Source organism: Salminus brasiliensis, chromosome 1, assembly GCF_030463535.1.
Source record: "Salminus brasiliensis chromosome 1, fSalBra1.hap2, whole genome shotgun sequence".
NCBI classification, from domain to species: domain Eukaryota; kingdom Metazoa; phylum Chordata; class Actinopteri; order Characiformes; family Bryconidae; genus Salminus; species Salminus brasiliensis.
In genome coordinates this window covers 81,776,883-81,848,971 of record NC_132878.1, presented here as the reverse complement: position 1 = coordinate 81,848,971, position 72,089 = coordinate 81,776,883, and positions in this window count along the sequence as shown.

The following is a 72,089-nucleotide window of genomic DNA, read 5'->3' as shown; positions in this document are numbered from 1 at the left end:
AAGGAATACCGAACAGACAAATATATATCTGGAAACAGATCTAAGACAAAAGAGCTTGGCCCTGAAACCAGCTATTTGTCAGAAATCATGACAACGGCCATGTTTGCCTGACCTGTCTGTGTAATTGTTGTTAATTAGCTGCCCTTTGACACTGGCTTATCCATCCTTATTATAGGTTTGAACAGAGACCTGCTATTAACACTGATTTACTTCTCATATGCTAATATACTTGAACATAATAATAAACCAAAATAGACTGGAAAATTACATTAACAACCAACTGCTAGAATCTGGTGGGATAACTTGATGGTATTTCTGCATGAGGTCTCTCTCTCTCTCTCTCTCCCAATCTGTCCTTTTCTCTCATTCATTTGTCTAATTTTTTCAGTTCCATTGATGTTTTATGACAAAAGAGAAGCCTGTATTTCAGTCTTAAGACTTTTATAAGACATGAAAGACTCAATAAAAATAGCCTAAAATAAATTTTAACATGTAAACATGGTTTTGCATTTCAGTGTTTTGTCCAATACCAACAAACCCAACCACATTCCTCAAGAAGAGTCACTGTGACTAATAGGCTAATTTTGGAAACATTTTTTTTTTATTTTAAGATCTGATACATTGCTACATCCATGGCATTCAATGCAGAATCTTACTGACAGCAAGCACACATGTATATTGTGCTCTAACCTCAAGAGAAACCTCAAGATGATTTCTCAGTGAAGAAGGTGCCCTTTCGTTCAGGGGTGAGCTGAGGATCATGGCCTGTTTGGGAATAAAACAACTCCATTGTTCTTCCGTCCACCTCAATTATAGCACAACCCGGAGCTGCCAAATTTCCTTGGAGGAGGCCGTTTGTTGGAGTTGTACCGAGGGGAAATTCAATTAGTTATGCTGCAGTTCCTCCACGACAGAAGACATTGTTTCATCAGTGGACACCCCAGTGTCCACACAGTAAGTTACAGTGAAGTCAGATCTAATTATGGTAAAAGCACTGAGTGATTATACCCCTTTATTTTGATGGAGGCCACTCTTGAAGGTGCCATTCATGCTACAACGCGTCTGCACTGATAATGGTGTTCAGTTTTACATTTTGCTAGGCAATTTCTTAAGCTTTAAAATAAATATTCAAACAGTTAAGCAGTGCTCAGTCAGAATGAAAAATATTAGAATTATTAAATATTTCCTCTATAGGCTTGGTGTAGTAGGCTAATTGGTGTAGGTGCAAGATCTTTACCTTGGGAGAGGTTGATAAGCTTTATTTCTCCTTAGAGGTCTTTATATGTCATTCATTGGTGTGGATTAATGCTGCTAAGGAGAAGCCATGGCTGTTCATAGCTAAAGGTGTAGTTTAAGCAGTAGCATATAGTTTGTGAGGGTGTAGCATGCTAACTTCTGCTTTACATGTTCAGAGAAGCAAATTTCCACCCTGCTCAGTTTGTGTAGGGCTCCTCAAGCTGCAGGTACTTTGCTCTTTTACAGTTGCTTAAACCCTCTAAAGTCATTTGAAATGCATGTTGAATCAAACGTTACTAAATACATTTCAATGATATTGATGGAAGTTAGCATGAGCTGGCAAAACACATATGTGGGTCTTTATATTGCCATGAATGGCTGATTAGCCAAAACTCAAAACACACCATTGCACTCAGCATTGACTGGCTGCTCGCCATCTCTGAGCACCACTCAGTGATCATCTCTATCACTATTATTTTAAACCCAGAACTGGACCACAAAAAGCCCACAAACCAAGCCAGCCTCAAGTCCTACACTTTTCATTGTCCCTATCATTGTGTCCGTGGTCCCCACAGGCATGCTTTCACCCAAAAGCATAAATCATCCTTAACACAGAAACAACTTTTGTTGGAGTCCCTCGAAGGCCACAGGCTATTGTGTTAGCCTCAGATAGGCCGCTACTGTTCTGGCTAATAAAAGCTGACATAGTTTGTGGACAGATACAATAGCTAATCTGCTAACATTAACATTAGCTACTTAAAGGTAAAGGTGCACGTATTTGTCACAGCGAAACGTGTCCTCCGCATTTAACCCATCTGGTAGTGAACACACACTCACACACACACACGTGTTAGGGGCAGTGAGTACACACACACACCCAGAGCGGTGGCAGCCAACTCCAGCACCCAGGGAGCAGAGAGGGTAAAGGGTCTTGCTCAAGGGCCCAACAGTGGCAGCTTGCCGAGCCCGGGAATCGAACCCACAACCCTGTTATCGATTTCCCGGGGCTCTAACCGCTGAGACACCACTGTCCCCACATGCTAGCTGCACAATTCCGAATGAAATCTGCAATGTCAAATAATTATCTTTATTATTTATTATTATCTTTTAACAGATAAAGAGCCTAATTCTAAGCACTATTCACTTCTTTAGTTCTCTCAAGCCTTAAAATACAATTCCAGTCAAAAGTGTGGACACACCTGGTTGAATGTGTGCTGATCATCATTTTAAAACACATTCATTTAAAGTAAAAAATGTAAACATCATTTAGAGGCAATTAGAGCCTCCTGACTCCAAATATCCAAGTATGAGAAAGGCTGTTCTGACTGAATCATTGACTTTAAGTCACACCATTTATTATTTGCTCTTTGTACTAGGTTGGCAGACAGGTAGGCACTAAAGCCTTGACTTGAGAAACATGGTCTTCAAATATGTGCACTTGTTAAATAAGACCTCACACCTCTTCATCAACCACAACTGCCTTTTTCCCACCTCTGATTTGCACTGCAACAACTTAACATAGCCCACTGTCAGGTGTAACTTTTTAAGAATGCCCAGAAGCCAACAACAAACAATCCATTAGTCAATTAACAACAGGGACTAATTGGTCACAGGTGCATTTGACACTAAAACACTCATTAAGCTAGGACTGGAGGCAACAGAAGGCCTTTGCATGTAATTAATACACCAAACAATTGCCTGTACAATATGGAGGGGTTTACTCATTAGGAAATGTAAATCGCATGACCCAATTGACCTAGACATACTGTATGAGCTATATCCAACAGTTTGCTCTATACATGCACTATTTCTGAGTTTCAGTGTTGAAAATATTGTTGTACTAATCCACAGTTCACAATGCAAAAAACCCAAATAACATGCAGTGTTCCTTAAAGAATTCAATTTGATATTTGATTATTTTATTATAATTCAAACTGATTTTTCATTATAATTATGATTATATCTATTGTCTATAATTGTCAATGTAAGCCTTTTGGGTGAATTTCTATTGGGCTAATCATCATGAAATTATGCACTTTATATATTATGCATAATTTCACAGTTTTTTCTTATCCTGTAAAAATTGACATTTTGAAAATATGACATTTTCCCTATTTCCAACACAGTGGCAGAGTTTGTACAAGCATTAGCCTCATATCTAGTAAAGGCTTTCCAGCTCAGCTGTACAGTAATGGAAACGTGATTGTTCTTATCAGTGTTCTGTAATTTAACTGTCAGAAAGAGACAGTCACAGATAAACCATCTGATGTGAAAAAATGATATGAATCACTTAGATTAGGAAGGTCGGCAAAAGTTTCATTTTGTAGGGAGAGGGAGAAAATGACACATAAAGAGAAAGTAGATGACAACAATCTGATCGGGTCAAGGCTGTAGACAGTTTAGCTCAACCTGTTCGGAGACCTATGCCAGTCCACTGCATTCCTGAATTCATGCCAGGAGTGGAGCTGCCTCTTCATCTCCAGGTTCTCTCCACATGTCGACAGAAGCCTCCTATAGCACACCACCCAGCAGGCCTTTGCTGGGCAGAGAAAAACACTAATGTTTGGCTTGCCTAGTGCCTTTCCCAAGTTAATAAAGCACCAGCTTTGGTTCTTCAAGCTTTGCATTTACTAACTGGGCCCAAAGCGGTTTGAGAAGCAAAGCCTTCTGGACCTAAAGACATATGGCCACCTCCTTGAGAAAGCAATAAAACAGGCTATTTAGGTCTAACCTAATTACAGTCTAGACATGTTTTCTTCAGTACACCCAGAAAGTTGTGGAGAACCATCTGCATTCGCACACTTACCCAAAGCATTCTTTGGGTCTGCTTAATCCAGACCGCCAGTCGATCAAAAGTCGCTGAGTCACTGGAAAATTCATCATGGAGTGGGAAATCAGCTGGTCCAATGGATCAAGCAATGGCTGACTTTAGCATTAAAAAACATTGAAAGCCCTTTTTAATTGCAAAATCATTCAAATACACCATGTAATTGTCACATATGCTATGTTGCCAGTTTAATAGGTACAATGTGATTTTTGGCCATTTTACCATGTGTTCCTACCATATACTTGCACCTTTTGCTAACAGTAGCACATCTGTTATTGCATAATTTATCCCGCTCTACCCCAAGCATTACTAGAAAGGGACCACCACAGAACTACTGCGGACCACTACTGACATCATTACATTATAGAACAATAAAACTACTCTCAGGACAAAACTGACATCATTACATGATAATCATGGCTGTGTGTTGCCATCACCCCACAGGAGCTCCGGCAAATAGTGAGTAAGTGAGGTCGGTGGGTGTTGTGCTTCTTTTATGGAAGTTCAGTTTTTGATTGAGTCCAAGTCAAATCATGAGTCTATGTGAGTTCAAGCATAAATGGATTACTGACAAGGCCAGTGGGGCCTGGGCCCAGGGGCCTCTGACTACAAAATACCTCTGGTGCCCTCAATGTGGTAAAGGTCACAACACCCAAAATGGCTCAACAGGTCTGAACTAACCATTGCATATGTAAACTCTTAATGAACAAATAGATCTTCACTTTTAAACCTAAAGGTGATACAAAGAGTTCTTTGAGCAATGCCACAGAAGAACATACTTTGGTTCCCTAAAGAACTGTGTTTGTAGAAAGCGATCTGTGAGTATAATGAACCTTTAAATTGGCCCTGTACATGAACACCCACAAATCTTTTTTACAAACATGGTTCTTTAGGGAACCAAAAAAGTTTTTTGTAGCATTGCTCAAATAGCCTTTTGTTGTTTTTTTTGTTTTTTTTTACTGTTTTTTCATAAGAAGATTGATTTACTAATGAATGTTACGAATGTTACCTGTTCTCAAGTCTGTCAAGTCTGATATTATGTCTGAAAGATGGACACCCACCATAATATTTGGTTTGCAGAGGTTCTATTGCAATCCATTGGTAGCCTGGCTAGAGGTTATAAAGAGTTTGATAGGCCTGCTGCTCTTTTGTGGGTGTATACGCAGCCTTAGAACATGTAATAGAAAACCTGAATTGTTATAAGAGCATAGGAACATCTCAGAAAACCTCTCATCCAACATATGTTATACATTTTAAGATCAAACCTTTTATAGAACATCTTGTCAGATTCTGTTCTTTCATAAAGTAAATCTCCTCATACAACATGAATGCTATCCTGCTTCACATGACAGTGGTATTTTGAAGAGGCCAAGAACGTAAACTAAGGCTTTCTGCTCCTTTGTACAGTTGCAAGCTTAAGCTTTAGAGCTGAGCTCAAGCCAGCACATGTTGGAATTTATTCCCTGTTTCAGGCAGATCATTAGGTCAAAACCTGAAGCAACCTCGGCGGAATGTTTCATTTCAAGTAAATCTTCAAAATATTCCTTTCTGCTGTCTTTAAAAGGAATTTGGTTTGAGGTATCCTACTCTAAAAAGGCTTTTCAGATCAAAACTGAAACAATAATGCTTTGAATGAACTCAATTCAAATGTGTACATTGATTCCATATCACATTTATTAGAAGTATATTAGACCAACATGTTTGTTACTTTTACATTTGACAATGATAATGTTGATGTGTTTAATACATTTGCTCTTGATGCACATATCTCAATCCAGTAGATGAAAAAAAATGTTAGAAAAAACAGTCAGACATGAGACTTGCTGACATAGAATGAAATGGTTTCTGCTGTTGTATTATTAAACACTTCCTAAAAGAGGCCACCACAAAAGGAAACAATCACTATCCTGCACTACATCCGAAACCATTTACATTACCCGTGTTAATTATGCAAAAAATAATTAAATAAAAAATATCAGTTCAAATATTTTTTCCTTTGCTTTTTTTTTTTTTTACAAAAAAAGAATTTAATTAATTTTGCTGTTTCTTTAATGCTGATTTCCTTCTTGACACTTGTTTACTTGCTTAAAGTTATTTATTTTTATTTTAAAGTTAAATTGTCAGATAATTGGCAGATAATGTAGTTTTTTTCAGGAAATAGCTTTTTTTCAGGTTTTGTTCTTCAAGCATTATTTCTAAAATCTGCCAATGCAATAAGACACATTTAATAGCTTTCTGACACAAATACTGTTACATTATATTAAACAAATATAATAAGATTAGAAGTTTGACATACCTCACTGCTGTCCACAAGTTTCCCACCAGAGGAAGTGACATCACTGGGGGTCACATGTTTTTAATGAAAACTGTGTGTAGAATTTATGCAGTTTTATATCAGATGTTGTCCAGAATATCTAATCAATTATGTATTCTACAGAAATACAATACAATTATATATCTATACAATACACTTTATACCTGTTCAATAGTTATTAACTGAATTAAAAATCAGAGGATATAGCCCTGGTGTTAGACAAGTTGAATATATAAATCATTTCAATAATGTGTGGCATGAGAGTTATTTAGATAATATTTAATGCATAGGTTGTGCCTAAAATATACATCAAGCATTTTTAATAGCGACAAATTAATGTTAATTAATATTATTTGTCAAAACAGATTATCTTTTGTTTGCTTTTCTAAGTTGATTAAAAAAATATGAGTGAGTCTTCAACCTTGGGCAATTTAGCCACTATTCTCACTCTTACAGTGTGTAAAAGTCATACTTCATGAGCCTTGACGCTGAAGATTAGGACATGCTAAAAAGGTGTTGGGGTTGATGAGATAAATATTCTACATGTTTTACCAGAATATCACAATGACATTGTTTTAATCAAGACACTATTAATCTGCACACTCCTCGAGATAGCTAAGCTGTGAGAGATCAGCCTACAGTTCATATCCATTTAGTGATATATCCCCTTGACATTGCCTGTCATGGTTGGGTAGGTAGGTGATGATGTTGCCTTGCTGAACAATGTAGTTCACAGCAGTGTGTTTGAATTGAAATTGGCTGGGGTCCAATAGCCAGCTTTTGCTTCCTTCTTTCAAACTGCTGCATCAACTTGGAATTTTTCCAGAGTTTTGTCACACAGTTGAAACTTTATTAATGCAACTTTCATGTCCTTTGGATAATTTGGATAACAGTTATGCATAGCTTGTAGCACAATGTTTGAAATGTTAGCATTCATTTGTTGTTGCAGATCTTTTTTTTTACTCATTATAAGCAGAAATAGCATGTTGATATTAATGGGTATTGGCATCAGGCCAATGTCCAGCACAAAATAAATGAATCCCACCCAATCCTCTAACAAATGTGGCTTGAAATAGCATACACTTACTCTGCATTAGCTACGCTCATTTGAAGCTTAGTAGTTTTATATAAGAAACAAAATTGGTGCAGGTATCGGCCAGTACTCAAGATTGCAGTGTTAACAAACAAAGCATTTGGAAAATGTTCATTTCAGTTACACCTACCTCAGCACTAGAAACACATAGAAAATACAGTTAGGTTAAAATGCTAAAAATGCTCTGTTACTGAATAAAAAAAGTTCAAACAAAAAAAGGTTATACCTTAATAAAGATTGGAATTGTAAGCAATTTCAAGGTCATCTGCAAGTGGGAGCACAAAAGGAAGAAAAGCTTGGGAATAGAAAATGTAAGTGCTAGTGGGGTAAATAAAATAAACCCAAATCACTGATGCCCTCAATTGTGCCGCCAAAATAGTTGTGAACCACTGAGACCACCAAGACCTGTGAAGGTGTCCTGTGGTATCTGGCACCAAGACATAAGCAGCACATCCAATTTTGGTAGGAACTAATCACTGCACACCAGGATCACAATTTTATATCATTTTTGTATATATCACTTGTTTGTGCATAATTTGAATCTGGCAGTTGTTGTTTACATTGGTTATTGTTCTTCTCAATTATTTCATGATGAATGGAACAATAGAAATGTTCCAAAATCATTTTGGATTAAAATATGTTTCCAATGAATGTGTTTTTTTTTTTCTTCTTTGGTAAAGTTGCAAAATACAAGATACTTGGATACATCATCACTTGACAGTGATGATGTGTCTATCTACAGTTAATTTACATTCTAAAGGTTTGATTTTGCAAGTATAAAGCAGTAAAATGTAAGCAAGACTCTATTAAGACTCTACACGTAACAATAGTTTTAATAATGTTACAGTATCTTCCGTCTTTTTTATTATTACTGTATATAACTGTAACTTCTAGAAGTCTCCTTCTCAATCAAGCATTTTCTGATGAACCTGTCAAGGAAAGTTTAGTGGCTGTGGCTGTGCATGCTAATTTAAAAATATGTTAATTGCATCGAATGTCCTGAAATGTCCTGTTTGATTGTAAGGTTGTAGGCAGAATAGTTTTATAGGCTATGCCTAGAACATAAAAGAAAGGCAGGATGTGAGTCAAAACCAAAAAGGCTGGATATGCTCCACATTTTCCTTACAACAGATTTAGGTTTAGACTTAGGTTTAGACTCCCTACAGTTAAAAATACAATGTGAGCCCTTCAGCTGACTGTTATCCCTGCTGTTATGCTTCAGAAATGAAACTAGTCATATATATAGTTCATATATGCTTCAGTATATGTAAGTAAATGTATGAGCTCAGCTTTTTTAACCAACAGAAATGGTACAAAATCATTATAAACTCTAAAAGCCTTTTTCTGTAGGCAAGTTACCCTCTTGGAGATACATGGTTTCATTTGAACAGCAACAATATTCAGGTATTTGGCTCAAGCCTAAATGATATATTCCAACATGTGATTTGAAAGTGTCCCTGCTGTTGAACAAACATCAATATCATTAAGCTTTATCCTTTCTGTGTAAAACAAACATAGCCATTTGTGTTGTAGTGCTTCAGAACTGTGTGCCTGTCAAACACTCTTTTAAATGATAAAGTAGCTCTTGGAAGATACAGAGGAATTCCATGCCAGTGCTGTGTCTCAACACCAATTAGACGAGTGGCTATTATCTTCGCTGAAAGAGTTGGCGGACAAAAGGAAGAGAGAACACTCATCTCCTAAGAGGACGATAAAGGGATCTTGATGGATGTCCCGTCATGTGAAAGAACATTGATCAATCCTGAAACACCCAAAGGGAGAGTATGAAAGTCACATTATGCAAACTGCAATTCAACTCATTCCCTTTTCCAGGAGGCCCACGTGCTGATACAGTATTCCGGGAGTTCACTTTGGAATGATGATGGTGATGCTGGAGGTCCAAGATGGTGCTGCTTTGAAGATTCCTTGGCCTCTTTCAAGGAGGTACACCTTCTTGGAAAGAAAAAAAAAAAAAGGAAAAATGGACTGTCACCCTTGCCCGCCCCCCTATGGTCCCCACATTGGTCACTAACAAGGCGTACATCCCACCTCGAGAGCCCTCATTCAAGCTCTGTCACCATTCATGGCCGTCACTTCCTTACAATCAAATGCCTTCAGAGGGTCCCTTTCATCCCATTGTCAGGTCCTTCTCTGTCTCCTTCCCAGTCGGGACCCTGAAGTGGAGGAATAGGCCTGTTAGCATTATCTTAGTCCCTGTCCTTTTGGACCTCTACATCAGGGGACCGCCCCAACCTGACCCCCCTATTCTCTGACCACTTTGTTCCCAGGATCGGTGCCCCAAGCTGGGGCAAATCAAACCCTGTGCAAGCTATGGAGAGTGGGAGCCACCAGGAGATCCATTGTTCCTCCATTCATCAGCTAGACAAACGCAAGTGGAGTGGACATTAGTGGTCCCTGTGAGGGACAATGTCCACATGGAGTGGCAGCTCCAACTGAGAGTGGAATGCAGGGTATTGAGCTTGATTTTTCGATTTGTTTTACCATGCCATCGGTACACAAAAGTATGATTTCAAGGGTGAGCCCATGATAATTCTCTTTTCATCTGGGTTCATTAGACACAGTGTGGTCCGGTGCAACATGGCATGGTGGTGCAAGCCAAAACATATAATACCAAGTCATTAGAATAGATTCTTTTGATTTACAGCACACTTGTAAAAACGTACAGGACAGCTCTGCAGTTTATAATAGAACCGATTTAACTAAGATGTTGAGTTACTACTTTTGTCTTGCCATACTTTTCAAATACAATTAAATTAAATCAATTAAATAATGCGTAATTAAATAATTACACAATTTATCTCACTGTTTCATTTGAATTATTATTATACTATATACAATAATAACATTTACTGGAATGTAGGCAAACACAAGTTTGGAATAAATTTGGAAAAAATATATAATGCAGTATAAACAGATACAGATATTAAAAGATGTTTGTTTGTTTTTTACTATGTAGGTCCCAGTTTTGGTATCATATAAAATGAATTTCAAGTTTACATTGTTTAAATCATTCCAATCCAGACCTGACCTTGACATTTACCATAAACTTTGGTGAATCTGTAGCTGCATCCATCCATCTGAAGCTTAATTTTCTATCAGATTTTCTTGATTCTGTCTGACCTGTATCTAGTGGCCTTCAGTAAATTAAGTAACTAACTTGAATGTTCAGACACATATTTTTATCATTCTTGTCAGAGAAAACACAAGTACATTAAGAAATACCACTACAAAGACCTGTTAAACGTACAGATTAGGCCATGTCCTCTTACAGTACAAATACAGATACTGGTTCTGAGCACTAAATGCTTACAGAAACAGATACTGGCATTGTAGAAGACCCTTCAACTTCAACAATCTACTGTAATTTTCTTTTTAGCACAACTTGATTGGAAATCAGTTCTTTTTGGAGTAGAATTATAGAGCTTTAGTGGGAAAGAACTTATTTAGAACGTATTATAAGTTATTATATAACTTCTGTTTTGTCTCAAGCTTGTTTATTAACAGCACTTTTTGTGTGATACTTCTGACAGAATTTCTCTGCTTGCTTTAAATGAACTACAGATAAAAATTATAATTCAACCACCCTTTTGTTATCAACAGCAATAACTGTGATTTCTAAGGCTTAAAGAGTAGACATATTGGCAGTACAAATGCAGCATAAATCAATAAAACGAAGCAACTCTGTGGGAATATTTTATTAATCCCAGGTTCAGTTTGCTTGCTTGAGAGTCATGACGCTAGACTCTGCCAACTGTATCAATCAATGCAACCAGAAATCAGATCAGTGGATCCAGTCATCTGTCTACATGCAGAGAATTATACAGTAATATTGTCTTTTGTGTGGCTTTTTAAATCAAAGCTCTCTCTTTTAAAACCATTTAAATGCATCAGCCAAGTCACGCTTTTTAAGGGTGGGACACTTTTTACAGAATGCATGATTTTGGTGGTTTAAAAGTCTTGCACAATAAAGAGGAACTTCAAACCACTTCTTTAAAGAGTTTGGAAATGCAGAGGCATTCTTTTGTGACTATGTGGAACCCGTGTAATTGACAGCATCTGTGAGTTACTGAGTGTGTTGCTTGTTCCATAAATCTATCCAAAATGTAAGTTCCACCTGTATTTGTGTAATCTACAACATAATGGATGCTGATCATTTTGGTTTGGAGATATGGCATGTTTGCATTAGACTAAAAAGGTAATGCGGAGGCTCTTTTTATGAAACAGGTTCCTCAGTGGTTCTGGGCATTAAGAACCTTTAATTGGGGTAAAACCACTACAGTATCTGGAGGTTCTTTGAGCTCTTAAGGTGTCCTTTGCACTCACACATCTCATTTACATCATTCTATGGTTCTTCATGCATCCAAAAGTTTTTAAGGGACCCAGAAGTGGTCCCTCAATGATATCACTGTACTTCACACTTTTTGCAATCTTTATTATTAAACTGATTTATCTGTTTCTAAACCTTGCTCTCTTCCTTGTTTGACCCCTCCTCTTTCCCCTTACGCTGACCGTCTACAGAGGAAGAGATCCATCAGCTCTCGTCCGTCTCCAGCTACTGTGTGAGCCAGGACTTGGGGTCATTTCCAGATCTCTCTCTCTTTCTCTCTCTCTCCCTCTTTCTCTCTCTCTCTCTCTTTCTCTCTCTCCATTCTCTCACTTCTTTAGGGGGCGTGCGAGTGCCTCGTTACTGCCATTTAGACCTCACAGGTTGAAGCCTGGAGGTTACTGAGGAGTATACGCTGATTAAGAGAGGCACTACCCCTTCCCTCCCTCCTTGTACCCCTCAGCCCCAGATCCCACAAAGACCTCCAGAGGCGCATGGATTTATTGAATTGATGCCCGGGGTTGGCGTCCCTACCAATCTTCAAGGCTTAGGCCTAGTTGCAGTTTCAGGAAGAGGCATCTGCAGATAGAGGGATTTATGTCGTCACTGCCTCATTTGTGCAGATTAGACTCGGGTCAGTATTCACACATGGGATTGGGCAAGTCCATTCACTAATTTAACATTACTTTCCACCACATCAGTTGCATGTTTGCATAACAACTACAGCTCTGAAAAAAACTGCTTCTAAAACATAAAATTGAAAACACTGACCTCATGGCATCAACATAAGGTTTATTTTGTATTCTTGTTGATAAAAGTCTCAAATTATTCTCAAATTAGGTTTAAGTGGTGCTCCTCATAAGAAAAAAAAAACAAATAGAATCACAGCCATCTCAAAAAATATACCACCCTCAATTTGTTTTGTACTGTTTTTTTTTAACTATTGCTACATCCATAATGCAAGCAATGTACTATGTTTGGGTCTAAGCTTAGAAACAGACTGTGAAATGTGTATCTGTAGCATAAATATTGTTTTTCAGTAGTACCAGTGATTAAATTTTAAGTATTAAAATTTTAAACAGTATGTATGTTTTGCAAAGACATTTTGATGTATAGGGGGTCTGATACATATTTATATCTCTGCAGCATCAGTGTGATATTTAAATTATGAATGACTTTAAATGATGCTTAAATAATAATAATAATAATAATAATAATAATAATAATAATAAAAATGCTGTGGACAATAAATTCCACATGTATTATGAATGTAGTTCAGGCTTTAAGGAGTTAATATTGGTCACATGCTGTGATCTGTGCATTGGTGAGCAATACAAATGACAGCTGAAACGTTATGTAGGTTTCTCCTGGACAAACAGTACACACATTTTGCACACTGTCAGAAAGACCATGCATCTTTATTTTTAATGTGACACTTGACATTTGCTGATTTCTCAAATGGTTCCAAAGTTATTTACATTTTCCTACAACATTTTGTAAACATGTTACTGGCACATCATTCATCCTTAAAGGTATAACAACATTGAAATTCAGAGGATCCAGAGATTTCTGAGGGAGAGCATTCTAAAAGATAAAACGTCTCGGGTTTGGAATATTTTTGTTCATTTCAAGGTAACTATAAGGATTTTTTGAACGTCAGAATATACTGTGCTCAGTACCTCTGAATGCATGCTTTAGCAATTGCCCACCAGGCATTCGACATAGGCATTGTGTTACTGTCCTTGCAGCATGCTGTTGCTTTTGTGCACTACACATGATTGCAATGTTGTTCTTGACATCAAAACTTCATATAAATGAAGTTAGACGTATGGGTGAAGGCTCTGTTTCTCTTGCTTCAGTTATTATTGTTGAATGTGGGGAGCCAGCCTTGAAGACCACTGAGTTTCAACTTCTATAAGGCTTCATTGTTCATCGCATTTTCACATCCATTAAAACTTACCACCAACCCAGTGATTATTACAGTAATTCAGGTGATGATCCTCAGCCACTGTATTGTATAACAGCTCTGAATTACATTTGCAGCACAGCGAGACCAACATAGAAACCAGCACCTTGTCTACCTTCTCTGAAGGCTGGTAATGAGGATCATTTTTCACTCAGAATTACAAGTGTGTGCTTACTGGACATGCAACACCTAGAAGATATATCATATTGCTCAAGTGTTTCTTATATATTAGCTCCTCAGGTGTAAAAGATGTGCTATTGAGATTGACATCTTGTCATTTTTTGTGCTTCTGCTCTTTTTAACCAACAATTTACAAGTCTTTAATCTTTGTTGTTCTTACATTTCAGTCCCCTGAAGAATACATGTGATATTAGAGTGGGTTTATGCACTAAAGACATCTTAATTCATTATTAGATGCCCTTGTTTTACAGCTCTTGAAAAAAAAAAATTGTTTATTTTATTTTTTATTTATATTCATCTCTATGTTTATGGCAAACATTTCATCAAATAAATGTGAGTTACCTGAATTTGCAGACTATGAATGGCAAAGAGTCACCCAACAGCAATGTAAAAGACTAGTGGAGAGCCTGCCAAGATGTGAAAGCTGTGATTGGCAGTCAAAGTTACTTCACCATAGTAATTTCTGAATGCTCTCAAAGTTCAAATATAAGTACTGTGTTGCCTAAATTTGAATAATAACTTCTTTGCATTATAATTATTATAATTCATTCTTTGCATTATTTGAGTAGTTGTCATTTCTGCAAATAGCAGAAAATGCTATTTCTCCAAAATGCTCCAAATAGCAATATTTTTATTTGGAATAAAAGGGAAACGATGTCCATGGTTTATGAAATACAACTCAAATGTTAATTTCCCCAAACACATTGCCTACAAATAATAAATCCAGATAAACTGATAATGTAGGGTGGTCTCTTAATTGTTTCCGGAGCTGTTTGACCCCTTTATAAAACCTTTATAACTTTTCTAACAAATTGAGTAAGTGACTATACTGTCAATGTCACACAAAAATTGTTTATCTCTATTTCTGCCGTTTACATTTTTTAGTTTTTTTTTACATAATTAGAATCTTCACTGAATGAACCAATAGAAATGCTCCAAAATGACCTGAAATTAATTTATCCCTCCACTTCACCTGTAAAGCTGTTTTGGAGGTACAAGGTTGTGACAGTGACAGTGACATGTGAAAAAAAAGCTTTATTGGCAGCTTAATTTCCATATATGAAGCAAAAAAAAACCTGTAATAGTATTTTCATACTACATACTTCAACTCTTTTATGTGAGAGAAGTGTCCATGATATGGGCCCTTAGCAGCTCCTAACAGTGTGAAATCTTCACTGTGTCACCGGCGTGAACTAAACCTTTACAGCCTTCGCTTTGAAGGTTTATCTACCCTGCGCTTATCAGAATTAGCCTCATCGTACTGGGCCTGATGCTTAATCGGGCCTCCCTTACCAGGAAACAATAAATCTCAGCGTAAGTGCTGGCTAAGTGGGAATTAGTCTCTCTTTTGAGGCTGTCTCACTCTCAGCCGTTCCTATTTGCAGTCGAAACAGCTGTGGCGCATTAAAAGGAGGGAAGGGGGTCCGAGTTTCCTTCCTTAGGAAGACGCTGTCTGCAGAAAAGCCCCAGGGCAGGACTATTTTGGCTCTCTCCGGCAGACCACTTACATGTGGCGTGTACATGTGGCTAACTTGGTTCATTAATAATACACTGGCTTTACTACCAGCTGTTGGTCTGCTGCGGTGAAGAGGGTCATGTTGAGGAAGTTGAACGAGGATGGCCCGCTTTGATTCCAAGGAATTGATTCAACACCAGGAATTTCCAGGAAAATACTTTACCATTCTGGGCAACAAAAAAAATAAAAATTCATGGAATTGTGAAAAAGAATGTAAAGAGAACCTACAACCAGATGCATACATTTCTCTTAATATGTATATAGTGAGATTTATGTGCTGCTAAAGTTTACCATGCCAGTGCTATTCTTAACACTTCCCATTGAGGACTTCCAATAAAAACTTGGAAAAAGGGTGGTGTGACAATACTTTTAGTTGCCATATGTTTATTATTTTTGGAGCATAAGAAGAATTAAGTAAGCTATATGTATACATTGGTGTGGCTAAATTCCTAGTGGTTAGCCTTACAGCTTAGACCTTAGTTTAGGCTATACATATCAAACCTTAACATCTACAATGTAAATTTCTACTAGTGTAGTTGAAAATGCCTAATACACTGTAAAGCATGTAAAAGAAAATCCTCCATGTAGTAACAAACAATTGGGTTTATTCAACTCAAACAAATACTTTAAATGAACTACAATTTGATTCAAAGTTGAAGTTAAATAAACAGTTCAATTGCTTGTTCCTACATAATTTTTTTAGATTTTCTGTTTTTACAGTGTATGCTAGTGTGCTGGGCCAAAAGAATATTTTGGTGGTTCTACATTAAACACTAACATTGCAAGTATGTGAAATACATTGCATGCATTTTGTTTGAGGCTTCTGACAGACAGTAACATATATTTTACCTTGTAGATTTTTCTGTAAAGAGCCCTAGAACTGCTGATTTCCAACAGCTGACTGAATCCTGGTTGGGTGTCTGTTCTTGTTTACAGTCAGTGATGTATCTAAAATTTCTTGAAGGCTCAAAGTGATGTTTCCGCTTTTGAAATTGGTCCCACCTATTGGAAATAAAAACTTGCTTAAAACTGTCATTTCCAGCTTTCTGACTCATTAGGCCTCTGGTCCAGCTGGGTGACAGTATGTTTAATATGGCTGTATATATTATAGTATGTGACAGTATTTGTGTGTCAGACATAAGCATAGATCAAATAAAAATGGACTATGATGATAAATATTTTTTTCAATTCCCAGAAATCATTAAGCAGGACTTGAAAGTCCCTAAGGGTTCCTTTGTGTAAATTACTTGTATAAATTACATTGTGCTGTGTTGACTGAGACTGTAAGATACAGAATATTACATAACCTGTAAATTGGCTTAGGTTTGTCAGTAGAACTCTGTTAGACTGCAAATTACCTTTAAAACTTCTAGAACCCAAACTGGGTCTCCTACACACAGAGCCACACGTCTGCTGACAAGATTGAGTTGGAATGACTGGGCTAGCCATGAATGATTGGAAAGTTATGGATTGTTTCAGATATGATGGGCTGTATATTACATTTCTATTAACTTTGTTCACCAGTTTTTTAATCATAATTCTGGGAGTTAAACATAGCATTAGTGTTTTGTGAATTCTGTGCAATTGAATACCTGACTTGTGTGGGGCAGTGGTGTTATTCTAGTTATAGGATTGTACAAGGGCATATAAACCCACTTACTTTTGAGATCAAAAGCCATTGAACATCTATATCGGGTCCCATGTCATTGTGGTTTACCATATAAAGCACTATAAACTCCCACACAGGTCAGACTCTAGTGTCAGGATTTGGAACGTTTTCACATGTTTTATGTCAGGTATTACAAGTTTGTGGCTTTCTTACAAGTATGTACTTGCTTACTGATGTTGGATTTTCAGTCTAATCACAATCTGTATATTTGGAAACTAGTTGTTGCAGTTGTCCAAAAGTCTTGTATCTTAAATTTTATGGTTGTACACTTTTTGTAAATATGTAAATGTGGCAGTTGTTCTTTACATTGTGTCAGAATTTCTTGGTGAATGGACCAATAGAAATGCTCCAAAATCACTTGGGATACAATATAAGTGTTTTCTTTCTCCTGTAAAGCTTACAATTTTAGATGTTTTTACACAACAGAGTGATGTAAAAAAAGTTTTTTTTTTTTAAGAAGATTTAAGGAGAACAACACATTAGCAACAGCCAGCATGTTTCTACATCCAACAGATTAGATAATGGAAATGGTGATGTGAGAGGGTCAGAACACTTTAAATTGAATCAGTATGTTTTTCCAATGGATTATGTCAGTGTTTAGTGATAATAATGAGAGGCTTGGCTTCACAGCACAGTCGTCTTTTAAAGCTGGGGTTACACTACGCAAGTTTTAACCTGATTTTAACTCAAGTCTGTGCTGGTAGATTTTGTGCTGGTAGATTTTGAGGCAGTCAGACTCAACAGTTTGTCAAGACAATTTAGTTGTGTGTGACAGGTACAGATTCAGATTAAACGGCTCATGTGTCGGACCAGCCAGAATGTATCAAACATATTTTTTAAATCAGATTCTGAACACAGTCTAGTAGTGCTGGTGACTCAGTCTGGACACCTGCTCATTCAGTGTTTCTGCGTAAACACGTGATTAAAAAGGCTTTATCTTGCTTTAGGAGTTGGAGTATCTGTATTTACTGCCCAGGGAAGGCTTTCTAATATATGTTTTCAAGTATTGCTGTGAGGATTTGATTGCATCCAGTGACAAGACCATTAGTAAGTTCAGAATGTTGGATGGTCATCACCCCATCTCATTCCCAACTCATCCCAGAAGTATTGGACAGGACACTAACATTCCAGAGAACACAGTTCCACTACTCCACAACTCGATTCTTTCTGCCCCTGTAGCCCACACCTGGCTTTAGGCATGGTGCCAATAGGTTTATGTTTAACTGATCCAGAGAGTCCTAGTCTATTGGCAGTAATAGACAAGCTGTATGTGTGTGTGCATTTGCACATCTGTGTCAGCAATATGTGTAGCTTTAAATAGATGAATGCATTCATTCAGTTTAATTAAGTAAAGGTAATGAATGATTTTTGGAATGTTTCCTAGACATAGGAGCACACTAATTTGTAGGAGTCAGTGTGAGTAAGTTCATTTTGGTTTGGCAGCAATCTACGTTCTGTAGTCTGTGATCTAAGCTATTTAGTGTGTGATCCCTAATATTTTGGCCACCAAAATATTGTCAGGAATTGGGATAGCTGGAGATTCACCCAGTCTTTTACCGATAATCTGCTTTTACAAAACTACCTTTGATTTGAGAAGAAACAATGAATGAGATGTCCCAATACTTTTGTCCTTATAGTGTATGTACCCATATCTAAAGTACAGGTAAGCGTCAGCCACCAGTCTTGTACTGTGCCAATTAAAGGCCAAACCAGATTCACACATCTTCCCCTCCAGCCCTGCTCTGTTCTGTGATGTCAAGCTGCTGTTCTCGTCACGGAATTTGTTATGTCATCTGCCAGACACTCGCAGCATGTGCATATCACCTGGTTTCTAGGGCAACAGAACCACGGTGGCAGCTTCCTTCCTGTCATGTGTATCTTTGTATGTGTACGTGTGATTGTGTGTCACCGCATTCACTCAAGAGTAAGCCCCTGCTTTTCCGAAAAGTCACTGCTTTGAATGTTACAGCTCCAACAGAAAGGTTATTTGTGAGAGGGGCTTTATAAAGATAGCCGTATGCTGCATTTGATTACTCTATTCATTAAAGCCTGTTGGCAAAAGGGCAGTTGGGCTCAGACCCAAAAACAGAGGCCTTTCTAGCAGGCAGCTGTCCTGGTTTTTCCCAGCTATGTTCTGTTTGAATAAGAGCTTGTTAGGGGTAATGGATAATATCCCTGGAGATACACTGTATTACGCAGGAAATGTATTAGGGCTGCATTGTTTGTTTGTAGTTAGAACTTCGTCATTCAATACTGACCTGCAATATTGATGTTTTAGAAGGTTGCAATATACAAAGGAGCCATCAAACTAATTACAAATGTTAGTATGTGCCATGAATATCTCGAACAACCCCCCCCCGAAGTTTCAGATGGCGTGTTTTGATGAATCACACTTTCTAAAAATGTTAGTAGCTGTGGTCAGGACAGAAACCCTCACTCCTATTACTGTTTTGCTCTATTATTTGAACAGAATGACATAATCTGTATTTGTTTCATTACATGGTGAATTATACAGTAAAATACCTTTTCATTCAATTTCCTTTCTATATCAACATCTTGGAATCTGCTCTTATACCCTTTTCCAAAAAAACTTGACAGGAGTTCTCAAGAGAAGTCAGGTAGTATTGTATACATGTTAGGGGTTTCTGTAAAACCACTGTCTGCACCACTGTCAACAATCTGTTTATGTGTCTGTTTGATGCTCAAAACATCAGTATCTTCCATCGCAGGTTAGGGTGTAAAGTCTATCCTAAACCACAGATTAAACGTCGTAAAAAAAACTAGCAGTAGGCAGAATTGAGGTGCATCTAAACTAGTACTGCGTAAAATGGTGGTAGATCAAAACACTGTTGCATAGATTGGTCATATAGAGTTTTGAACAGGAAGTATTGTACTTATGATCCTGACTAAGTGGTAATGTTGCTCATCGTTTGTCCTCTGAAGTACGTGCTTATTTCATAAAAGGTCTGTTTATGGTATTACGCTGTCATGTTTTTGTTTTTTTTCAAGTTGTGTCCCTTGTGTTTCTTCTGTTTAGCTGCTTATAACTTTGTGAGTAAGTTCAAACTGGGTCTCTGCCCAATTTATTAGAGGAAATGATCAATGAACACTAGCAAAGCATTTGCTGACTAAGTCGTCATTGTAATTCCATGTACGACAGAAAAGTAATGTGACTTTTATTATTTTTTGTGATATTTATGCAAGTAATCTTCATCGTCCTAGTTTGTCTCTATCAATTTATATGTAGCATTACAAATTGTGTATTTCAGGGAAACTAGCAATATAAACAAAACGGTGTTTATTTGACTACAAAAGAACTGCTCTTATAGCTACACACAGACTTGTGTACTTGAACACCTTCTAGGTTTTTTTATTTTCTTGTAGCGAAATATCTCAGTGCCAAATAAACTTGTGTTGTGCTGTAAATGTGTGGGTATGGGATCTGTGATCTTTTTTTTTTATTCTCAACCGCTGAAAACGGAAGACCAAAAAACAAAGTCACCGACCTGAACAGAAGGGTGTAACCTGTCAGTGAGAAATCCATCGCTCAAAATTACCAGCCTTAGTGACATTCTTTACAGCGGACACCTAACGTACTTGAAGATACATTGAAACTAGCTTACTTGGTGCAACTGATTAAATTGAGTAGATTAAATGATTGAGTAAATTTAAATTTAAAATTTAAATGTAGAGGCAGTTTACATTTGAACTAGGCTACAATCAGACTCGTGTTCAGCTAGTGCAGCTGGCTACTGAAGTTTACATTTATCCTTTACAGATGTCATAAAATGATGCATAAATTGTAAATATATGACGGGCTGGAAATGTTCAGATGCCATTTTATATGGGCATTAAAAACCCTGATATTTTGTCACAGAATTAACTTGTGGAAACTTTGATGTTTCAATTATAGTTACTATCCAACACCATCCTGATTTTGTTCATTAGTATTTTATTAAGATAGCTCAGGTGTGCTGCTGCTGGTGGTGGATTTGAATACACTAGTGCAGAGGCTGAGGTAATCAAGGGGAAATCTGGAACCAAAGCTTTGTGCTTCAAGGGGCTCAAAAGTGATTTGCTACTTTTGCGCTCTCACATTTGACTAAATTTATATTTATTTGTATTTCATGTAGGGGTTGGATTGAGAATAATCACATTCATTGGCATGATACATGATTTTAAATTCCTTGCTTAGTATTATATAAATCATTGTTGTATCTACAGGTAGAAAAAGTGTAACTTTTAATACAAGTTAAAAGTTCACAACAACATTTCATTCTGAGCAATGACTGGACAATTCCTGCTAGTCATGGCATCTACATACAATGTTGGGGAAAGTTGGCGTTTTCAAATTAAGTAAAGCACAATAATGGTGCTTTATAATAATCACAACAATACATTTAACAATGACAATGAGTCAAATATGGCTGGTTGGTGTAATGTAGAGGGTAATATCACTGCATTCCCCATGGCCACCATACTACTGCCACTCCTAACTCTACATTCTCCTACCTGTGTAACACATTTCAATGAAAGTCACACAGCAAACCAAATGCTATAAATAAACAACAACAAAAAAAAATTATTAATTGCATTTATATAATTGAATATGCGATATCAGTATGCCATGTTTTCACAGGAGCATTAGCAGTGTTTGGTTCTCTCCAATGTATGAAACTATTCTTCCTCCGTATCCTTAGTATATAAACACTGTGCTCCAGCAGCATTCTTAGGAAGAACACACATACAGACACACACACACTGTTAACCACTTGTAAGGTTTGACTTAGATTTAGAACAGCTGTTTATAGCAGTGAACTCATGGACTACTTGGCCAAAGCCACAGGTTATCTCTTTCCGGGCCTGTTTTTTTGGGGGGTGCTAGTGCCCCTCACTTTGCTGTACCCCAAAATAACATGTACACAAACATGCAAACATGGGCAGTGACACATGCATATTTATTATATTTAATGGATGTGAACACACTTATACACACCTGTCCTGGACAACACACACACACACACACACAGACGGATGGACACACACCTGTACTCACACACTTCCACACATTAGAATCCAAACCAACTGACACACACTCACACGTAGTCGTGGCAATGCGCCAGACCTTATGCCCAAGTGAGCGTGAGTGAGTGTCTCCATGGCAACAGAAACGCCAGGGTTGCCAAGGGAGCAGCTGGCGCATGGTGGCAGATTAGCCCCAGAACAGATTTACTGGCAGAGACAGAGCGAGAGAGAGAGAAAGAGAGAGGGAGAGAGAGAGAGAGGGAGAATATAAAGAAGCCTTTAACTAAAAGCAAAGATTTGTGCTCATAAATAAGGACTTTTATTGTTGCTCCATCTGCTTGTGAAAGGGGGACGCTACAACAGACTTTAATAGGATGCGAATAAATGATATCTGGTTGTACTACATTAATGATTTTCATTAAGGATTTTGTGTACTAAAAATACTGTCAGTATTGATGTAAAAACAGCAAAGACAATGAACTCTTAACAGATGGTTAGTATTCTTTTCGACCTCGCAATATATTAAAAAAACACTCTACATATAATTGAAGGCAATGGGCAGACGCTGAAACACATAATAGTATTTACTGCTATTATAAGTGTCTTTTGAGTCAATAGCTTTCCTGTGCATCTTTACCAAGTACAGAAGAATATATTGGCAGTATTAGCTGTGCTACAGATGCAGATAATAGGGTGAACTGATGGTTCTAAAGTATTCCTTTAATTACTCTGTTTATTAATGAGGACATAGTAGCGCATCTTGATCAGGGCTGTTCTGTTTGCTAATATGACTCACTGCAAAGTACACCTGGCATACTTTTATTTAGCTTGTATTTCACTGACAATGACGTTAGTCAGGCATCCATGACATCCTTCCAGCAAGATGATATCAACAGCACTGTGTTTACCTCTACACACAAAAAACTATATTGAAAAAACATTGTTTTCTATTCTTATTTTGAAATATGCTGACATATAAATAATTCTTGTTTTGCGCCCAGTTGAATAAGTGGAAACGAGGATTGATGGATGTCATCAATTGATGGATGTACATACTATGCAATGTTTAATTGATTTAAACATTTATAGACAACATTTCCTATTTCTATGTTGAAATATAGCAATATATTGTAAAATACATTACATGTTCTATTTATATTTTACAGTATATTGTATACTAATACAAATAAACATACATTGAACTGGTAGTATGTTATGTTATATTTATGTTTTGAAATAAACTCATAACAATCTATTTTTCATACATTTATGCAAATTAGCTGACACCTTTACCCACCATGACTTAAATCATGGTACCCAGGTAGGTAAATGAAGCAAGCCACAGTAAGGTCAGTGTTGTTATCCACTATGCTTCACCAACCATACAAAAACAATATATTGCGTATTTATGCGAAATGTATTACTGCATGTTCTAGATTCAATCGTACATTGAGATTTTGCAGTATTTTAATATATATAGTGCAAAAACATACATTTCTTGACTTGGATACACACAAAGTTCTATTTTATTCTATTCTGATTTATTATATTGAAAATATTTTAAAATATGTTCTGTTTAAATGTTATTGTTTTAACGTAAATGTTCCCTTATATATATTGAAAACATATCACAGGGTCTTCTATTCATATTTTGGAATATATTAACAATATTTAACAATATATGCCCGGTTAAACTCCTGGTTGTTACACACGTAGGCTAAAAAACTGATCTCTTATCCTAAGTGTTGCTGGTCAGTGCAAGTGCAGCTGCCAAATTAAAGAGCTTAATCATTTCATTATTTGCTCGAGAGTTACATTCACTCAGCTGTCACACACCCAGCCAGGCAGAGGAAAAGAACAGGCTGTTATCTGTCATACGTCATTGGCTACTTTGCCTAGCAGTAAGAACAGACAGTTCAGTGCTACAGCCCTGCAGTGAATAAACATAATTATTTAACACCATACATTTCATTCTTGGCAGTGAAAAGCATGGTATGTTTTGTTTTGTGTTTAAATATGTCATTTAATTGGCTGCAGCCATGAAACATGCACAAAGACTAGGCTGGCACATAGGCAGTGTGTGGGTGCATTTCGGCAGAGTGCTGAAAATTTCAGAGAATTTCTAAATTCAAACATGCTTTTTGCTTCAGGTTACATATTATCACCATCATACCATGTCCTCATTAGGGCCCTGTTTTGTTTTTAGACTTTTCATAGCATTTGAAAAATCACAGTTGTTACTTTTTGCAGTGTGGATGAGGTTGATCAAAAGGGATCATGTGCTGAAAACACTTAATCACCGAACCATAAACAGGTTCAAAAACCCGTGACATCTAATTCTTAACACTAAGTTTGAGTTTAGTATGTAGGCTTCTAAGCGGAATCTGCAAATCATAATTCACTATTCATTCACAACATTCAGTCTGTAACTCCAATATGACTTGTAGGCCTAGTGCTTGCTAATACCAGTGGTTTCCCTTTATTTCCCATAATTTGACATCCAGTTTTCAATTTATTTTGTCGCTGTCCAATTAAAAAAACATGTATCTCCAAAATAGTGACTTTTCAGGAGAAGGTAAAAATTATCTTAACGTTGAATGAAAGTCAATAGTTCCACTAATTTAGAGCATTTCTATTAGTATTCATTGCTATTCATTAAGAAATTATTTACACTGTGTTCAGAGCAGCTACCGGGTTCAAACCATGAAGAAAACTAAACAGCAGTGATATACAGTTTACAATGTATTTAATTAACGATAAACTTATGTTAAATACTAAACACTTAACTATTTAACTATTAATTTTTAGATGCAAAGTGCCTCACAGGCCTGTCTTTTAACTCACTCACTCACTCACTCACTCACCCAAGTTTTACAATCAGAACATTCTGCACAAAAAAGTGCTTAGTTTTTGTTTTTTTGCCCAAGTGCTGTGTTGAGCCAGTTTTGCTGTGTTATTTTACTTTTTTTTCTTTTTTACCCAGCATTCGGTTTAGTATTGTGGGACAAGCAGAGTTATTAATTTACCCAGCCCTTTAGTTACCACACTGTTCTGGTAAGTTAGCAAATGTTAGCTACATTAGGAGGAATTTGTCTTCATTTCAAAGCTAACTTACTGTGTCTTACATGGCCAGTATATATTTCCTGATTGTCAAATGATAGTTGAAATACTAGCAACACTGAGGATATAGGTATATGTAGGAACCCTGGGTTAGCTAGGGTGACCATGTTTTGGTTTCCAAAAAAGAGGACACTGGAGACGCACTGGTGTCTGCTGTGGTTAGGATGTTGTGACCGGGGGGTTTTAAGTAGGCCTAAATCGTAGGACTGTGGCAGTGTGTATGTGTGTAAGGGTGAGAGGAATTTAAATACCTCTAAAACCATGCAGCTATGTTAAAGAACATCAATACATCAACCTTACCTCAATAGCCTACATGACCAAATCATCTCATTTCTGCTCAGCAAGTCCACAAGTCAAATAAAATATTTAATAAAATACAAGAAACCAATAAAGAGTTTAATGTTTACCCTGTTTGATGCATTTGTTTTATTTCCATGCAAATATAAATAATAATAATAATATAAAAAATAAAGCCAGTTACTATAGAAATCCACTGTGTGACTGGATACTTTTCAGTCCTCATCAGTGACCAAACTATTGGCTTTTTATCTAGAACTGATTTGTGTTCATTTACATTTGTGTGGTAAATATTCATGCGCTGTTCTTTTTAACAATCTCTCTCTCTCTCTCTCTCTCTCTCTCTCTTTCTTCCTCTTCCTCTTATTATTTAAAGCACACAAATTTTGTACTGCAAGTGCAAAAGGTGGGAGCTTTCCGGAGATGATACCTTGAGCAGCTAGTGTGTGGCGACTGTAAAAACAAATGATGTGGATGTGATTGTGATTGATGTGAAATTCTGGACATTTTACACTATCTATAAATACCAGCTGGACACATTTTTTTTACATCCCAAAAGAGGACATGAGGACATGTGCAGGAGAAAGAGGATGTATGGTCACCCTATGTTAGCCTAGTTACCTCAGTGAAACTTTTTTCCCATCAATTTGATTTATTTCCAATGTAACACAGCTACAGTCGGCTCCAGCTTCTTTACCATCAGTTGAGGAACTCTCTGTTACCGACAGTTCTCTGCACCCATGAAACACAAAAGAAACAGCACCATGAAAATGGCGGAACACTAAGCCTCCACAGCAGTTGTTTAAAAAGGTTTTGTTTGTAAAAATTTTTTTTTTAATCATTATTATTCATTTCTGCAAAGAAATTAAAAGCACACAAATATCGTGCTGCAATTGCAAGAGATGCAATTTCTATACGAAGATGACTTGTTAGACTTTTCCATTAGTGTGACCAATAGTCTACTAAAAAGCCTATTCTACCAAGCAGCTAGCGCATTGCGACTGTAGAAACAAACGCTGATCTGGAATTCTGGACATTTTACAATATTTACAAATCCCAACTGGGCAAACTATGTTAGCTAGTTACCTCAGTGCTCAATGAAACAATCTATTCCTTCCCCCTTGATTTTATTTATTTAATTTAACAAATCTAGTCTTCTTATCTGAATTTGCCATTCCACTTTAAATGTTGCTACAGAAGCTGCTGTACAATTTCAGAAAAAAATCTAATAATGATCATGTAATGCCTTATTTTTTTCATGGTCAGTTTTGCTGGCTCAGTCATTTGGCTTTCATGAAGTTTTAGTCTCCATTGTTGGTCATTTCAGAGATTTCCTGTGTCATAGCATCCTCCCAAAAATTATTATGTACAGTATGTTACCCTGTTGCCCTTTATTGAATCAACTTCCTGTTATAAGACTTAATGAAATGACTGGTTGTTGTTGTTTTTTTTAGCATCCTGTCGACATATCCTGTCTGCATTTCTTACATTGTTTTGTTGTTAATTCAGTCAGCAATGGTCATGCTTCCTCTTTTCATTTATTAAATTCTTCCTGTAGAATAAGTGGTAGTGCAGTGGTTAGAGTGCTGGGTCACTGTTGGGTCCTTGACCAAGGCCCTTAAGCCTCTCTGCTCCAGGTGTGCTGGGATGTGTGGAAAGAATTTCATTGTATTGTTTAAGTATAAATGACAACAGAGGCACTTAATTATTTGGTGTCCAAAGTAAAATGACTCATAATGCGGAATATTTTTATAAAAAAAGAACACAAGGCTGGGTTTATTGTTGGGTGCACTACTATGATGTTTCTGAAAAAAAAGGTGTACACACACTCAGAACACAATCCAGATCACGATGTGCTTATTCATAATTAGTTTAATCAGGCTAATGATAAAAGGCAGTGGCATTGAGACATCATGTAAGATTAAGATACAAGAAAATGCATTTTTGCTTTAGTATTAAGTAAATGTATTGTATGAGTAAAAAAATGCAAGTAGACTGAAAAATCAATGGTAAGTTAAAGCCTGCTTACTTTTATACATCCAAATTCAGCTGTAAACCATTTTAGAAAACATTCATCTTGGTGCTTCATGGCAAGATCATGTTCACGTACTGTTTAAGGCTGTAAGAGACATATTTACTCTTAACAAGAAGGAAAACAGAAGTGAAACTCTCTGCTGCTTTTATCATAATGCTTCTTGTCATTTAGGATTAGAGAGTAATAGAAGTAAATCAGATTCCATTTGGTAAACAACTATAAAACACTTTGTTCAGGAGGGGAGCCATCTTTCCAGGTGATCACTGTCCCGACACGCTGGAACTGCTGCTGAAAGCAGAGTTTCAAAGTTAATTGTTTCCTTTTAGTGAAGCAAATAGTCACAGGAGCATGACGACGCAGGATTTAGAGCTATCAGTCAGCACTACTTTTGGCAGACACGGCACACAAAGCTACGCAGATTTAGCCATTCCATCTGAATTCAAAAGAAATGTGCTTGTTTTTTTCATTTCTCATTTGCAAAGTCCTATTTATAATGTTTTTGCACTGAATTTCCTTATAATTGGAAACATGGCAGGCAAGTTAGCTAATTTTGTGTATTTAAGTAAACAGAGATTTCTTAACTTTTTCCCTGAACTGTATATGTACGTAAAGCGTGTTCAGCAATGGCAGTTACAAAGAATGACTCAAGTAGGTTAGTAGGTTATAACTGTTCTTTTTCTGGAGCAGAATGAGTGAAAAAATGGTGTCAAAGTTTTAATTTGAAGGGTTTCTTAAATTAAAACAAAAACAAAATAAACTAAATACATAATAAATATAATCATAAATATACAGACTCCCACCAAGATTTAGTCAGTAATGCTGAAAGTTCTTTGGACTGGGTAAAATGCCAAAGGCACTGCCTCTTAACATCCTGTTAATAATCATGATTGACTACAGCCAGTAGCTTCTCTGGCCCACATAATTACCCAACACACTGTACAACGAGAAAGCCCAGTGCAGTTCTGAAAAAGATGATCATAGATTCACACAATTCAAGAACGTCTCTTAGTGCCATTCAGAATCAACTGTAAATGACAAGATCTTCAGTTCAAACAACAAGTTATTACCTGTCTCTTGCACCTGAGAGCTATTGGGGTTATTGGGGGGTATGAGGTCTGGAACACAAACTGTCATCTTCACCTGAGAGCAATTTGGTGGATTATTCTGCACCTAAACCTATATATAGCCAGAGTATATAGCCAAAGCATCCGTCATATAACTGCCCAATTACTTATTAGCTACAATATAAGCCTGAGACTTGGTAGATTGTTTGACAGGTCACTGACCCCGTGACTCGTTATCACTGTCCCCTCGCTGTCCTCTCAGTGATGCCGTACAGCTGTTCCTGCTTTGTTGACTTTAGAGGTGCCTTCGTCTCTTGAACAGAAGGCGATTAACCTGCTTCTTAACCTCTAAGTAATGATCACATTATTGGCCCCTTCCCCAAAATTGCTGCTTTGTTTTACTACTTCTTTGCCTGTGTACAAACCCATTGTACATAGGGAACCAGCTGTCACCCGTACAGTGAAGAAGTGGTCTAAGGAGTCTGAGGAGGCTCTGAAGGACTGCTTCGAAACAACGGTGTGGGAGGAACTGTGTGATCCTAATGGGGAGGACATTGACAATCTCACTCACTGCATTATGGACTACGTCAACTTCTGTGTGGATAACACCGTGCCCACCAAGACTGTTCGGTGTTTTTCCAACAACAAGCCATGGATTAATCCAGATATAAAGGCTCTCCTAAAAGCGAAAAAGAGGGCCTTCAGATCTGGTGACAAGGATGAGCTGAAAGCTGTGCAGAGGGAACTGAGAAGGAAGATCAGGGAGGGGAAAGCCAGCTACAAGAGGAAGCTGGAGGAACAGTTGCAGCAGAACAACATCAGGGGAGTGTGGAAAGGCCTTCAAACCATCTCTGGCCACACAAAGTCCAACTCCCAGGTGGTGGGGGACCAGAAGTGGGTGAATGATCTCAATCTATTTTTCAACAGATTTGATCAATCACCTAGCCCTGCCCCCACACAGACACCCCTGCTGTATCCCCACTCAGCAGCACTACCATCATGCTGCCCTCCCCCTTCTTCTTCTTCTCTCAGAACTTCTGGCTCACAATCATCACCATCATCATCCCCTAATGGCTCATCGTCTGGCAGCATCAACCACCCATTCACACATTCCAGCACCCAGCCCCCCTGCTCCAACCTGTCCTTCACAACAACCCAGGTGAGAAATGAGCTGAGGAAGATCAAGCCTAAGAAAGCTACAGGTCCTGATGGAATCAGTGCCAGGCTCCTCAAGTCCTGCGCTGATCAGCTGTGCAGGGTAGTTGAGCATATGTTCAACCTGAGCCTGAAACTGGGAAGAGTACCACAGCTGTGGAAAACATCTTGTGTGGTACCTGTGCCCAAAACACAGCACCCAAAGGACCTAAACAGCTACAGGCCGGTGGCACTGACTTCCCATCTGATGAAGTCACTGGAGAGGCTGGTCCTCAACCACATCCGCCCTCTGGTGAGCCCATCCATGGACCCTCTTCAGTTCGCCTACCAGCCTGGTGTCGGGGTGGATGATGCTGTCATGTATCTTCTACACAGAGCTCTTTCTCACCTGGAGAAGCCCGACAGCACTGTAAGGATCACCTTCTTCGATTTCTCCAGTGCTTTTAACACCATACAGCCAGGGCTTCTAAAGGACAAGTTGGGACATTGTGGAGTGGACAGTCACCTGTCAAACTGGATACTGGACTACCTCACCAACCGACCACAGTATGTGAGGGCACGGGACTGTGTCACTGACTTGGTGGTCAGCAGCACAGGAGCCCCTCAAGGAACGGTCTTGGCACCGTTCCTTTTCACCCTGTACACTGCTGACTTCATGTACAGCTCACCGACCTGTCACCTCCAGAAGTTCTCTGATGACTCAGCGATCGTCGGCCTCATATCCAATGAGGAGGACAGCGAGTACAGAGAACTTATTCAGGACTTTGTGGACTGGTGTCTGCAGAACTGCAGATCATCTGCAGATAAACGCTGGAAAAACCAAAGAACTGGTGGTGGATTTCCGCAGGTGCAGACACCCCCCTCCATCAGTGAACATCCGCGGTATGAACATCGAGAGTGTGGACTCTTATAAATACCTGGGTGTTCATCTGAACAACAAACTGGACTGGTCAGTCAACACTGCAGCTCTCTACAAGAAAGGCCAGAGCAGACTCTACCTGCTGAGGAGATTGAGGTCCTTTGGAGTGCAGGGAGCGCTCCTGAGGACGTTCTTCGACACAGTGGTGGCATCTGCCATCTTTTATGGAGTGGTCTGCTGGGGCAGTAGCATCTCGACGGCAGATAAGAAGAGACTGGACAAACTCATAAAGAGGGCCGGCTCTGTCCTGGGGTGCTTCTTAGACCCAGTGCAGGTGGTGGGAGACAGGAGGATGACAACCAAGCTGGCATCCATGCTGGAGAACAGCTCCCACCCCATGCATGAGACTCTGGCAGCACTGGGCAGCTCCTTTAGCGACAGGCTGCTTCACTCCAAGTGTGTGAAGGAGCGGTATCGCAGGTCCTTCCTTCCTGCTGCCGTCAGACTACACAACCAACACTGCTCCCAGCGGACCACATACACACACACTTAACTACACACACATGTTCATGTTCAGGGAATACTATGTGCAATATCCCACCCCCATGTGCAATTAAGAGTCTTTTGCTGTAAATAATATTGTTTATTGCTTTTTTAATTCTTATCTATATTGTGTGTATATAGTGTAAATTATTTATTTATCTAAATTTTTGTAACTGAGTGTCCTGCTATCCCTTTCTGCTGTTACACTGTGAATTTCCCCACTGCGGGACTAATAAAGGACTATCTTATCTTATCTTATCTTATCTTTCCTCTGTCTGCGACAACAATTATCCTGTCACATCCACATCCTGGACCATGGACCTTGGAGGTCAGGCGAAGCCGTCTCTGTCACCTCTGGCGCATGTCATGGCTTTATGATTTATTAATATTGACCCAGAGGTTCAGGATGAGAATCAGTCTGGTCAGACGTGTTCATGTCAGCTAATGTGGAAACGTGTAGCCTGGCAACAGTCAACAACAACAAATAACATACTTCTCTTTAATGTTAATTCCTTTATTTTCAGTTGACCCTGAAACTGGATGTCGTTGTCTCACAGCCTTATGGCTAGCCTCCTTTTTTGAGTGATAAATTGGCGGAACATCATTAAATGTGTAGGAGGTGGTTGAGGGGAGGGCATGTTTTAGTTATGTGTTGGTGTATGACACTGAAGCAAGTGGTCAGCAACAAAAATCTAATTTAAATAGCTTCTTGTTTAGCACAGATGTACCTACTTGAAAGTCAAGGCAGGTTGTCTGAGAATAGCTTCTTTGGCACTGGACTTGCACAGCTAATTTAGCTTACAGGTATTTGAAATATAGAGTGACCATATTTTGGTTTTCAAAAAAGAGGACACTGGGGACACATGGGCATCTGTCGAAGTAAGGATGTTGTGGCTGGGCTGCTTTCAGTAGGACTAAATTGTAGGACTATGACAGTGTGTACTGTATGTGTAAAGGTAGAAAGGAGTTACATATTTCTAAAATCATGCAACTATATTAATCAACATTAATACATAACCATTTACTCATATGAGCATTTTAAACTATTTAGAAATCTCAGTAGAATGCATTTTTCTACATCCCAAGAAGTGTACATGTCTGGGATGTCTGAGGATGCATGGTTCCCATATGAATCATGTTGTCACTGCCAGGCAAAACAGTCATTCAATTTTAGACCATTTATTACCATCATATATATTTGTATCATATAAGAATTTGTACCAATAGTGATGATATACTGTGATTATATAGCTGATTGCATACCTATATTATTGCACACCTGCTTCAAATATATAGCAAAGTGATATACATTTGAAGTTGTTAAATAATCTGAAAGGAAGGAAGGAGTTCAATGTGAACACAAGCCAGATTCAAAATCCCAGTAAAGCAGACTCTGAAACTGACCGCAGAAAACCTAGAACCAAGACCAGATTAAGATTCCCATTGGACTGGTGGCACTGAACATGCATTAACAGTACCAGTGAGGCCAATGTGTAACCCCAAGTATGAGTTGCAAGATTTAGCCATCTTCCTGTTTTATTTCATCTGCAAGGGGAAATGAGGTGACCTCCCACCAGAGTCAGTCCAACTAGACCTGCACCCATTTGTAATGAACAGCCATGGAGCCATATGTCATAATAAATCAAAGACTGAAGTAATAATTATAAAACTTTAAAGCACATGTTTAAATTATTTAAATTATTTGAATGTATACATCTATAAAGCATATGTTTATAACTGTGTTAAAATGGCACAGCTAGGATATACAGTACATAAATAATGATGAAGCCCAAGGATTGCCAGTAAAAGAAAGGTGCAAAGGGCTATAATATTCGAATATGTGATTACTCATAAATAAATATAATTATTAATAAACAAATACATTTGCATCTAATTAAAATCGAATGCTTTTAATTATGTTATAACCTGCATTTGTCCATTTTTGTAGATTACAGAAGATGTCAGAAGCCACACTGTTTGACTCCTTGCCCAACACTAGTTGGTGTTTATAAGCTGCATTAGCATCATAGCTCCAGTGCAAAACCAAAGAAGCTGACTTTGGACCCAAATACGTCTCGGCTCACCAGCAACATTTGGGCAAAATGGAGAATTGTACATTAGATTTTTCTCCGAAGTACTGCTTTAATTGAAAGGCTCACAGAAAGCATCTCAATCCCAGTTTCAAGAAATATCTTGTAGTCACCCACTAAACACAGTGTAGGTTGGCCGATTGCGGCCCAAAATCAGCAAACTAGAGAGAGATGTCCTTCATGTGGCCTTGTGGAAAGACGTACACTCATGTGCTCTCAGAAGAGAGGGAGGGGGGGGGAGTAAACCTCTGCATTTTTTTGAAGACAGTGACTCCAGGCTGGCTGGCCCGTGCCCCGCACTGCGGCCACCGATCACCTAGCGTACAGTAATGCCAGTGATTTAAAGGCCTGCTAAATGAAAGGGGCATTTTTCTGGGGCGTTAAACATTCAAGCAGGAGCTGTGTTATTTCTGTGCCTCGGCCCCGTGGCTGGAGCTTGTGTCTAGCGGGAGGTTTTGGCTCGTGCTCAAGTATGCCGAGTGGGTAGAAATCATGGCTGGCAGGCCACAGCTCTGTTGCTTGATGACTGCCTTCGCCATGCTGCGTCGTTTTCATTAACCCCACAGTGGGTCAGAGTGAAACACAGGCGGGGGGGGGAATGTAATTTGTCCAAGTGAGGGATGAGAGTGGAGCACAGACAGAATCGTCCCCAATGAACTGTTTATATATCTGGACATGAAGTAAGTAAGCCACTGGGTGTCTTTGTGTGAGGTCAGAAATGGTTTGAGCGTTCCTTAAAGCAATAGTTTGCTGAAAAGTCAAATGTGTGCATTTTTGCCCTCAAACCAACTGCAGTTGTTCCACCAAGACTTCTGTCCAAAGTTGTTTTGTTCTGGAACTATGAAGCTAATGTATATAGGGCATATAGGGCCCATGGCTGCCAGTTAGCACTGTGCAAACTGCATGCCTGATAAAGAAGAAGAAACAGAAGAAGAAACTTTATATAGGACCTTTCATGCATTTCAAATTCAAATCAAAGTGCTTTACAATTGCATGAGGAAATTTACCTGCCTCGGACCCCCAAGACAAGAACAACATTTCTTAGATAATAGTAATTTATTAGACAAGCCCAAAATACATTTCTGAAGATTTTGCAGTGAAGATGCTCACAATGTACTTAAAGTACAACAACAATACTAAACAATACTATGTTTTTTGGGAGGGAGTTTCAGTCATCCACAGAAACAGAGTTGCAGCAGACATGACAGGACAAGAAGTCAAAGTCATTAAATGCTTGTCTTAAACCTGAAGCCTGAATGTATCTGTTTTGGTTACATAGTTAACCTTGTCATGCAGTGTCAGGAACTACAGACATAAGTCTATTTGTGATAACTTAACACCTCAATAGGGCTTCCACAATGCTACAAGGTGGGGATATAAGTTTCCAGTGCCATTGTTGCACACATTAGCAAAACCAAACATGCAAACATCAAGCAACTAATATGTTTTGGATCACTACTAATAAGTAAAAAAAAAAGGTATAAATTGAATTTTTGTCTGAACTTGCTCTGAACGGTGGCTTCTAGAGGTATTTTCTGTTATAGTAGTATAGTAGATCTTTTTAGGTCTCATCTTAAAATAAAAAATGGTATTCTTGACATTTTATTTCTTAATGGAGTTCTGTAATAACTAAAAGTTGTGGGTGAAGGACCACGCCAAAACTCCTCCTCTCCATTACTAAGAACTATAAAACCGTTTCTCTACCCTCTCCTTCTCACGATGGAAATTTGCACCTCACCACCACCCCTGCTCCTCCTGATGGCCCAATTATGCCTGGTAAGGGGGGGCCTGGCTTCGTATCCCATTAGCTCAAAGCCCCTAAGAACTCCAGCCCAAATTTCTCGAGTTCCTCTTCCTTACCTCAGCCAAACGAATCACAAATGTTATCTTAAAATAAATGCTGACTTTGTATCTTCAAATAAAGAAGTATATAATCTCAATTGTATATGTAGTATCTATAATTGTAAAATTTTTACCTTAAAATCAATTCTGACTTGAATTTAATCAAAGAATAAAAATTCAGAAATAATACAAATGTCTCAAAATAATCATAATTTGATCTTAAATGTTCAAAAAACATACTGATTTAGTTTGTCAAAATATTTTCTCAACAATTTGACCTATTATATTAGTGTAATTGCATAATATAAAAATACACAAATTTGTTTTTAATTTAAGATTTTTAGAATCTCCATTTAATATAAAACATTTTCTTTAAATAATGCTTTATTCTCCCATGATAATTGCTAACTTCCCTGAAATTTAAGTCATTAGCATAGTGAGTGAAAAGTGTGAGAAAATGAGTTAGTAACTCAGGAGACTGACTGGTTATTTTTACATGCTTGGTGAAAAATTGGGGAAATGTGTCATTATTATGAGCTACTAAATCCTGACACACTGCAGCAGACAAATAAAGAAAGAAACAAAAACAGCTTCGTTTCACCTCTTCCTGGCGGGAATGGACTTTAATACTTCTCTGTTTATTATGAGAACGGAGGCAAATCCATAGTGTTAGCAGAAGCCCCTGACGCCCCAACACGCAGTATTTCACTTGGGCCTCACGTGAAAGCTACGCTTGCACTGAATGAGGCCACCTTTGTTTGAATACAGTCTATATACCCTCTTTGTTAAACAGACATTTCCTTTCCTTAAGGCTGAAATAGTGGGAGTTATGTTCTTTTCTTTTTATAGCTTCTCATGCTCTGTGTTTTTGGGCCCAAACAGTACTGTGATTTTTTTTAACTGGAAGCATATGACTGCTTGCTCCATAGCTGAGGTTTGCAACCGTCTCTGTTCTAGCGGAGTTATATAATGTGGCCGAAGGCTCGGCCGCTGCTTGGCACGCCTCCCCTAAGCAGAGCTGGCCGCTTTGGCGGAGCTCCAGGCTAAACTGAAAACACTCTGTTCTCCAGCCTTGTTCTTGGCACCAGCTGTTCTGCCGGACGCCTCAGCAGCTGACACCTTTGTTTCATTCTGGCTTTTTTTTTCACTTTCACATTTTTCCTTTCCTTTTTTCTTGGTTTTGAGGGATACATTTGGAAGTGCTCCTCTCATTTTAAGTTTACTGTAACTGTTAGTTTTACCTTCTTTCTCTCTTTTTGACTTTCTTACTCTTCTGTTTAAGAACATTAGATGTCTTTGCTTTGAGAAGCTCTTGGCTTGCTTTTGTGGTTTGTTTTGGGTCATTTGGGTAAAGCACCATCCTATCAGTTTTGCAGCAGCTGACTGAATCTGAACAGAACTTTAGCTTCTATACACTTAAGAATCTCAGCAGTCACCAGTAAATACCAGTGACCATAACAGTGCTTCCACCATGTTTGACAGATGATGTGGCATGGCTTCGGATCATGAAACTTGTCTTTCTTTCTACATAACCAAGATAATCTTGATTTCACCTGTCTAAAGAATCTTGTTTCTGAATTAGGCATCTTTTCTATCCTCTTTTTCTAGATCTTTTCTATCCGTCTAATGTAGCCTTTCTGTACTTGACTGTTACTAGTGGTGTGCATCTTGGGTAAATACCCACTGTAAAAGGAAAAAAATAATTTGTCATTAAATAAGAACGGAACAGGCCACACCTGGCTCTACTTTTGAGTCCTTGAGATTGACAGGGCTATGAACAACATGTCTGTAATTCCTACATGGATAATGAAATATATTTCCACTCAAATTCCCCCTGAAAATCCCAACATCTGCATTTCTTGATTGCTTCATTTTTTAAATCCATTGAGGTAGTGTACAAATGTCAAAATAAATGTCCAAATACTTATGGACCTGCCTGTATACATATCTCTCTCCTTACTCCCTCTGTCTTCCTCCATCTCTCTATGTCTCTCTCTCTTTCTCTTGCTAGGGAGTTGATCAATGTATTCCAGCTGACATGCACCTGCTCTCTTCAGTTCTGTGTGTGTATGTGTGTGAGTGTGTGTCAGTAAAGCCTTTCTACTGATTCACTCTCCCACCTGTTCCAACTTGCCAGCAACCCTGAAGCGCCTCTCTCTCTCTCTCCCTCTCTCTCTCTCTCTCTCTCTCTCTCTTTCTCTCTCTCGCTTGTGTCAACAGATGACGTCAATCCATAACGGCTGCTGTTCTGGTTTAATGGCTGTCACCTAAAACCATTTGCCTTTTGTGAGTTTTTTGGTTTATGTGCCGTAATGAATGTCTTGCTGGATTTCCAGGATTTACAGCTGTCAGACAGCAATTTGGGATAAGGAATCAAGTCCCATTTAATACAATAAAATAATCAAATGAGAAATTGACAATATTTTGCATGAGAAACAATCAGGTTGACAAAATATGGCAAAAGTATCTTTTCACAAATAATGACTGTTTACCCAACCCAATTCAATTTGTGATCCTACAATATTTATACAATACCAACATGTTCTCATCAGCCAGAGCAGTGATTTATTTTTAAACTGGGACTCTCTTCCCAGCTTAGTCATTGTCAATTCCACCCACTACCTGGGTCTCCCTCTAAGCTGGGAAGGTGAAGGGCCACCACATTCATTTAGACTGCCCCAAACAGCTGGACATGTTTGAAGGAGAGTACTACCTGTCATCGCTGTCTGCTAACAGCCACCTATGTCAGCTAACATCACACTGAGCCATTATAGAGGAGAATAGGGAGAGAGGGCGACAGCCATTTAACACCCCTCAGTTTTCCTGTTTGTCAGGCTGGAATTAAATGAGTGCTGTGGATCTGATGCCAACACGTAACTATATATTTTCATAATCAACACATGGCCATTTTTAAAGGTTGCTTTCTTTAAAATACACAATATCTCATCCAACAACATTTTGGGTGTAGTCATGGGTGTTTATTTATCATTCTCAAGTCATGTTGCAAATCTAACTTGGTCATGCAGTTTCTCCTGTACAACATCCGCAGCATTCCTCTCTAGAGAGGCCGCCCAGGTGCTTGTTCAGTCTCTTGTCACTTCAAGACTTGACTACTGCAACTCTCTTCTGGCTGGTCTTCCTCTGTGCACCATCAGACCCCTGCAACTTATCCAGAATGCAGTGGCACGGGTCGTCTTCAATGTTCCTAAGTTCAGTCATGTCACTCCACTGCTGCGTTCTCTAACTTCCTGTGGCTGCTGCCCGCATCAGATTCAAAACCCTGACACTTTATTTGATGGCAATGGTCAAAAGCCGATCAGTACCAAGAGCCCTCCGGGCTTCAAGTACGGCTTGACTTGACCCGCCGTCCCTTAACATCCACGGAAGACAAGCGTCCAGGCTTTTTTCTGTCCCGGCACCAAAGTGGTGTAACGAACTTCGCCTGGGTGTCCGAATGGCAGAGTCGCTTGCTGTCTTCAAATGCAGACTGAAACCCACCTCTTCAGAGAGTACTTGGGCAAAGAGTAGAGTATTAATGTCTCCTTATTGACTTGTGTTTACTACTATCTAAGCTTAGAGGTATCTTGAACTTTTAGTCTAACAAAACTCAGGAGAATACAAACGGGCAAAATAAAACAAACGAAGCAGCAGCTACAGGGCATAAATGAACACAACACAAACTTAACAAACACACCTGAGATTGGGGGTTTAGCGGAGGGACCAGCTACTTGGCAAGAACGGCTAGGCTGGTCAAACCTGGCACTGCTGCGTGAGCGTGGGTCGCCTAGCTGGAACAAGAGTCGTGGGTATTTCTAGGCTGAGAGCAAGCGAGCCTTGCTGAGTCCATGAATGGCTGGGGGGCCTGCTCGCAAACGAGGACGTAGGGCTGCCTCAAGGGCTCCAAATTACTTGAAATAAGATCTTTACATTTACTTCTATTCAAAGCTATGAACATTTTTGCTTCCTCCTGTAAAGTCACCATAGATTCGTGTTTTTTATTGGACAGTGATGATATATTTATTCAGCAGCCTTCCTTTTTCGTTATCACACACCTTTGCATTGCATTGACAGGGAGTTTAAGTCCACTGGGAATTTGGCTTCGTCATGAAGGACATCAATAGAGCAGCACAGCTAACAGCTAGTATAAATAACATTATTATTATTCTGAAAGAATGACACCTATAAATTCAGGGAGCTGCAGAACTAAACTGAACTGATGCACTATGAAAGAGAGAGGTCAAGCGTAAATCCCGCCCATGGAGCTCACTCAAGGCCTATTGAGCACAGGGTGAGACCAATCAGGAAGATCTCTGAGTTGCACTCTCGCCACATCTGTCACTCACTCACTCTGTCTCATTCGACTGCTCCTAAAAACTGGCCAATGTCTTGATTTCCAGAATATTAAATATGATTTGCAGACATCACAGCGCTTCTATCAAAATGTGAGAGAATCCCGCAAGTTGTGGAAATGTGGGACGCTTGCCATAGTGTCATGTACTGCTGCCCCAATATTGCCTTTTTGTTGATAGAAATTCTTTTAGCAAATGTTCAAGGCTTGTGCTGCCATCTAACCACTGTGTCTCCTGCCTTTGAAAGCCTTACAAGAATACAGCTTTTGGGGCCGTACTGCCAATTCAGGCCTAGTTCTACAAGGTAGAGAATAATCTACACATAACCGGCCAGCATAAGTTGCTCAAACATTAAGAATTGGCATTTCATCCATGCACTTAATCCATAAACTGTACATTTACGCTTATGCAAATGTTTTGTGACCAAATGACCAAAGCAGACATCGGATTAATGGCTAGCACACCAGGCCCATCAGGCGTCAGAGATGCCTTCACACCATCCATATCAGCTACTCTACACAACCATATAGAGTTTGGCAGACATCCAGAAACTTTGGCACCGCTAAGCTTACCTTTCCTCAAGTTTGAAAATGTCACAGATTCTTGTGGTGAACCACAGTGAAGGGCTGAACACCAGTATGTATTCAGCGACTCTGGCCAGTTTATGTACACCGGCGAACATTCACATTCCATGCAAAAGGAAGAATTTGGATGCGTTGCAGGGATAGAGTCACTGAGGTGTTTTCTTACCAATGGAAGACGGAGCTTGCTCTCAGAAGCTCTAATGAGTTGCACAGCCTGAGACTCTGGTCTTTTGAAAACACTTGTAAGGGAACATGATGTGATTTAAACAGCCATCAGTACACAGTGCTGTACATTTCAGTCCAGTAAAGCCAGTAAAGGACTCTTTTGTAGCTGTTTATCTGGGCATTAAGTGTGTTTTCTTTGTAAACATGCAGTATATAATGATAGAATAGCTGTAACATGCTAATAAGTTGTCTTACCAATTACAGCTTTTTTCCCCATGTGCATTCTGACCAATAACAGTTCTAGACAAGTGTTCTTTGTGTGTCTGATGAATCGAGGTATTCATGTAATCCAACAGAAGTATATGTGTTTTGGTCAGAATAACAAATCAATGCAGCATAATCTTAAACCATGTCATATGTATGCACAAGCTGTGTTGGTTATTCCTATATACCCTCAATGCAAAAGTCTACTGCCCAGATGAAGAGCTGAACATATATTTTCATGTTTTCTTACATTACTGTATCTGTTTCTGCTATGTCCAATCTCTTTCTCGTGCTAGAACTCAATCCCTTCCTTTTTCTAGTAAGAAAAGAGGCTCCACCCCTACTCTATGTGTGGGCTGTACTATGCTTTCTGTTCACTTTTATGTGAGCAGATTAGGAGAGAGAGAGGTGAGGGAAGGGAGAGTTATTAGCGGGGCTTAATTGCTATGGCTACAGTCCAGTCAGACAGAGAAGAGGCTTTGTACTCTACTCTGGATGCGCACATGTGTGTGTGTGTGTGTGTGTGTGTTCATCTCAGGTTGAACAGAAGGTACTTTTCCCTGCCTTTGAGCTTTTGATTATGCTGAATCATGCTACAGCTATCTTTTTAGGATGCATATAGATGTTTAGTTTTGATCACTGACATTGGTTTCCATGAATGGCAATAAATGTAAGACCCTGGAAGGAGACTGAGGAGCATGCAGTATCTGATACAGCATTCTGAATGTTTTTCCAGTTGTTGTGGTTGTAATAAAGTAATGGTGGCTTCAGTAATGAGTTGACTTTGGATTGTGAACAGCACATTCCATGTGTGCTGGCTATTTCCTTACTGTGGTTAGACGTTTAACACACACAAAATAATACCTGCTATTATTATTAGCTAAAACGACCCTGAACCCAAATTCTGTTCAGATTTTATATTGCCATATAGTAGCATGCAATAATTTCTAGTCATGCTACTAAATATGATTGCTAATATATTTTGCTAAATTCTTGTTGGTATTCTTTTGGTATTTAGTGAATCATATTCAATGGTAGCTAATCGTGCTATGCTAACTTGTACATAGATTAGTGTTACAAGTATATAACAAGTTAAATCACTATTAGCTGAAACAGCTTAAACAGTAAAAATTCAAAAGTAGTTAAGGCATGTTTGTTGTACAAAGTCTTTTTCTTTAGTTTTGCACTGAAGCATTGAGGCTTACGTAGCTACTATTAACACTTGTTAGTATTCTTTATAGATAACAGTGTGTTCTTTTGAGTTGTATGGTTTAGCTTGGCAAACAGGATGATCTAGCTTGCTGACCAGCTTACTGGGTGACCTACATGACGAGTATGACCATGCCAGTCACGGTAGCTTGACAAAATTGGTCAACCAGCTTTACCAAACTATTCAACCAGTGTTATGAGAATTTCCCCTCTGCGGGACTAATAAAAGATTATCTTACTAGCCTGACAACCAGCTAGTCCATCAAAATAAAATGAACACATCCACTATGCTAAATAAAAGCTAAGCTGCCTGGCCAGCTAGCTTACCCGTGTAGTGTATGTTCTCACCAGGATACTTAGCTTGTTAACCAACCTAACCACCAAAGACCATCTTAGACTGTCTGAAACCAACTACCAGTAAGAGATGGTCCTGAGCTGGACTTTTCAGTGATGTTATGTTTTAGGAAGTTCCATTAGCACATTTATTTGAGATTACTTACAATTACTTAAATTTTTACGTTTGTTTCATTAGCCTTTTAGCTCCAGTGCAAATCTAAAGAAGCCAACTTCAGACACCAAACAGGTCTAGGCCGACTACATGGGGAATTTTGTTTTGCTGAACTATTGCTCTAATGTCATACACAAACACATTAATGGACACTCACCATACACATAGACACGCAAATGATTAGAAGTGCTATTGCTGTTGTGTTCCTTTAAACTCTATATCAGTTTTGCTCAGGTAGTGAAGATTAGCATCAATAACAGAGTGCCACGTGCACATTAGACAAATATACACTCTCATCTCTCTCCTTTCTCTTTTTTTGTGACAGGCTCAGTTTCCTGCCTGTGTGACGTGTGCTGCTCCTGTTTGTTGGGGACATTTATTGGACCGGATGACTCACTCTTTCCCTTCCGTATGCAGCATTAGTTACTATGGAGACCAGCAACCATCTGCGCCTGAAAACAGCTGGATCAACCGAAGTGGGACAGTGACGTGAGGTGACTCGGAACATACCATACACAACCAGCAACCGCCAGAAGACCACTATGAACCAGACACACACACTTGGACAAACAGCAGAGCCCCAGACACTGAAACTTAAGCCACCCACGGTGACCTTTAGTGACATTTCATCCACGGCTATAGATTCACTGTCTGAGATTGATTGTGGACACACTATGGTCAGGCAGTAGTGCTGAAGCAGATAGGATAGAAGCGTTTGGATAATTGTAAAAGTCACATCAGATGTGGTGTGGTGATTCATTCCCCTTCCATAGGTCAGATAGCAGTATTATTGCAAGGTTATATACAATGCTTATCACCTTATTCAGTCAGAAGAAGACATTTTAAGGCTGTATTCATAAAGCTTCAGCTAACCTTTTTAAACCAAGCGTCTCCCCAGTGATCCATTTTCAGGCTTTAGTGATGTCTGCATTAAAGCAACATTAAATATCATTTTTCCCTAAAATAGTATCTTCAAACTCCTTTTGCCGTCTCCATCATTATTGCTCCAGGCTGATGGATGAGGCCTCTGTAAAACCAGTATTGAGACACAAAGTTAGTCTCAAATGTGCTGCAACAGTTGAAGATTATTTGATCAAGTCAGTCAAAATTGGACTGTTGAGGAGTACATCTGCTCCTCACTTCTATTCCAGCTGGTTCTCAAGACATGAAAAGACAAACCTCCAGGACAAGAATGCTCAAATGTAATCTTTGTGTGGGTGTGCAATTATTTGTGTCCCAGTGCTGACTCACTCAGGACCAGGCCCATTGCTGGATGATCTCAGACTGACCTGCTATTTATGGTACACGTTCCAGCAAGTAAATCAAATAAATAGCAGTGAGTGACAATAAAATAGCATCAGTGGAGTAATGACTAGCAATTAACATACACTACCTTACTTGAGCAGTGCATGCCCTTACCAATACTCTCAATACCATTTGAGAGTATTTGGAAACAATGTTTTAAAAAACAAAACAAAATAATAAATGTATTAAATTACATTAAATTACTAATAAATGTATTATATGAATCCAATATCCTTATATTGTGCACATTCAAAGATTTCCAATAATTACTAGGTAGATGAAAACCTAAAAAAAAGTGTCCTGATTGATGAATGTTTCTTAAATAAAATAAATGAAATTTTTTATAAATACTTGTCATTCTTCAAACTCAAAATTGCAGCGTATAGCACTTAAACATACAAACTGGATTCCAAAAAAGTTGGGACACTAAACAAATTGTGAATAAAAACTGAATGCACTGATGTGGAGATGGCAAATGTCAATATTTTATTTGTAATAGAACATAGATGACAGATCAAAAGTTTAATCTGAGTAAATGTAACATTTTAAAGGAGAAATATGTTGATTCAAAATTTCATAGTGTCAACAAATCCCCAAAAAGTTGGGACAAGTAGCAATAAGTGGCTGGAAAAAGGAAATTGAGCATATAACGAACAGCTGGAAGACCAATTAACACTAATTAGGTCAATTGACAACATAATTGGGTATAAAAAGAGCTTCTTAGAGTGTCAGTGTCTCTCTGAAGCCAAGATAGTAAGAGGATCACCAATTCCACCATTGTTGCGCAGAAAGATAGTGCAGCAATACCAGAATGGTGTTACCCTGCGTAAAATAGCAAAGACTTTAAAGTTATCATCATTAACCGTGCATAACATCATCAAAAGATTCAGAGAATCTGGAACAATCGCTGTGCGTAAGGGTCAAGGCCGTAAAACTCTACTGGATGCTTGTGATCTCCGGGCCCTTAAACGTCACTGCACCTCAAACAGGAATGCCACTGTCAAGGAAATAACAGAATGGGCTCAGGAATACTTCCAGAAATCATTGTCAGTGAACACAATCCACCGTGCCATCCGCCGTTGCCAGCTGAAACGCTACAGTGCAAAGAGGAAGCCATTTCTAAGCAAGCTCAGACGTTTGCACTGGACCAGGGGTCTTTTAAAATGGAGTGTGGCAAAATGGAAGACTGTTCTGTGGTCAGATGAGTCACGATTTGAAGTCCTTTATGGAACACTGGGATGCCATGTCATCCGGACCAGAGAGGACAAGGATAACCCAAGTTGTTATCAACGCTCCGTTCAGAAGCCTGCATCACTGATGGTATGGGGTTGCATGAGTGCTTGTGGCATTGGCAGCTTGCATGTCTGGAAAGGCACCATTAATGCAGAGAACTATGTTCAGGTTCTAGAACAACATATGCTCCCATCTAGATGTCATCTCTTTCAGGGAAGACCCTGCATTTTTTAACAAGATAATGCCAGACCACATTCTGCAGCAATCACAACATCATGGCTACGTAGGAGAAGGATCTGGGTACTGAAATGGCCAGCCTGCAGTTCAGATCTTTCACCTATAGAGAACATTTGGCGTATCATAAAGAGGAAGGTGCGACAAAGAAGGCCCAAGACGATTGAACAGTTAGAGGCCTGTATTAGACATGAATGGGAGAGCATTCCTATTTCTAAACTTGAGAAACTGGTCTCCTCTGTACCCAGACGTCTGTTGAGTGTTGTAAGAAAAAGGGGGGATGCCACACAGTGGTAAAAATGGCCTTGTCCCAACTTTTTTGGGATTTGTTGACGCCATGAAATTTTGAATCAACATATTTCTCCTTTAAAATGTTACATTTACTCAGATTAAACTTTTGATCTGTCATCTATGTTCTATTACGAATAAAATATTGACATTTGCCACATCATTGCATTCAGTTTTCATTCACAATTTGTTTAGTGTCCCAACTTTTTTGGAATCCGGTTTGTACACTGTAAGGTGATGTAAATTTACAGCAGTAATCAAAAGTATTCCTGAAATACTTCATGATGTAGTTCAAGCTTCTGGTTATTTTTTCAGAAATTATTATATATTATTAGTTTTAATTTATCTTAAGTGTGTGAGCAGCCTCTGCTCTGAACTGTTTGTTACTTCCTTTCAGATGAATAGCATGAATAACAGGTAAAACTGCTGAAATTTTGATTTCTGTTCCAGCCCACTTCTGAACTGTGCTTCGCTGACACAGTAGGAAACTCTGATGTGCTCTGTTGATGTAATCTGCACAAAAACCACCTGTTATCTGGGTGGTTCTACTACGGAAAGCTCTATTTTTTGACTTGGTGTGCGCAACGTGGCATGTAGTATCTTTGAGCACTGGCAAATTTCCAGAAAGTTTATAATAAAGTAAATGTTAAGACATGCTAGAGATGCTCAGATATGTTAAACAAATTTACTTTTAAGTGCAGTGTCTTAAAGTAAATACATTTAGTTTAGTCAGTGTTCAGTGTTTTGTGTGATGTGCATAAGCAATGAATAATGCAACAGCTGAATATTTAAGAACAGTTTCTGTCAGTAATTGCAAGATCACATAAGGGGAGACAAGGGGTTTTCGAGGTGCACGCACTTGTGAAATTACTGTATTCAACATAATAGCATGTACCATGCATTCTCCATGCATCTGCGTGCATCAAACCGTAACGTCTGTACCATGATGGTTGTGAAAATGTACACACAAACACACACACACTGCTTGTCTAGTCCCTGTAGAAAAGTATTGCCAAAAGAATAAGACTCCTTGCAGCATATAAGCATGAACCTATTGGCATAATGCCTAATGCCAGCATTGAGCTGTGGAGCAGTGGAACTGTGTTCTCTGGAATGATGGTGCCCCATTCAATACTTTAGGGGTGAGTTGAGGAGTAGGGGGTGAGGTGGGGTGGTAGAGACAGTTACTCCAACAAAAGCAAGATACACTCTTTTGTAATACCTTTGATTTCAGAAGAAACAATGAATTAGTAGGTGTCCCAATACTTTTTTAAAAGATCTGCCTTAATTGGTTTGACTTGGTAGTATTGGTTTGAGTAAAACTTCCAGTGTAGTCCTGCCCAATTAAAACCTAACAGAGGAAACACAAAAGAGAGAAAATACAATGTTACACTGTTACACTGTTAAACATTTGACAGTTTTCACCACATTCATGCATGAGTGTAGAGTTAAAAGCAGATACAGATTCAGATACAAGTTCAGGGCTACTCTAATTGTATTTCCTATAATACAAAGCAGCACAGTGCTCCTGCAGTAGGAACTCTAGCATTCATCTCCATCCATAAAAACAACAGCGGCCATTTTTTGTGAACTTTCACCAAAGGCAGCCTCTCTGCTGGCTTCCTTACAAAGATTCTAATGAATTAAAACCGCCTTTTGTGTGGTCTGTTGCTGTCCCTGCTCTCTTAATGAGGATATTACTGGTGGGATCTGGTTTTGGTGGCTACTTTAAAAGACTAATGAAGACTGCTGAACTTAAGCACCCAATAATGAGGCAGAGATTATTTGAGGAATATTATTTTTGTCACTGAATGGAGTTTGGCCTTTCTACTTCATACTGGTGTCCAAAACATTTCTGTGTTGGTCATTTATTAACCCTGTATGTGGGCAAATACTATTTAAGTAAGTAATAAGTTATATAATATAATTTAAAGTAGATTCTGAATATTTAGTACTTGTGGAATAATTAGTAGACACTGAATAATTTATATTTGGTATGCATGGTATAATTGGTAGATACAAAAAAATAGTACTAATTAAATAATAAATATATACTGAATTGGTAGTATAAGTATAATGAATAATTATCAGATATTGAATGATTAACACTTATTTAATAATGACTAGATACTGAATAATTAGTACTTAATTGTGAATTATTAATATTTATTAAATAACTAATAAATACTGAATAATTAGCAGGTGCTAAATAATTAGTACTCATTAAGTCATTTGTAGGTACTGAACAAGTAATACTTAGTGAATACTTAGTTGATATGAAATGATTAAAACTCCAAAATAAGGCTAGAGTTCAAGCGATTAAAGGGCCAATATTAGAATGTTTTTTGAGTAGTGCCTCATCCTGCTATAGCATGAATAGGCAGATATACAAGATGTATATATTGTTTTGTGTGACATCACAAAAATAGTCATTTCAAAATCAGCTGGTTTTGTTGGTTATTTTACATGTTTGGGCTACTTTGAATTGGCAGTGTGGACACAAACTGTAACTGTGTCGAAATATTACATTAAACTGCTTTATTTTTTTTTTTTTTACTGCAATTGTTTTTTTACTGCATGTAACATTTAACACATTTTACATGATACGAGCCTGTTAAACTTGTTTATTCTTCTTGCAGTGCTAGCTTTCAAACAGTTATGAATGGTGGTGGTGAGTCTTTGTATGTGATTAGTTGGTTTAAGCTCTCTGAAGATAGGCAAAATTAGCCGACAGCTGCAATAGAGATGATGAATTCACATGGTGTCCCCATTAACAAGAAAAGTTCATTAGAGGGAGATTTCAACCCTGCTGCATTATGGTTAAAAAAAATCTCAACTTAGATAATGGCATTAAATTTGCTGTCATTACAATTAAACTGCTTTGTGGGACAAAATTAATTCCTGCGCTCATATTCTTCTTTAATATCACACCGTTGACCTGGGGATGATGACCATAAATACATAGACATCTTGTCCATAAAGCCACGTCACCTCAGCCGAGCCAGCTGCTAATGGCAAGAAGCGTTTATGTTCCGACATGCGCTGAAGTAAATCATAAAACTGTAGTGGAAATTTGCTGTACCCCCAATGTTAATCACAAGCTTTTTCATCGCTTCCTCCGTCTCTCCTTTCCTCAATCTCTCTCTCGGAAGAAGACAGGTTAGCTCATCTCCCTGACAGCTTTTTAATGGTTACATAAAACAGGCTCTGATAGATCATGAACGTTTGGCAAATGAAAGCGCAAGCATGACTGCTTTTATGATTGATTCTCCCGAGGTCACGCTAAACTGGAGTCGGAGCTTTTCATTTTATAAAGAATGTGAAGGGCTCTTAGGCAGATGAAGATGAGCAATAGAAGACGCATTAAGATGTGTCTGGGATGAGAGCTTGACTGATATACAAATTCTCTCACTGATATTGATACAAGTCCAGCAGTTTTAGTCCATCAGCACCTTTCAGAAACTAGCATATGAAATGCACCAGATATCTGGATATTTCTATGGTTATTATAAGTATTTAAACAGCGACACTGTTTTGTGTTTCTACCTCTGTACCACATCTCATTTGGGTTTAAAATGAAGCAACTGATTAAAGTTGAGACTTTAAGCATTAATTACAAGACGTTGAAATAAAAATACTGCATTTACTGTTTTAATTTTTTTTTTAAATACTGCATTTACAAGCTTAAAAGTAATTGAACACTTCACTGATAATCAATTTTAATGGCCAGGTGTGGCCTGTTTCTTTGTGGCTTATAAATTAAAGGTCCAGAGTTGATTACAAATGTTGAATGTGTTGAATATGAATATGATTCAGATGTGTTGATGCAAGTGAAACCTGTGAAGTGAGGTCATCATTAAACTGAAAAAAAAAAACAAACCTAAAAGAGAGTTTACTTTAGGAGAGAGAACTTTGGGAGTTGGACTACATGGTAATTTTTTTATAAAGAAAGGATGCACTGGGTAGCTTAGCAACATCAAAAGTCCACAGATAACAATAAAAGTAAATGGACAAAGAATTCTTTCTTTGGGGAAGAAAAGCCCTTTCACAATATCTAGTCAAGTTAAGAACACTCTCCAGGAAGTAGGCATATTCTTTTCAAAGTCTACAATGAGAATTTCCCCACTGCGGGACTAATAAAGGACTATCTTATCTTATCAATCAGGAGTTTATTTTGTGATGGAAACCAATGGTAACATTTAGGAACACAAAGGCTGGTTTAGATTGCTATAAAACATCTTAAAAAGCCTGCTCACATTCTTTGACCAGACAGAAGCAATATTAATAGTTTATTAGTATTAATTAGTACACAGAAGGAAAGGAAGAGTTCATCCGCAGCAATAGCACATCATCTGTCAAACATGGTGGACGCACTGTTATTGCATGGGCATGTATGGCTGCCAGTTTATTGATGATGTTACTGCTGATAGAGGTAGCAGAATAAATTCTTGATTGTAAAGATTGTTGGGGCTGCTGTTTGAGCTTTATGTGTCTTTTTTATTCCTGTCATCTCTTCTACTCACACATACACCATTGTTTTTTAGAAAGGTGAATTCATAAATAGCTGCAGACAGACGGAATACATGGCCATGTCTTCAGGAACTTTGCAGCACTGCTAGCATCAGTGTTCACCATAATTTACATTTACATTTACGGCATTTAGCAGACGCTCTTATCCAGAGCGACTTACAAAGTGCTTTGCTATTTACCCAAGAAAAGCCTTAGCTAGTTAGAATAGGCTAAATTCAAAAGATACCTCTAAGCTTAGACATTGCTAAACACAATACAATAAGGCGACCATAGAACTATTCGTCCAAGTACTCTCTGAAGAGGTGGGTCTTCAGTCTGCATTTGAAGACAGCGAGCGACTCGGCTGTTCGGACACCCAGGGGCAGCTCGTTCCACCACTTTGGTGCCAGGACAGAAAAAAGCCTGGACGCTTGTCTTCCGCAGATTTTTAGGGATGGCGGGTCGAGCCGAGCCGTACTTGAAGCTCGAATAATCTTCAACCGATCTCTGGCTAAGTCCTAACTAGTGGGTGGGAATTGGAAATGACTAATGACGCCCTCCAGGAAACTACAATAAATAGAAAAGTAAAATAGGTGACTCTGGCTATATTGTGTAAATTTGTTTTTTTGGCAAACTGTTCATTTAAGTAAATCATACCTTGTGAACCTAATTGCACGAGTTTACAAGAGATTATCAGTTCAGTTCTTGATATTGACGTGGTGACCCACTTCTACGACCTTCACGTCAGTTACACTGAGTGTTGGGTCGGCTTTGGTCTTGATCAAATATTTGCTGACCTTTGACACCATTTAGCCGGTGTGTTTGCAGAGGGCCCCCGTCGTGGACTGATGACACGTGTGCCGCCGGCTAGACCGGCATCTGATAGATACCCATGTAGAAGAAGGGCCTTGTGGGATAAGAGCAAAAGGTGAAGGAGGGGACAGATGCCACCAGATTGGCTGTTCTCACACACACACACACACACATAAGTACAAAGACATAGCAATACACACCTGCTTCTGCATGCATAGACAGCTTCTTCTAACCTTTAGACCATGCTCTTCTGCTCTGTGATATCTAAACTTTTACCTTTCAAGAGATAACGTAACAGTCAAGCTTTGTCATTTAAGAGAGAAGAAAAAGAAAGTGAAATTAAAAATTAATTCTGTAGATTTATCAAATATGGCTTTGATGTAGTTAGGATATTGATGCATATTGTGTGATTATCTTTCATATTCATTTAAGTAAGAAATAGGAATTGATATGAACGTAGCCAAACATGTAATCTGACGCTTTTTGTAAACATCCCATCTCTTACTGCATTACTTATTAAATTAAGTTTAACTTTAATACTACAGAACGTTGGGGTAACTCAAGCTGATTAAGTCAAACTAACTCAAAAAGAAATAGTTAAGATACACACTCAGTTCATTTGTAAATGATCAACTTAAAGTGAATTATAAGTTATACCATAGTTGTTTCAATTAAATATGGAGACCTTTAGGCTGTACATTATGTTTGAGCAGTGCAACTCACGTCTTGTCCAAAGACTCCTGGCACCATCTATTTGCATACTGCATGAAGGTTATTAAATTCTATGATATCAACTGACAGTAGCACCCGGCAACCATTCTTACATCCAGGGCTGTGCTCTTCCGGTTGTTGAGGGCTGGATTCCTGCACAGTTTTGTGTGTTGCCTGCTAAAGCATACCTGATTCAAATCATATGTTATTGGCAGGTTTAGTAGCTGCTGGACTCTGGCCCCGGTTGTCCTCCACTGCAATACAGTTGTGTTTAGACAACTTAGCAGGTTTTACAGTGCACTTTTGCATTTGCTTAGGCAGCGTTTGCTTTAACAAATAATGAAATATCACACAAGAAGCACAGATTTTTAAAACGTGAAGAACATTCAAATAATAAAGGTGCGCGCTGATTGAACTTCATGTCCAAGACCATTTAATAACCCTTTTAATTTAAAGAGAGTTTGCCTGTGGTACTCATATACACTATGAACCACTTTTCCAGACAGAGATTAGATTGGCTATACAGTTCCGTCACTGCAACTCATCCCAAAGGTACTGGGTAAAGCTCTATTACTCCTCCTCATACCTCCTAATTTTATGAGGTAAGTTTAATTTAATTTGTAGGAAATACTAGGAAAGGATAGATGTGTCCAGAACGAGAGCTGTATATAATTCTATAGTATATGAGGAAGCCATGAGGAAACGCTGAGAATGAAGTCTTACATAATAACTTGAATATCCAGAGGGGCTTGTATTTGACAAATTGTGACCAACTCATGAGTTTAATAGTTTTGAAAAGAAATGTATTATCCTATTTATCCTTTCCATCTGCTTGCTTTAGTCAGTTTTTAATGGAAGATAATGAGTTTTAAAATCAACGCGATTTAATGCAGTAGCAGGCACGCCTCATCCGGAAGCGCTGCCCTGTTGTGGGATTTTGTTTTATCCCTAATCTAACACACCTGTGTCTGATTTACAGAGACCCCACACTATTTTAACGACCCACTAGATGACATCACTGTATCTGCCCTAATCCCCTTACATATGTTCTACCCAGAACAATAGCATCATTAGGAAATAACAAGCAGATATTTCTAATTGAGTAAGATAGAGGCATTCTTTTAGTCCCAAACCACACTAAATACTAATCTCTCTGTTTCTCTTCATTACTGTCACTTCAGTCCTTAACAAATGCTTGCAACTGAGTGAAACTGACTCCACTGTGTTGTTTCAATGAAACACAGCAGTATCAGATTTACAGTTGATTACAGGAGGCTAAAGATTTTGTGATCTGTGGATCCATTGCTAAAATAATTTTGCCCAAGTTATTTTGTCCTGCCCTCTTCTTGTGGAGAACGCTGAAAACCACAAATCCTGATGCTGTATGCTAGCTGCCTAAGCGAGCCCACCAGCTAGTACCACTCTTGCTCCTCTTGAGTTCATATCATCTGAAAATGTAACCTTTACTATTACATAGAACACAATACTATAGATGAACAACTATGTAAAAAAGCTTTTAATCAATGGTTCTTTAAAGTGCAATTTATATAAATTATAACTGTATGACAAAGCTTTGTTTTAATTTACAGGTTTTAAAATGAACCCTTAAAAATGTTACATTATGTTGAATATCTTTTTTAAGTTTTTATTTAGTTATCTTTAATAAGTTTTTAAGGCAATCAAATAACTTTTTATGGCACTTTCAAAAAACAAGTACAGCTACAGAACTCATTCCAAGTCAGGCTTATTTAATTACTAGCATTTTTGTAATTACTATTTTTTAAATTAATAACAAGTCATATTAATTACTGATTAGACTGACTTTAAATCAATTGTAAATGAATTCACAAAACACAAAGATGGAGGGAAGGCCATATACACTCTCACACTTACAAAATAAATTTGCCCAAATGTGTTTTTGTTTTGTTTTTTGTATGGATGCTAGAGAAGACAAGAACAGTTTTTTCTTTGAGGAACTTTTGGGGCATAATGCCTTAAAGAAGCACTTTCCTCTATTAGCTTAAATTGAGGATGAATGTTAAAAACCTTTTTTTAAGTTTAAAGAACCTTCCTGTTATTTAAACAATCTGTACAAATGAAACAATAAGCCAAAAAACACCCAGGAACCTTACATGTTAAAGTGAGGATAGAATATGAAGTTAGAGAATAGTCAGAAGGCACACATTCATCAACCTCTCATTCATAACGGTTTGTCCACACACCCTGACCTCATCCATATTTTAGATGCATGGCCCCACCATTTCTACACCTCATGGCCTAATGGATATAGAAACAGCTGGTATTTTTTACAATCACCCCTATCAGACATTTAGGGTTAGATTTATTGAACATGCATAGCCATATACCGTGCATACATTTCTCTTTATTGTGCGCCTGCTGCTGGGTCATGGCAAGCAGAGAACAAAGTTTTATGACACCGGCTTTATTGTGTCTTTGTACTTTGGGACATGTTACATTTGTGACCACACAATCCCTTCACTTCTGTTTTACTGCTGCTGTCTGTAAGGAGGCATTTGAGACAAAGAAAAACAGCCCTTTCCCATTCCTTTACGTCCTCCACCATATGGCGAAAGCCATTTTGCAAAACAGAGGTAAACAAAAAGGACATGACAGTGTGCAGTGTGATTAATTGACATTTCAGACCTAAGAAGAAGCGATAAAGCCATGTTCATGTTTAGTGCACTTTCTGCCTCTGGTGTATCATTGCCATGTATAGAACTTGAAGTGCATCTTGCAGGTGGTGAAGTGTATCTCTGCTGGTTTCTAAAGCTACAGTTAGCAGGTTTTAATAATTAAGCTGCATTTATATAAAAAGGATTAATTGTATTCATTTAGTGTCTTAGAGCTTAAAATGTTTATAGAAATATTGTAAAATTGTTCTAAAGTATAGTATGGTAGTTTTATCTCAGATAATCACTTTAAAGTCATTCTATAAATTATCTACAAACATTTTCACATACATACTCCTTGAAGTTGTTTTGTTAACACAATTGATTTGTCCAACAAAAGCCATTTTATGCAGAGAAGCTAAAATGTTGCTATTTCCACTGATGTACAAAACAAAAAAGTATCTAATTGGCTTCATTCTTCACTTGTCATTTAGCCCTACCCGTTTTCGAACAAGCTGTGAGAGCGGCAGACCCACTGATACTGAGGGTGGGTAAATTCTTTAAAACCCATATTCTGTATTTATTTTCTATTTTCTTTCCCACATTACCCTATAATGGACTGGCTCCTTGTCCAGGGGATATTCCTGCCTTATGCCCAATGATTCCAGGTTGGATCCAGACCTCCTTACCAGGAAGATGCAGCTAAGAAGATGGAAGGATTTCCCACATTATAAAAGGCACTTGTAATTTTCCTTCACAAGTTTCTCACAAACTTCTTTTACAATTAACCTGGTTGTTTTTGGTACTTTGGTAAAAACTGATGTATGTAAATGAGCCTGCTCTGTTTTGACTGACTGCCAGAAGACTAAAGCATGCTTTGTAACTTCAACATGAATAGACTGGCAAAGTTGCTTTAGGCTGAATAGGCAGACACATATGTATGTGTTTTTTGGGATCACAGAAATAATGAATTCAATGCTGAGGAACATTTTAATGTTTACATACTACATCAAAGTGTTTTCTGTGATATGGGTATGCATTTACAATGGAAGTACACCATTCCACTACATCCAAAGACTAACAATACTCCCACCATATCCCATTGTATCCAAATTCTCTAGAGGCTACTATCCTTCACCAAAATGGTCCCATTCCTGAAATTTGAGGCAGCTCTAGAACACAGCAATGGCCATATGGGCCTGGGTAAGGTGGCACATGAAGCGGAGATGCCATTTGGGACGGGCGAGAGGCAGATGGCCCGGGCCTCACCAGGCATCGAGAGCGGCCATCTTGAATGACATTCACACTCGCTGCGGAAGCCATTGTCACGATGAAATGCTCGCTAAAGCAAAGCAGCTCACATGCACACAATAGCGCTGAAAGAGTCCAACTGTTTCTCACAGATTCTTACTGCAGTGGCACTTTGGCATAAATCAGCACAGTGTTATTTTCCTCATTTCTGATGAATAAATTATGTCTTGTCATAGATTGTTTTGACATGATTTGTGTTTTTCATTTACACAACTCAACGCAAATTATTTGGATGGAACACAAGGCTGAAGTCTTGGTTATAAGTGTGCAGTAAAATATGGGTTGAATAAGATAATAAGACATAAAACAATACACCGTCACAGGTTGTATTATGGACAAACATTTGTAATCTGAATAGTTTCAAGAACAAAATATTAAATATCATCTAGACTTTTAGATTTTATTTTTAACTATATATTGCAATGGCTTAGAAATGGTGACATCTCAGAACATGCTTAACTTTGACATGTGTAATCAACCATTAATTTTGAGACAAATAACATAATAATAATAACATAATAATAGGTGCAATAGCAAGCAGTTCCAAATAGTCTATAGCAAAATAACATGAATTACAAGTATGTATTATGTATTGGTGGGTATCTATATCTTTTTGTATGTTAAAAATGTAACGATTCATAGTTTAGAACTACAGAAAATCCAAATTTCCAGATTTACAACCCTGTGCCCAGGCAGAAGCTCAGCATAATGGCTTGTGACTTGAAGTAATTGTCGGTCAGCTGTCTCTTAGCCTGTGCCTCACACCTGGCCTTAAGCTCCATTAGTTAATAACCTCAGTTTAAATCTCCTCTAAGCTGTTCTGGCTTCCCAGTGGAGAGTCAGGCCTTTATCTACTGCAGTCCAGGCAGAGTGTACAAATCTACCGCACACTTACACTGCAGGCCAAAACTATGCAGGTGAACAGTAATTTGTTTTTCACCGTGATATTTATTTTACAGTTCAGTCAGTGTGCCAACAACATGTTTCCTGACATTTGTGGTGCAGCTGGAGAACATCAAAATCAGCCCAAAGTTAACCATGGCAATAGATAAACCCTAAAGTCTTAGCCTAAGATCTTTAACAATCAGCTGAACTAAAACACCTCCAGCTCAGACCCACAGAAATGTTCTTAAATAACTAAATACAGTCCTGTTTCTAACCACTCAAGGCAATATATAAGGCTCCCTGGTTTTGCTTCACCACAGTATATTTGTTGAAAACAGCCCCTTACATTGACCAGCTCTTTTGCACAACCAGTTGCTATCAGTTATATACTGTTCTTTTACTGTTTTTTCTAACTACTAACTTCTCCTGTTGTTGTTTTATATAGCAACACACTAGCACCTAATACCATCTTAGAAACCACTTGGGATGACATAGCAAGTCAGAGGTCCAACCTTGTTCATAACCCAACCATCTAAAAGGCTCATTTTAACAATTTAATTCTTGTACATATCTGTATTGTTTAATTCATTTCATGACTTGCTACATATGTAGACAGTTATATTTAAATATCACAGTAAAGATAGGGTCAAATCAAAGGGTTAATCAAGCTTTCTGAAGAATCTGAAAGGGAAAATCAGGTGGATATAATTAGAGCTGCAATAAAATCACAAATAAAGTCAACAATAACTACATTTGGTACAGTATTAAAAAAAGAAAATGTATCCATCCATTATCCAGATAATTTTAAGATAATATGATTTTTTTTTAAATCAAATTCAGTGTTCCTGAAAAACCTTTGGGCTACAGTGTATCTTTAGCACATCTGTGCAACACTCAGATTCAAGCAGAGTTTTCCTGAAAAAAGTTTTATTGACTAATAAATAATTGAAAGTCTGACACATATTTGAGTGTAGATTTGTCAGGATGTGTATTACAGGCACAGGCCAACATGTCGAGCTCACTGATGGATTTCTGCATCAGATCGGTCCTATAGTCCCTAACATCTGCTACTGCTCATCATGGCAGTGGAGCTTTGCATTAACAGATGGCGGAAGCACCAGCAAATACGTTAACATGTTCTGTATTGTTTAGGCAATTTCACACTTAATGCTTTGTGAGTGCCAGTGCCAAGCCGAGGGAAAGTGATTTACAGGGAATTTAATTTCCTCATTTTTCTGAATGATGTGTGCTGAATCAGTCATTGTTGTGTAAATCCTCACTGCTCAGTTGGACTTATCTGGTAATAAATAAACAAGACAAAGAAAGACAAGGATTTCAGTTGGAACTATATAAATCTTTTAAATCACATTTCAAATAGGGACCATATGCTACATTGTTGTAACTGTTTTCCCTGTTGTCTTATAAAATTAGTATTGTTTTATTTACCAAAACCAGTTACAATTCACTTCTATATTACTATTATTTATGTCCTACCTTGCATCACGCCTGAAACGTAATCATGCTACTAAAAGACCACACCTGCAGGTAGGTGTTGCCTGGATACCGACTGAAGGGTTTTTAGGTTAAAGCGTAAAAATGTTGATTACAGGAAAATTATGCTATCTAGAATCTTACCGAGCAGTGCCCTAAGTAACTCTTGTAGACATGTAGTATGCTCAATTATTGATAATGATGAGCAGCAGTGCATATTCGTCCGATTTCTTCAGATTAGTCAGATCAAACGTGCAGCGATACAAATGGACTGTTCACAACATGGTAATATTATCCCCTGTAACTGTAGCTAGTGAACTACATTTCCCACAATTAACATTTACATTTTAATCAAAGCGACTGAAAAAATGGCTTCACAATTTACTTAGGAAATATCTTTAGCTAGTTTGTATGGGCTAGTATCCAAAATATACCTCTAATCTTACATGCTACTAAATACAAAAGTCCATATGGAGACCATAACACTCTTGAAAGTGGTGGATCTTCAGTCGGCATGTGAAGAGAGTGAGCTACTCTGCCGTTCCACCACTTCGGTGCCAGGACAGAGAAAAGCCTGGACGCTTGTCTTCCGGGGATCTTAAAGAATGGTGGAACAAGCCGAGCCATACTTGAAGCTCAAAGGACTCTTAGTAGAGATGGTAAAATGTTTTTTTAAATTGTTAAAGAAACTTTACATCAACTTCTTTAAATCTTTTAGCACCTATTTTTTAAAAAGTGTAGTACATCAAGCTCTCGTATTTTGCAGAAAGTGAAATTCCCTGATATGTGTCCTTTAAAGGACATGACACCTCAAACTAACCTTTCCAGAGCCCGTATAATATTCATTGGTGAGTCACAGTGACCAAGAACAAACAGCTTCAATGGAAGCAGAGCATGGAGTAAACACAGAAAAGATCAGAGGTTATTAACTGTCATTATCCAGTGATCACCTGTATTGATTCTTCATTAGCTAATGTTTGCGGTTAGATGTTAAAACTGGTGGTTACTGTGACACTGGTGGATCAGCTCCAAGGGCACAGTTCATCGGCAAAGCTGATGGAAGAAGTGACAAAAACAGCCAGTGTGCCAACAGCAATTACGTTGCTGTGAGGTCCGGTGCATCTGTTCTATGATGTGAGTCTACTCAAAGGCCTCTAGATAGGGTGAATATGTTGTGTGGGTATGAGGTTTTGTTTGCGTCTGCCATCAAAGCATAAGTACATTTATATTCAAATGAGTTAAATTAATACAATATACCCATATTCACTATTTGTGTTGGACACAGATGGAATTTGGCCTCCACCTTTAAGCCATCCATGTGGTGATCACACACATACACACTAGTAAGAGTGCACATACACACAGTGAGCACACATGCCTGGAGTGGTGGGCAGCCATTACTGCAGTACCCAGGGAGCAAAGGGCCCAGTGCTCTAACTTGTGAGCCACCACTTCCTTTGGAATGGCACAATAACGGTTACTATCATATACAAGCACTGAGACATAGAGTGTATGTGAGTGTGTAAAAGATTGATGAAAGCTGCTTTGGGGCAACAGGTATAAGGAGTGCAATAAAATGATACAATTTATATAGCCATTATATTTCATTTCATAAAAGAAGCTTTCTCGGTACAGAGACATTTTTGTTCCTAAAACTGAAAGAACCTCATTATAAAGGTTATTCTCATACATACACTATATGGACAAATGTATTTGGACACACCTCACAATTGCTGAATCCATGTCTTCCTGAATCCTCCTAAATTCAGCCAGGCCACTTCTTCACTGCATTCACTTTACTATAGCTTGCTTAGGTAAAAAATAGACAAGCCCTTCTGTAATCGAACAATCAATCAAGGACCATTTAGAAACCTTTTTTAAAGAGTGTAGCTGGGTCCAAACTTCTACTACAGATGACCTAATCATCTGTAGTAGAAGCATGCATTGTCCTTCAGGAAACCCCTAAGAGGAATATGCTCCATATTTCATTCTCTCTCTCATATCTCTCTCTCTCTCTCTCGCTCTCTCTCTCTCTCTCTCTCTCTCTCTCTCTCTATCTCTCTCTATCTCTCTCTGTCTCTCTCTGTCTCTCTCTCTCTCTGTCTCTCTCTCTCTCTCTCTCTCTCTCTCTCTCTCTCTCTCTTCTGTACACCCCCACTCCCAACTTACCTCACCCCTGCATGGTTGGATAAAACTCTTGTTGAACTAGCCGTCCTGGCCACTGGCTAGTCCAAGGGTCCAAGAGCCTGTCAACAGTAGAGCAGCTGAGGTCACGCTTATCCTGGAGCCTTCAAAGCAGCAAGAGGAGACAAGAACGTTCCTCATGGCCACACACACCCACCCACACATGCATGCATTTGTACAATTCAGCAGCTTGTGTTTCATAGCACTGAAACCTTAGTTGGCAATGAGTATGCGTGTGTGTGTGTGCGTGTGTGCATCTGAGTGAATAACCTATGTGTTGGACTTTTCCACGATTGCAGAATGTTTCGTGGAAATTGGGCTTATCCGCGGAATTTGGCTCCATCTCTGGAATATTGACTTTGTTGCAGAATTCCCCCGAAGAGTGTTCCACTGCACGTGATTCCAGTGCTCAATGGCATTACTGTGACTATCCCCTCTGGACAAAGAGGAACAGAAAGGGGGAGTTTGTATATTTCTGTATTTAAGAGTTTGAAATCAGGGAATCATAGACGCATGAGAGATCGACTTACTGGATTCATCAGTTATGATTTCTACCAAAACATTTCAAAAGTGAGCTGTAGAATTTCTCTCTCCTTTTTCTTTATTTTTTTTAAACAAATTCATAAGACCATGTCCCATACTCCTAATGGTAAAGAAGTTGCCTACACTTGAGCTTACATCTCCAAAATCTTTGAAAGATCAGATGGGAAGCTTTTGGCTCCTTGGATCTTTTGGCACTATGAAAGTGTGATATGTGTGATTAGGGCTTTGCACAAGTCAACCAGCTTCTCACTCATGATGAGGCCCTGGAGGCCCTGGGGGTCCTGGAGAAAAAAATACACATTGATTCAGCACACCTGATACAACATCAGCTATTTAAAAAGGGTTCATGAAGAAAAGACACTACTTTTGGTGTTATATAGAACCCTTTTATAAGATTTTATAAAGAACCATCTTCAAGAGGCCTCCTTGCCAACCGAATATCACATTTTAAACATACTTACTACAAGACCACACTGGCTACAACATATGCTTGGCTACATTTAACTCGCTATGAGCAGCTTGGAAAACTGCACACTAAGGCAAAACATTCAAGCAGTCAAGATTTTTAATTTTTTTTTACTGGAAAAGAAACAAAGAAACATCTATAGAAAGGTATTGCAATCAACCGATGACTGACAAAAAAGGCGGTGTACTACTAAAAAAGATCAGCAATGCGCCATTGTGGGAAATGTAGTTAACTAGCTAGAGTTACTGGATGGAACGGTAGCGGGTCTATTTGCATCTTAATGTATTTGTAGCGTTTTTCGGTAGCATGTTTACATTTTAGGTGTGACACTAGGTAGCCCCTTGGACATAAAGAATCATTTACACACTCAAATGGTTCTTTATGATTTCATGGTTCTATATTGAAAAATTAATTGAAAAAAAAAATCTGTTGAAGAACCTATTTGTTTGACCATAGTTGACATATTTCACTTTTCTAATTTGGAGATTGCTTTATTAATATTGCAAGATATTATAAGGATATAATAAATGTATATAAACAGTATTACATTTTTATACATTCTGGACATTTTCAGGACATAGTAAAGGTAATTTTGCTTGTTATATAACATGTTTGTAGAAGTCTAGAGCCACTGCCATTTTGCTATACTATATCTTTTTGAGTACATGATGACATTATTAACATAGATTACATAGATATATTATGAATGACACTTATATTATACATAAACAGATTTGAGTCAGCTCTTCATACTTTTTTATTTGTTTTCATCACAGCAATGACTTTGACTTCTACAGGTGTAAAACTTTACAGTGTACACCTAAACCGCAAACCACTTTGATGCAATAACCTGACCACCTCATCAACACATGAACAGAGTTAATAAATGAAACCAGAGTGTGTGTACGGTGTACAGCCGGATGGTATCTCTGAGTCTCAAGTCCAAAGAATCTTTGGCGGCAAATTTTACAGAGACGTTACGGCCCAGTGCTTGTAAATGGAGATAATTGATCCTGTACCCAGATTCATTACCTTATCTGCTTAATTACTGATGGACTTTACTCTGTCGGCTCTCTTTGATCTTGTACAGCTCTCTTTTACTTTCCTGCTATCTTTCTCCTTCTTTTCTACATTCCTGTTTTCCTGCTCTTCTGTTCTCCTTCTTTCCTGCTTTCAAATCAAATTAAATCAAATCAAATTTATTTGTAAAGTCACAAAGCAGCTTTACAGGAATCAGTGAGAACAAGAGATCAATAAAAACTAAAAACCTAACCTAAGAATGTTTTACTAAGGACCCTGACTCCAACTAGTTGAAGTTTACTGAGGTTCCTGCTGGACCATGCTGACAATAGTGCGTTGCATTAGTCTAGCCTTAAAGTAATTAAAGCATGTACTCATTTTTCTACATCATGCAGGGATAAGGCATTAATTAACAAGGTCCTGAAGATGCTTCCTGCTCTCCTGCTCTCCTCTTCTCTGTCAAAGCAGAAGCTGATAAGCTGTTTAAAACAATTATGACTTTACAGCAGAAGATTTTACTGTTTAAATGGGGCTATATAAATAGGTGTGTGTGTGTGTGTGAGAGAGAGAGAGAGAGAGAGAGAAAGAGAGAGTAGCAGACAGAGAGAGAATCTGGGAGCAACAGAGGGAGAGCGGAATAGAGAGTGTGTGTGTGTACAGCAGCTGTGTGTGTGTGTCAGTGAGTAAAGACAGCTTCCTGCTGAGACACAGCAGATTTACAGCAATTTGGGGAAACATCCTACAGAACCTGCCGGAAGCTCAGTTTGTGTGTGTGTGTGTGTTTGTATGTGTGTGTGCATTCAGTCCAAGGTATTAGGACAGCAGCTCTTACAATGACATCACTGTTAGAGTAGCCACTCTCTCTTTAATGGATCAGATTATGCATGTGTGTGTGTGTGTGTGTGTGTGTGTGTGTGTGTGTGTGTGTGTGTGTGTGTGCTGGGTGATCAGTCTGTCAGCTGTTTGATTTCCTGTTGAACAGCGGAAATTTGTAGAGCAGCCTAAACCTGTACTCACAAATAAATAAGTAGCCTTAAATTACACTTTATAACCCTTCACTGAACGGCCGTATTTGTAAGGCTGGATGTATAACACCTACATTAACCTTTTAGAATTTACTTTTAGGCTTATTACTATGAGTATCAGTTTTCCTAAATGCTGATTTAGTCCATTTTGATGTCCTTTTTACAGAGATTGTCTTATGTTCATTGTTCGTTTGTTTGTAAAGGTTTATGCCATGAGATATTATGTAGGTGTCAAGATACCTAAAGAATACTGCCTGTCAGTTAAAGCAACACTGTGTAGCATTTTTACCTTAATATATTAGCTTCAGAATCATATTGACTTGAAGGAGATTACTGTCTGTAATATTCCTGTAATTTTACTCACACACCTCGGTCCACATGGTTCTGTATCTCTCAGCTTGTCCAGAAATCCATGTACTTTAGAGGTGGATTAAAGCAGTAACGACACCTCCTGACTGTAGAGGGAGCCCAGGAGCAAGAAACACCTATTGTAACACAATGCTGCCTTACACGTTACCAGATACGTTATTAATGAGGAGACTGGCCACTGGGTGACATACAAATGGGAGTTCTCATAGTGCTCAATCAGCTTGCTGTAAGTGGAGGAACCAGCCCTCTAAGTGGAAATCTGCGCAAACGCTGTATTTTGGTCTCTCCCCATTCACAGAGATAGAAGCCTGATCGAAAAATGTGTTAAATGGTTTCAAAGTGTTAAACGGTTTGTGAGTTCAGTAAGTAACAAAACCTTACAACCAACAATAATATATAGGAACTATTTGTGGATGATTGAGCCAAGAAAACAAGTATATTCCACATAAACATCATTTGAAAATCCATTAAAAATACAAATCCATCCATCCATGTACTGGATGCCTTTTTACACTCCTCCCTGTGGAAAAAGTAACACCACCAACAAATAGACCTGCGTCAGGGATATGCACTGACAAATTCAATCAAAAGGATGTGCCTTAAAATCATGCTACCATTTTCTCGAGAGTGACTTGAGTGCCATAATATTGGCAAGTGAGAAAAAAGAAATGATAGAGCAACATGACCTCGGATAATATGCTTTCAGAGCTTGTGCAGTGCCCTTGTATCGTTTTGATCTGAGCCTCGATTTCCTGCTGCTTGCTTTCTAAGAATAAAAATCAATTTTATAATAAGTGTGTAAAGGCTGCAGCCTACTTATAGCTTACATGTTTCAATTATTTTGAAGAAGATTCTTTCAGTTGCTTTCCAGCAATTGTCTTCTGTATTTCCCCATGTTCTTTTCTTCTGTACTTCCACATGATACCTACATAAGCTCTTCATGACAACTGACATAAACCTACATGAGAGCCATTCCAAGCAGCAGTTGTCATAAAGGGTGTCTATTCTGGCGTCATGTCAAACCCACAGTTACTGTAACCAAGGAAGAACTATAGAAATATAAAATTACATTTTATCTTAATCAAACCTAATCTTAAATTAACCTAAACCTACATCTAAACCTAACCTTAACCAAAGTGAAATGAGGAATGCTTACCATTTCTCTACTGATGTCATTTCTTTAATTTCTTTTTTATAAGCTCCACAAAGTTCATTATCAGCAGCATTTTCTCCAACATTATCTCCCAGTGCTGTTTTCAATTCAGACAGATTGTGTGTGTGTTTTTTTGTGTGTATTTTGCTCAACAGTGCTAACAGTGGGCAGGTGAAAAAGAAAAGCTTAGAGGGAGCACAGATAGAAGGAAAGATGGTAAAAGGATAGCATTATCCTTTTAGCCTAGCCTAGCCTAGCATGGATCCCTGTATGTCCTGCAGGTATTTGAATCAAATTATACTGAACCGTTTAAAGTTGTGAAATTCATTAATTAATATAAAACTTTTTTTATTAAAGAGTTATTGTTACATTTCTCAAATTTGATTCCAGATATCAATTAAATGTTAATGTAATGTAAGTTTGTAAGTAATTTACTACACATTCATTAACATAATGAAAACATGCACTTGTGTGATTATATAAATGAATGAAAAAAAGAGCAAACATCACAATAAAGGCTTAAAATTACAGAACCTCTCCAGATTTAACCAATCCATCTTCAATAGGCTATCTTTTATGTGGGCAATTCAGTAAATACAAATTCTTTTACATCACAGTGCCGTTTGCAGCTTCGGCAAGACCGCAAATTCTCTGTTTGAAATGATCATCTGCCACATTGCCCACAGACCTCCGTTAGAGATTACATTTGGAGGACAGTCTGGGGAACATTACAGACCGTTGTTATTCAAAGCTGCGCTACTATTACAGAGGACAGGCTGTATTTATGCAGGCCGTAATTACATTGTCACCCATCTCTGAGCCTGAACCTCAGGCAGACAGAGAAAGAGAGAGAAAAGCAGGGAGAAGCAGAGAGAGCGAGAGAGACAGAGAGAGAGAGTAATAGATAAACAGAGAGAGAGAGAGAGAGAGAGAGAGAGAGAGAGGGAGAGAGAGAGAGAGAGAGAGAGAGAGAGGGAAAGTAAGTCCTTTATGAAGTCTCTCCCCGCAATAGCACGTCACAGCATGTCTTCATACCTCTTTCTTTTTTTCTTTTTTTCACGCAGCCGTGTATTGATGGCCGAGTAAAGTGGCAGCAACCAGATGCTGCAGTAAGAAACACACTCAAATAGTCAAAACATGTCGATAAACTAATAATCAGCATTTTATCCTGACAGTGTAAAAAACAAACCCATACATGTACAATCTGTTTCATTAAAGTGCAGATTTACACCATCTGACTTTTTCCACTATGTTATTTCCGCCTCTAGAAGTACCCAAAGATTACATACAGGAAGATGTTTAACTGCTGAAGCTTGCTGAACTCATTGACCTTTCTAGGCATGAGGCTGCACGTGCAGTACTGTGGGTTTGGCCACGGCTTGTCATTTGTTCACATTATTGCCTTCATTTTATGGTGTCTTGTGACAGCTATAGGCCTCGCTTTATAGAAGAATGGCCAAATTGCAATAGGTCTGAAAATTATAGGCTGATGTGTGGTTAGTCTTGTTGAAGGAAAGAATTCTGTGGCGTTTTTTAAACTCACAGGACTGTCACTGACACCACAGCTACGTCAAAGCATCAAAGAACATTCGGGCATCCTGTGTTATATATACATGCACACACACAGACACAGCTGCTTTCATAACTGACAACCAGTTTAGTTTTATACTATGATTGCTTTTGAAGAATTCCCACAGTAAATCACACTAAATCCCTGGACTACCAAGTGAATGAACTATCTATCACAGATTACTTTGGGCCAGTAACCTTTAGAAGTCAATAGTTAACATATTTCTAGTTTACAGAACTACATAATATGTAATACAAATGCATTATTTTATCAGCTACATTTTTAGTTTGAATACTGTATATACAGACAACCATACAATGAATTTCTGTTGTACACTTGGTGTGTACATCTCAAATGTAGATTTCAATGTACATATGATTACTGCTAGATATCATTACTGGATTAGTTCAACCCCCCAAACAACCAAATAACACAGTGAAGCTATAACTGATCTAAAGAAACTGTTCTATCTTTCAAATATGCTCCACTCATAAACGTGTTCCTTCTTAACAACTGTTGCTTAACCATGTTTTTAACATAGTTGAGGCAAAGTGTTTTTGCTATTATGTTGTTTAATGTAGCATATGTCCAGTAACACGCAAATGTTTTTAGCATTTTCTTCATAAAACTTGAAAACAGAATCTGATCTGAAGCTTTATCTCTGTGGAGGCCATGGAACTGTTCTACAAACAAGAGCTAATTGTCTATCCTGTACCATTGTGGAAGGGACAAGAGCCAAAAGCACAAAGAGCACAAGGTCAGACTGGGAGGTCTAAAGGATAAAAGGATAAAGGATAAAGGTGCACGTATTCGTCTGAGGATTGATTAGCATAAGAGTGAAAAGTTATATGATGAAATGGTTTGTGCACCGCCCCCTATTGTATGTGTTTACATTAGGTTCAATTATATCTTCTCAATTACATAAGGTTCACTCCAACCCAAGTCTAACACACTGTATTCAGCCAATCAAAGGCAGTAATTAGTTGGATCAGGGTCAGATGAATTAGGGTTGGCTGCAGGATGGTAGCTTCCAAGGAGAAGAGTTAAAGACCACTGGTCTAAATGAAGGTGTTTCAGTAATGTAGGTATGACAAAACTCAGCAGTGCCCTACACATTCATTAGGTTTAGAAGATTTTTGCTAACCTTTCATAAAGCTTGTCCAAACTTTCAACAGCAGCAACACAAGAGCGCATTTGTAGACGGAGAATGAAAAGATCAATTCTGAATTATTTATGAAGGTTCTGATCAGAAGCTTTCTTTGAAGATCAGACTTGTTGCTGTTAAATTAGAAAGTAAGGCTTTAAAGGATATTTTTAATACAGAGTTGTCACCAGTATGAAGAACAACATGTTGTCAGATTGTTCTGGTTAATTGTCTTTTCAAAACATTTCAAGGAATTTGCTGATCTTCCCTTCAGGCCAAAGCAGCTGACTTTGTTCTTCCTTTTTAAGAAACTTCTTCTGAACAGCACTTTACCTTCACCCATGACTTTACACTGCAGTCATTTTCATTTGAGTTAAATGAGTTTAGCCCATAGAAGTCTAGAATTAGCATTGTAATTGTGTTATAGTGCAAATGAACAATTAGGGGTTTATGAGATTGCATGTCCAGCTGTTTGTTAAGATCCAAAAACATGACTATATGCACAACAACTTGAACAACTGAACACTAATAAGACATTAATTGAAAGCTAAGACCCTGTACTTTCTACCGAATTTCTCCTTTTGTTCCAGCCAGGCGTAGACTGCATGGAGGACTGATTTCAACAGATTCAGCAGTTGAAAAACTCACAGATGATGTTCATAGATGCATTTCAAAAAAGAAACAATGAAAACAATTAAATTAATGACCTAATCTCTGAAATTTAGAGATACCCATAAAGCTAATGTAACCAGTCAGCAGGCCTGAGAATTACAGTTATGCCATTTGGCACATCCCTTCTGGGTCATGATACAATGTAGAATTAGTTACTCGTACAGCATAGTGTTGTTGCAAAGGCAAACACCAGATGAACTGTAGTCTGCCAGTGTCAGTGAATATTACCCATGTGCAATACCATGTTAATTCCAGGGGTGCTCACTCCTGTTCCTGAATGTCTACCACCCTACACTCCTCCAGTTTTGTTACAACCCAAATTGAATACACTTGATCTAGGCAATTATGTTCACTAGGAGTATCTGAATATAAGAGTAAGGCCTGCTGGACCTGAAGAGTGGTAGATCTCCAAGAGCAGGGGCCTTATTTAAGCGATGTTTAGGCGAGCCATCAACCACACACCACACAGCTTGATTTAGGACGTGTCGGTGTGTTTTTGCTATCATTGCTAACATGCAATAAACTAATCAGCATGTCACTTGCCATTCCCTTTAAGACTTTGGCGGATTGCTATTTCCATGGTGCATCACGCACAGTCTGGGATGGCTTACAGAAGCGGTGGAGTGCCTCACCTCTAGAATAATGCTGTTTTATCTTGTATTCTGTTTATTGTTGATGTGAAAGTTTGCATAGCTGCCAACTGGCATGCGCTGTGGGTTTGTGCACTGCTGCGGATCTATGTGTGCGTAACAAGCAGGGGCGCACACGTGACATTTCACTGCCAGCAATTAACGTCTGACTGTTGACATCTGCAAGTTGTTTCCAGTCCAACGTACCTGAACACACCTCATTTCGAGACCACCATGTCTATTGGTGTAGATACATTCGCAAGCACCGTCGCTATTTAAACAGCGTAGGCAGAAGGTGTGAAAATAGACTGTTGGCAGGGTGCAGTATAGCAATGAGCATTGCAATGTACTTTGTGCAGGGTGTAAGATAGGGTGCATCTGGGTGCAACTTGTACAGTGACCATTTAAATCCCTATGTCCAACTAGGAGTGATTAATCTTCTCTCTATATCCTCTGGTGGCACTTGAATGAGTTAAAGTGGACATTGCCACAGTCTTCAAATGGACCACCACAGTCTCCAAATGGGTTCTGAATGGGTTTTAAATGGATTAAAAGCTTAAAAACTGTTTTTTTCTCTCCATTGCTACACAAATTAAATGTACTTACTATGGCAATACTAATAACGTGGACGTAACACAATGAAATTACATAAGTAAAGTCAATGTACTGCTTTGTTCAGTGCAGAGAAGATCCCACCTCCTGCAGACCATGGATATCTTCTCTTTAGCTTTGAGAGTATGAGTGGTGCTGCCGCTTTGAAATGTCAGGTTTTTGGAGGCAGCAACAGAAGAGGAGAACAGCAGGGCGGACAGAAAAACGGCTCAGTCTGTTCTCCCCTTCCATTCTTATTATCCAAAACTCACTCTCACCCGCTCCCTCTTTTCTCCGACAACCACATGGGCGGCTGGCTGAGCCAAAATTCTGAAGAACAGGAGAGGTGTGAAAAAGAAAAAAAAACACCAGACACACAGAGAAAAGCTCCGTTTCTTTTTGGGTATTTGTAAAGAATTGTCCAAAGGGAAGTGCAAAACTGGATACAGTCGAATCCTAGTTCTAATCTATACAAAGCTTATTTCCACTGGTCTTTTCACATGGTGAGTATGACTAGCCTGTGCTTGGGAAAGGGGCTGTAAAATCTATATAATGGTAATTCATAAAAAGATTATAGTCACCCAGTAAAACTACAGTAACCTTAGTATTGTGCTGCTTGTGAGTTAAATGAACTCTGTAGAATTAGCAGTAAAGAGTTTCTAAGAACAGTTTGCCATTAAATCAACACACACCTTTCTCCTTATTCATATATACGTATTATAAAAATGTTAGGTGTCTGAAGATTCTTTTTTTGTTTCTTCACTAAGGATACAAGGCTAATAGTACATAACACTTTTTCATCTAAAAGACTCGCTTCCCATGCTTTGTACCATGCTGTCACTCATCGCTAAAATAGTACATATAAACCAGGTACCAAAACCATGACTGTTAGTCTTAGGCCTTCAGTTCAGACCACAGAATGCCATCTATGGAATTCTAGTAGTATGCTAGTGCTAAGCTAATAGCAATGCATCTCAACAATTTTTGGCTGTTGTAGATTAAACATGAAATTTTTATGTAAAGTTTATGTAAGATCCATGTTTGACTTAAAGCTTGTAAATGCCTTTTAGCTACATAGCAGCTTCACAGTCACTCGTTCAATAAAGAGCCATATGGCATAGAGCTGCTGCTGTGTTCCAAAAATGACTGAACACCTCTCCTGTTCTTCAGAATTTTGGCTTGCCCGAGAGGGAGAAGAAAGGGAGTGGGTAAGAGAAATCTGAACATGACTGCGTAATTCTTCTCTTAGTTCCTAATTATGTTTAATCTGGGTAACCTCATGATTCAGGCCTTCCGCTCTGCTAAGAAGTCCTAACCAGTGGGATATCTTGTTTAGCTGTATCTACAGTATTGCTGTAGAAGCTATTTTCCATTTAGTATTTCAGAAACGTAACTCTTTTGTTGTCAACCAATAAAAATGAAACAACACTATGTATGTACTGTAATCCAATATATTTTAGGACAAGCATACATACAACGGGTTACCCACTCTGTATTGGCAGTTAACTGTTTTTAACGAGAAGGCCGGTCACTGGTCTAAATATCAATGGAAGTTCTTGTGATGCTCAGCATGATGTTTGTTATGAAGACAGTCTTGTCCTTCAACAAAAAGAGCCAATCAGCTTGCTGGTTACGCCATGGAGGAGGGTCCATGATATTTTGGTGCTAGTTGGACCCATCCCCCATCCCCCTCCCCCTCCTAATGTGAAGATCTGCGTCAGGCCGGAAAGCCCGAAAATCACATTTCTGCTGAAAGCCACAAACTAATCATGATGTTTTTAAAACATTTTATCAGTGAAAATAATCAAAATATGTTTTTAAAATGGCAATCATACTCGCAGAGTGAACAGACTTGCCTATATAGATTTTGATACCAGCAACCTTTGAGCACTGTATCAAATTTTGTGGGTTTGATAAATAATCTCAAATGGAAATTATTCTAGAGAATGACTTTCTGTTTCTTATCACAATGAACAAAATGATGGCTATTATCCTAACCTTAGGATTGCTGCTACTGTTTTTATTGTTGCTTGCTGGTTTTAGCTATGCTATGTACCTTTTATAGATAGGAGTATGCCAAAACAATAACTTATGTTCATTTCCCTATACTCTTACATAGGACATATTTTCATGTTGCTCCTATTTTGCTAGATGTGACGTTAAAACCACCAAACTTCCTGTTGTGGTTCCGAGTACTCAGCCTACTCATCTGGTTTTCACACCATATCCCTACCTTAATCTCCATTTTTATATTAATACTTTTTTTTATTATTAATGCACTTTTCATCCCATAGATTTCACATTTCAATGCCTTAATAAACAATCCCCTAAGTGGATAAACATAGTAAGATTTTGAAGCCCTGAAGCCCCCAATTTGTCTTTTTTTTCATTTGTTTTTCCTTCCATCCTCTCACAGAAACCCACTGACGTTTATACTTGTTGAATTTCCAAGCTAGATCTGTCAGACCTCAGCTTGTGAGCCAAAGCACATGACTGCATTTCATACTGGTCAACCTCATTTGCTTAATTCCATTACCCTTTCACTCAAGTCTTAATCATCCAGTATAACTCCACTTATTTCACAACTTCTATAACAGTTTATTTATTTACAGCACACTTCATACCAATAAGCACAATTACACAATTTTTTTCAACTCAATTTTTTAAGATGTTCTACGTTTCTATGCTCTTTAAACAGGTTTTGGATTTCAAAATTTGTTTGCAACTTTGGTTTCAAGTTAATCGTAAAAAGTTACATCTGCACAGCCAAGTACAGAAGTATATGAACTACTCATCTACGCAAGACAGGAACCGCAAAGGCTTAATGTCAATCTGAAATAACTACCACATGACCACAGGTGGAGCTATGACACTGAACGTGGGTAGAGGACAACTCTTTGAAACAGGAGTTAGAAATGAGAAGGTGTGGTGTGAGAAAGGATGTGAAGGAGAGGTTCTGCCTAGGAAAGAAACTGGCCAGTCTCCATACTTATAAAGAAACTACAAATAACTTTTAAAAAGTGCCTCAGATGTGGGAAATTCCACACAAATCTGACTC